We start from the raw sequence: 72089 nt of genomic DNA, 5'->3' as shown, positions 1-72089 counted from the left end.
TCCCCCAGGTAGGCCCATTATTGCAGGTATAAATTCACTGACTTCCAATCTTGCACAATGTATTGATCGAATTATGCTTACACATGTTTTTAATCTTAATAGCCATCTTCGTGATTCCTCCCATTTATTAGTGCTTTTACAGAAAGTTTTATGGAAACCTGAGTACATCTTTCTTACTATGGATGTTTCAGCACTGTACTCAAACATCCCACACGATGTTGGACTACTATGTTTTGATTACTTCCTTAAATTTGATAATAGGCTCTCCTCAATTCAAAAAAACTTTCTAATTAAAGGATTGGATTTTATACTAAAAAATAACTATTTTACCTTCGAAAATGAATTTTATCACCAGATCAAAGGGACCGCAATGGGCTCGAAAGTAGCACCTACTTTCGCAAATCTTTTTATGGGGGTTTTTGAGGAACTATTTATTTTAAATGAAACATGGCAGAAACAAATTATTTTTTATAAAAGGTTTATAGATGACTTGATATTTATTTGGGATAACACAGAAAATAATGTTGATAATTTCATCCAGCAAATTAATAATAATAACTGGGGTCTTTCATTTACTGCCCTTTATGATAATAATAACATCAATTTCTTGGATGTTACATTCTTTATAAAAGATGGCAACATCTGTAGCAAAACATTTTTTTAAAAAGTTGATGCAAATAGCTACATTCATTTCAGCAGTGGTCATTACTCCAAATGGTTAAACAATATTCCAAATAACCAATTCCGTCGAATTAGAAAGAACTGCACTGCTGATATCGATTATAAGGAACAATCCACCATATTGAGTAAAAAATTTCGTGCTCAAAACTATCCCACAAATCTAGTAAAACGAGCCTTTGATAATTCTATGAAATTAAATCAAGGAGCACTACTAGATAATAGAGTAAAAATTCCCGATGATAAAAAATTTAAGATGAATTTTATAACACAGTATAACAATGAACATAAAGAAATACGTGATGTTCTGCAAAAAAACTGGTACATTCTATTAAATGACCCCGTTCTGAGTAAAGTTCTCTCTAGAAATCCTAAGATTACCTTCCGCAGAGCACCTACCATCAGGAATATTATAGCACCGAGTCGCCTGAAACCCTTAAACAATCCAAGGGATAATCATATTACCAACACAATCAGAGGGATTTATAAATGTGGATCAAAAAACTGTCTATGCTGCCAAAGCATCAAACATAAAGCAGACAGCATTATCTCTTTTGCCACCAAAGAAAAATTTATGATCTCTCATTTTCTGAATTGCAATTCAGAATATGTAATTTATGTAATTGAGTGCCCTTGTGGCAAACAGTATGTTGGTAGAACCACTCAACCACTCCATCTACGGTTAAATTCACACAGGCACAACATAAAAAAGGGCCTCCTTACCCATGGACTATCTAGACATTACACTTTTATACATAATAAGGATTTCAATAATTTAAAAATCAGTCCCATTGATCACATCCCTGAAAAAGTTCCCAACAGAACCATGAAATTAAATAGAAAGGAGGTGTATTGGATGTACAAACTAGGGAGCTTGATACCACAGGGTCTGAATGAGATCACTGAGGCTTTCATTTAATTTGGTATTATATATACAGAATTGTTTTTGTAATCTCTATATTTTATAAATGCTAACCTATATATATATATTTTTAATTCATGAAAATGATCAAATAATTAGTTTGATGTATTTACTGTCCCTTGATATGAACAATGTTTTTAATTATTTAATTATTTATTTTTTATAATGTAATCTATATATCCTAATTCATGAGAAATATATTTAGTAAATAATTAGCCTAGTGTGTATATAGCCCCCTGATGTGGTTGATGGTGTCGATCTCCTGGATTGGAGTGTGGACATATGTTTTTGTTTGGAGCTCAGCGCCATGTTGCTCCCAATTGAGTTAAATTACTTCCAATGTTGCTGTGGTGTTTTTTTTTTTTTTTTTTCCTCTTGTCTACAGCAGCAAACAGACTTTTTGCTGTATCTCAATCCCGATATTATAGAATGGAACACCCCCAAAAAGGAAATAGAGACAACCTGTCCAGGAATTTATACATATATATATTTATCCATTTTTTTAGTAGTTGTTTCAATAATAAAAGATTTCTTTTTTTAATAATACATTTTTGTTTAAGGTGGAATTCAAATTTAATAATCAATAGCTTTTATACTCAAAGAAATGAATGGTGTGGCTCAGTAGCCTGTGCATTATGCAGCAGAACTTGGTAACTGGGGAATCTCACCTCACAGGTTCTTATCAGCTATTTTTTTTTTTTTTCTGTATTTTTCTTTTTTCATTGAAGAGACATTTAATCGATTAACTTAACCAACTGATTACCATCTCTTTTAACTTAATATTATCCTGTAAATATAAATTAATGCAAGACTACCCTTCAATGAATTCTTTGTAGACAAAGTTGTATTAACCTTTTGTAAAAAAAGGAAAAAAAAAAAAAAAAAAAAAGAGGGTGTTGTGCTGTCAACTTTTACTTGGTATTTAACCCCTTAGCGACCGCCGATACGCCTTTTAACGGCGGCCGCTAAGGGTACTTAAACCACAGCGCCGTTAATTAACGGCGCTGTGGAAAAAGTGTATAGCGCCCCCCACAGGCCGATTTTCTCCGGGGTCTCGGCTGCCGAGGGTAGCCGAGACCCCAGAGAACATGATTCGGGGGGTTTTTAACCCTCCCCGCATTTGCGATCGCCAGTAATTAACCGTTTACCGGCGATCGCAAAAAAAAAAAAAAAAAAAAGCGATCTCTTTTTAATTTCTCTGTCCTCCGATGTGATCGCACATCGGAGGACAGAGAAAAGGGGTCCCAGGTGGCCCCCCAATACTCACCTAGCTCCCCCGATGCTCCTCGTGTCTCCCGGTGGGCGCCGCCATCTTCAAAATGGCGGGCGCATGCGCAGTGCGCCCGCCGGCCGGCACCGGGAGAATCTTTGGGGTCTCGGCTGCCTGGGGTAGCCGAGACCCCAAAGAGCATGATCGGGGGTCGGTTTTAGCGACCCCTGTTTTGCGATCGCCGGTAATTAACTGTTTACCGGCGACCGCAAAAAAAAAAAAAAAAAAAAAAAGTAAAGTGTAATTCTCTGTCCTCTGATGTGATCGCACATCAGAGGACAGAGAAATAGGGGGATTCGGGGACCCTAGCATACTCACCTAGGTCCCTGGATCCTCTTGCTGCTCCTCCTGGCCGCCGGCAGAAGAACATGGCGGACGCATGCCCAGTGCGCCCGCCATCTGTCTCCATCTGCCGGCCGGCAGGAGAACAGCGGTTAGGGCTAAAATTAGGGTTAGGGTTAGGGGTAGGGTTAGGGGTAGGGTTAGGGTTAGGGGTAGGGGTAGGGTTAGGGGTAGGGGTAGGGTTAGGGGTAGGGTTAGGGGTAGAGTTAGGGTAGGGTTAGGGTTAGGGCTAGGGTTAGGTTAGGGGTAGGGTTAGGGGTAGGGTTAGGGGTAGGGGTAGGGGTAGGGTTAGGGTAGGGGTAGGGTTAGGGCTAGGGTTAGGTTAGGGGTAGGGTTACGGCTAGGGTTAGGTTAGGGGTAGGGTTAGGTTAGGGTTAGGGGTAGGGTTACGGCTAGGGTTAGGTTAGGGGTAGGGTTAGGTTAGGGGTAGGGTTAGGGTTAGGGGTAGGGTTAGGTTAGGGGTAGGGTTAGGTTAGGGGTAGGGGTAGGGCTAGGGTTAGGGGTAGGGTTAGGGCTAGGGTTGGGGCTAAATTTAGGGTTAGGGTTGGGGCTAAATTTAGGGTTAGGGTTGGGGCTAAATTTAGGGTTAGGCTTCTTTCACACTTACATCGGTACGGGGCCGTCGCAATGCGTCGGCCCGACATACCGACGCACGTTGTGAAAATTGTGCACAACGTGGGCAGCAGCTGTAGTTTTTCAACGCATCCGCTGCCCAATCTATGTCCTGGGGAGGAGGGGGCGGAGTTACGGCCACGCATGCGCGGTCAGAAATGGCGGATGCGACGTACAAAAAAACGTTTCATTGAACGTTTTTTTGTGCCGACGCTCCGCCAAAACACAACTGATCCAGTGCACGACGGACGCGACGTGTGGCCATCCGTCACGATCCGTCGGCAATACTATGGGCAAAAAACGCATCTTGCGGGCACATTTGCAGGATCCGTTTCTTGTCCAAAACGACAGATTGCGACGGAATGCCAAACAACGCAAGTGTGAAAGTAGCCTTAGGGCTAGGGTTAGGGTTGGGGCTAAAGTTAGGGCTAGGGTTGGGGCTAAAGTTAGGGTTAGAGCTGGGATTAGGTTTAGGGTTTGGATTAGGGTTGGTATTAGGGTTAGGGTTGGCATTAGGGTTACGCTTGGGATTAGGGTTAGGTTTGGGATTAGGGTTAAGGTTAGGGTTGTGATTAGGGGTGTATTGGGATTAGGGTTAGGTTTGAGGTTAGGGTTGAGATTAGGATTAGGGGTGTGTTGGATTTAGGGTTTTGATTAGGGTTATGGTTAGGGTTGACATTAGGGTTGTTTTGGGGTAAGGGTTGTGATTATGGTTAGGGTTAGTGATTAGGATTATGGATCAGGTTGGGATTAGGGTTAGGGGTTGGAGCTAGAATTGGGGGGTTTCCACTGTTTAGGTACATCAGGGGGTCTCCAAACACGACAGCCAATTTTGCGCTCAAAAAGTCAAATGGTGCTCCCTCCCTTCTGAGCTCTGCCGTGCGCCCAAACAGTGGGTTACCCCCACATATGGGGCATCAGCGTACTCGGGATAAATTGGACAACAACTTCTGGGGTCCAATTTCTCTTGTTACCCTTGTGAAAATAAAAACTTGGGGGCTACAAAATCTTTTTTGTGAAAAAAAAAATATTTTTTATTTTCACGACTCTGCATTCTAAACTTCTGTGAAGCACTTGGGCATTCAAAGTTCTCACCACACATCTAGATAAGTTCCTTGGGGGGTCTAGTTTCCAAAATGGGGTCACTTGTGGGGGGTTACTACAGTTTAGGTATATCAGGGGCTCTGCAATCGCAACATAATGCCCACAGACCATTCTATCAAAGTCTGCATTCCAAAAAGGCGCTCCTTCCCTTCCGAGCTCTGCCGTGCGCCCAAACAGTGGTTTACCCCCACATATGGCACATCAGCGTACTCGGGATAAATTGGACAACAACTATTGCAGTCCAATTTCTCCTGTTACCCTTGTGAAAATAAAAACTTGGGGGCTACAAAATCTTTTTTGTGAAAAAAAAAATATTTTTTATTTTCACGACTCTGCATTCTAAACTTCTGTGAAGCACTTGGGCATTCAAAGTTCTCACCACACATCTAGATAAGTTCCTTGGGGGTCTAGTTTCCAAAATGGGGTCACTTGTGGAGGGTTTCTACTGGTTAGGTACATCAGGGGCTCTGCAAATGCAACATAATACCAGCAGACCATTCTATCAAAGTCTGCATTCCAAAACGGCGCTCCTTCCTTCCGAGCTCTGCCGTGCGCCCAAACAGTGGTTTACCCCCACATATGGGGTACCAGCATACTCAAGACAAATTGGACAACAACTTTTGGGGTCCAATTTCTCTTGTTACCCTTGTAAAAATAAAAACTTGGGGGCTACAATATCTTTTTTGTGGAAAAAAAAAATATTTTTTATTTTCACGGCTCTGCATTATAAACTTCTGTGAAGCACTTGGGCATTCAAGGTTCTCACCACACATCTAGATAAGTTCCATGGGGGGTCTAGTTTCCAAAATGGGGTCACTTGTGGGGTCACTTGCACATCAGGGGCTCTCCAAACGCGACATGGCGTCCGATCTCAATTCCAGCCAATTCTACATTGAAAAAGTAAAACGGCACTCCTTCTCTTCCAAGCTCTGCGGTGCGCCCTAACAGTGGTTTACCCCCACATATTGGGTATCAGCGTACTCAGGAGAAATTGCACAACAACTTTTGTGGTCTAATTTCTCCTGTTACCCTTGTGAAAATAAAAATTTGTGGGCAAAAAGATCATTTTTGTAGAAAAAATGCGATTTTTTTTTTTCACGGCTCTACGTTATAAACTTCTGTGAAGCACATGGGGATTCAAAGTGCTCGCCACACATCTAGATAAGTTCCTTAAGGGGTCTAGTTTCCAAAATGGTGTCACTTGTGGGGGGTTTCCACTGTTTAGGCACATCAGGGGCTCTCCAAACGCGACATAGCGTCCAATCTCAATTCCAGCCAATTCTACATTGAAAAAGTAAAACGGCGCTCCTTCACTTCCAAGCTCTGCGGTGCGCCCAAACAGTGGTTTACCCTCACATATGGGGTATCGACGTATTCAGGAGAAATCGCACAACAACTTTTGTGGTCTAATTTCTCCTGTTACCCTTGTGAAAATAAGAATTTGTGGGCAAAAAGATCATTTTTGTGTAAACAAAAGCGATTTTTTTATTTTCACGGCTCTACGTTATAAACTTCTGTGAAGCACTTGGGGGTTCAAAGTGCTCACCACACATCTAGATAAGTTCCTTAAGGGGTCTAGTTTCCAAAATGGTGTCACTTGTGGGGGGTTTCCACTGTTTAGGCACATCAGGGGCTCTCCAAACGCGACATGGCATCCAATCTCAATTCCAGCCAATTCAACATTGAAAAAGTAAAACGGCGCTCCTTCACTTCTAAGTTCTGCGGTGCGCCCTAACAGTGGTTTACCCCCACATATGGGGTATTGGAGTATTCAGGAGAAATTGCATAACAAAATTTATGGTTACATTTCTGTTTTTACACTTGTGAAAATAAAAATAATGGTTCTGAATTAAGATGTTTGCAAAAAAAAGTTAAATGTTCATTTTTTCCTTCCACATTGTTTCAGTTCCTGTGAAGCACGTAAAGGGTTAATAAACTTCTTGAATGTGGTTTTGAGAACCTTGAGGGGTGTAGTTTTTAGAATGGTGTCACACTTCATTATTTTCTATCATATAGACCCCTCAAAATGACTTCAAATGTGATGTGGTCCCTAAAAAAAAATGGTGTTGTAAAAATGAGAAATTGCTGGTCAACTTTTAACCCTTATAACTCCCTAACAAAAAAAAATTTTGTTTCCAAAATTGTGCTGATGTAAAGTAGACATGTGGGAAATGTTATTTATTAACTATTTTTTGTGACATATCTCTCTGATTTAAGGACATAAAAATACAAAGTTTGAAAATTGCAAAATTTTAAAAATTTTCGCCATATTTCCGTTTTTTTCATAAATAATCGCAAGTAATATCGAAGAAATGTTACCACTAACATGAAGTACAATATGTCACGAAAAAACAATCTCAGAATCAGCGGGATCTGTTGAAGCGTTCCAGAGTTATAACCTCATAAAGTGACAGTGGTCAGAATTGCAAAAATTGGCTCGGTCATTAAGTACCAAATTGGCTCTGTCACTAAGGGGTTAAACAATGTAAGCACGTTGTATCTGTATGTTGTATGTGGAATTTCCTGAAGAAGAGGTCGCACTGACCTTGAAACGCGTTGAATAAACCACCTTTTAAATTTATTATCCTTGGAACTTCTTCATTAAGGCAGCGCGGATTTAACCCACAACTCCTGCACAGTTTATATTGTCATACGGCCGTTGATCGGCTTGTGGATCTGCAGCAGCCAAAATCGCTATATGCTTTTCATTCAACAAAACCAGGTGAGCAATTCTAAGAAAGCTCTCGTGGTTATCTAGAGGATAAGACCCTATTTTGCGCTTTGTGTCTCCATTTTTTTCCTATAGCAGCTAGTAAAAAAACGGCATTCCGCAAATACGGTCTTCACGGTGTACTGCAAAATCAATACACTGGGCAAGCTTCCGTTGTTTTTGTGGCCCCATTGATTTTCAAGGGGGGCCTTGTCCGTAAGCCATAAAAAATATTGAGCAAGCTCGATAATTTTTCACACCTGTAAATACGGCCCTCATGTCCATATGGCGTACGGCGATCCTGCACATTTTTTCAGCTTGTTTTTGTGGACCAGGTTGTGTTTATACTATAATTAACTTCCATCAATCTTTTGAAACCCAATTATTCCCCCCTTGCCAAAAAGAATTTAACAAAAAATGCTATGCAGGTACACAGTTGTGCAAAAAACAGATATGCACAATTAAATGTGTAGATTTTAGTGGGTTTGTTTTTTTTCATCTAAAACAATTTGTTTGCGACATGCAGTAGAGATGAGGGAGAACTAAAATGCTCGGGTGAACAAAGCAATTCCTAATACGCAAATGCTCGTTTCACATAACGAGCATAACAGGAGTCAATGGAAAAGCCAAGCTTTTTACCGGCAGACACTATAAAGATGTTTGGGGGGCAGTGAAAATGTTCAAGTGGATGGGAAAAGTGCTGAATGGAAGAACAACCCCCTGTGGAAAACCCCTGGAAGTATCTATGATTATCAGATTGCTGCTGAGAACAAAGGTATCACACATTTACTCCACTTTAAGGAGTGACAAAAAAAATTCCAAACCGAAGGTAAATTCCATTTTACAGGAAAAAAAGTAAAGGAACCTTTTTTCCTGTAAAATGACTTGAATATAAAGCAAAATTGATAATAGAGTTAAAAAATTACAATTTAAATAAACTAAATTTATTTTTTTTTAGAAAAAAATAGGAAATTTCAGTTTAATTTATGAAGGAAGCAAAAACTGCCCAAATTGAGGGACTCAGGGGGACTCAGATACACCCTGTAATAGACATAAAGGAGGGCTTGATGCACATTCTGTTCAAATTGTCATGTATTGGTACTTTTAGGCCGGGGTCACACTACCATAGAATATGGGCAAGTGCTGTGTGAGAAAACGTTGCATAGCAGTTGGCCAAGTGTTAATCTATGGGGCAGTTTACATCATTGTATCTTTACTCAGGCGTATTCGACGTGCATGTAAAATCGCAGCATGCTGCAATTGTATGTGTATATTGTCTGAGACTCGCCAATGCAAGCCTGTGGGTGCGTGAAAAACTCGGACGCCACATGGACTATTTGTCTAGCTTGCGACAAAGACACACACATTTTCCTCACTTCAGCCCATTGAGAAACTTAATTAAATGGGGAAAATCAGTGAGAAATGTAAATCCATGCGCATGTCATACGGATGTCATACATGAATGCGAGAAATCGCAGTATCACATTGCAAACACATTACAGATGGATGAGCATACGGAGAACACTTGTGCGACTCTCTGCAGGGAGACTCGGAACGATTTTCCAAACGTTAATTGTGACCCCGGCCTTAGACTCATAAAGTCTATGCACTTTTGGGGGTTATGTACCAATGAAATGTACTCCAGACTATGGAATAGTCTGTGGGTGAGCTATACAATACCGATACCTTTTTGAACAATTTTTTTGAGGCTTACAGTATATAGCAATGAAATCTACCCAAGAATATGTAAACATCTATGGATGAACAATATATCATACTGATCAATTTTTTTTAACAAGTTTTTTGAGGCTTATATACCACTGAAAACTACCCAAGAAAATGTAAAAATCTATAAATGAGCAATAAAATACTGAGAATTTTTTTTTAACAGGTTTTTTTAGGCTTATATAGCAATGAACTGTACCCAAGAAGATGTAAAATCCTATGGATGAGCAATGTAATATCAAGAAATTTTGAAGTTTTTTCAGGGTGATATACCAATGAAATGTACTCCAGTCCACGGAATAGTCTATGAATGAGCAATATAATAATGATAACATTTTAAACACAGTTTTTGAGGGTTATATACAAACAAAATATATTAAAGACCCCGGAATAGTCTATGCACGAGCAATATAATATGAATAAAATTTTGAACAAGTTTTTTTAGGCTTATATAGCAATGAAATTTACTCAAGAATATGTAATACCCTACAGATGAGCATTATAATATCGATAAATTTTGAACAAGTTTTTTAAGGATTACTGTATATACCACTGAAATTTACCCAAGAATATGTAAAAGTCTATGGATGAGCAATAAATTACCGATACAGTTTTATTCAAGTTTTTGGAGGGTTATGTACCAAGAAGTGTATACAAAAACACGTAATACTGTATGAAAGGGCAACATAATACCGATCAATTTTGTAAGATGTTTTTAGAGTCTTAGATAGCAGCGAAATGCACCCAAGAAGACATAATACCTTATGGATGAGCAATAGCATACTGCTAAATTTTTTAAATAGTTTTAAAGGTTATATACCAAGGAAATGTAGACAATAACAGGTAATACTGTATGAATAAGAAATGTAACCCAGCAAAAAAAAATGTTTTGAGTGTTATATATCACAAACATATATTCCAGAACATGAAATAGTGTATAGGTAAGAAATGTAAACAAACCAGAAACATTTAAAATGCTTTTTGTATTGTTATGTGCCACCAAAAATGTGACAGAAAGCATATAATACTCTATGAATGAGTAAACTAATCCAGAAATATATTTTATTCTATTTGTGAGTTTTACATACCACCGTAATGCAACAATAACTATGTTAAACTGTATGCATGAGTCATTGAATCTATCAAATTTTTTTGTAAGCAAATATTTTGAAAGTGTATGTTATATACTTACTGTATACACTCATAAAGGTTTTGCAGAAAGTGCAAAGCCAGACAAAAATCATGACAAGGGTCATCCATAGCTTCCTGCAAGGCAACAATTGGCAGGCCTCATTAAAATATTGATTATTAAAAACACTTTATGTGCTGCTGTCTTCTAGTCATGTGGAAATTGGAAAAGTGTGGGGCTAATCCAAGCTTTGTTCATTTTTATGAGAGTGAGCCTGTCTGTATTCTCTGTTGACAGATGAAAGCGCCTATCTGTTATGACCCCCCCCCCCCCCCCAGGCACTAATAACCGGCTCAGAGAAAATGATAGTGGCAGGGCAGCACACCACCTCCAAGACATAGAGGTATCCAGTTTTGAGAGTACGCTGGCTTGGTTCTCCAGGTATTGCTTGACAATCTTGACAATTTAAAACTTTTGCCTCCTTGATAGGCTAGCATTCTTTTTGACATGTATGATTCAGTATTCTCACAACCAGATAAAATAGTAGCATACTAGAACTAACAGCTTGTATGAAAATCACTTGCTCAATTTTAAGCACATGTAATATTTCATGTACAGCTGGACTGTGTCAGATCTCTCACTTGTGTTTTATCTTCATCTCTTAAGTAGTAAATACAGCTCATTGGCCTCGTAAAACATTTTGACAGTAACTGCAATGATTTGTCTGTGCCTCAGTGGATAATAGAACAATATTCAAGGCCAATAAATCTTAACAGTGTAGGTCCACAATAAGCTGTGTTATGACTCCAATATACGATATGAGATGTCGGCTGCTATCTAGATATACGCACTGTGTATTATGTAATGAACCCTACACAGTAGTGCCTGGCACCTGCCACAAAAAAAAAAGGTTTTACATATGACTTTGAATAGCCGAACCTTAATTCAAAATTATAAGACAACAGCAAGGCAAGGAATACAGTATGGGAAAATGAAACTGATCGATGCAGTTTCAGTGCAAAACAGAAGAAATTAGTTTAAATTTCAGATAACAGCAATAACAGATGGCAGCCATATAAATGATTACCTCTCTGTCATAATTTAATGACAAGAAATGCTATAATGTGAATAGTTTTAAGCATAAGAATCACGTTAACATTTAACAACCATTTACAGTATGTCATTTGTTAATGTCTCATAAAACAGGATGACTTCGAAATAATCAATCATCTAGTGCCACTGCTCTGACAAAAAAATGACTACACTATCGATTCATTGAAACCAAATACTAGGCATCAGGTGCAGTACCGTTGATTTACTGAGCTTACTGAATTATCCTCACCCCTAAATGTGGGTTAACATGGATGAAAGGCGCTGTTAAATGTACTTTCCATGGTGCTGAAATGCAGAACCATCAAGGTGGTCTTCTCCAATTATTACTCTTGAGAGACCATCATTACGGTCTGCTATTAGTCATATGGAACAGTATAAACCACCCTCATCCTATTGCTAAAGGGGCTGTCCAGTCCTAAGTTACAAGTCTGCAGTCACTCTATGTGACTGCCAACTTGTGAATCATCACATCACGCACACTGTGCCAACGCTGGGCGCTGCAGGCATGTGACTGCAAGGATATGATTTGCATACATGCGGTCACATGCTGACTAGATGGGCGTGGCCTCACTCAATGCAAGTATATTGAGCGAAGCCGGAAATAGTCTCTTCGTAATGTGGCAGAAAGTATGCAAATCGCATACTTGCAGACACCGACCGGCAGAAGTCTCACAGGTCAGTGCGCTCGATGAGAAGATTCACAAGTCTACAGTTACATAGATTGACTGCAGACTTGTAATTTAAGATATGACAGTTGGAACGGCCGCCAGAGCCATGGGGTACTCGGTACCGGGTCCAGTACTTAAAGGGATGTGTCAGTCCGTGGCCCTGGGCGCCCAAGTAAAAGGGACTGTCTTTAAAGGGGTTTGTGAAATAATAAAAGCTCGTGACGCCACCTGTGGTATTAGGTCAGTAATGACTGACTGTGCTTAAAGGGGTCCTCTGGGGTGATTTTATGGCAATAGGCATGGTATGGCTTCCCACAGGTGAAGTTGGGTCCTCACGGCTCCTGGTGTGTTTGGCAAGGATGGTATGGTGCCGGAAAGAAACAGAGGACACAGGGTTGCAATCTCTTTACCTCTTTACTGATGAATTCAGGTAGCCACAGTCCAGGGTAACAGATCACAGGTACAGGTATGGTCCAGCCGGCTTGGAAGCAAAACTGAAATCCTTTTTACCAGGTGGGGTTGGAAGACTTCCTTCTAGCGCTGAGTTGTAGTCCCTTGCTGCCTTAGGCCTCACACAAGGTCCTCACATTTTCTCTCTGTTGCCCTAGTTGGCAGGACACTACCCGTACAACAGGCAGCTCGAGCCTCTTTAGGCTGCGTGTCCACGTTCAGGATGGCCGGCGGTATCGCCGGAGCGGCTTTGCCGCTCTGCGCTAAGCCCCGCCCCCTTTCTGGGACGCGATGATGCCGGATGTGTTCATAGCACACATCCGGGATCATCGCTCCCCACCATAGGGTCCTGTGCTATATCTTGCGGCGACGCAGCGTCGCCGCAAGATATACGGACATGCTGCGATCTGAAAAGACGCACAGCATGTCCGGAGTCGCAGGGCCGCCGCGTGCGTGTTACCACGCATAGTGGAGACGGGATTTCATTCAATCCCCTCCACTATGCTGTAACATCTGGACGCTGCGTGTCTGACGCTGTGGCTCTATGCAGCGTCAGACATGCAGCGTTAACTGCACGTGGAAACATACCCTTACAGGATCTCTATCACGACCTGGGCTTTATCTGCTACTGTGTCCTCGGGTGTCAATGATGGAGAGGTAACTTGCAATCTACTGTCCGCCAGCATAGAGTTACCCCCACAACCTCGGTCTTCTGGCTACCGGTTTCATACGCTTCAGCATGGAAGAAGCTTAGTCACAGCTTCTCACCAGCTCTTCACTTTACCTGTGACTCTTTTCTCCTTTAATGTCTCTACAAACTGTTCTGTTCTTTTTCCCTCTAGGAGCTGCAGCACCTCTCATGGCTGCACGGCCCCCTCTTTCTCTCTCAGACTCTCACCGTCTGCTTCCTCTCCTTTCTGTCCCTCTGACAGACTGTCCTCCCACACACCAGAATATATATTTATATAAAGGGAAGCCTGGAGTCAGTGTTGCATGTATGTGAATACCTGATAAAAGGAATCCTTCCTCGCTTCCAAGCATGACATCACTCTCCCTGTGAGGAAAGCAATGCCACTGTAACAACCAGGATCCTGGGGTGTTACACAATGCCTTTAACTTAGATTTTGTTAGCAATTACTACATGTTTGTATAACCTTTTCTATCTTTCCTAAATTTGAGGAACTCTGTCATCACACAATTAATGTCCAAAATAAGCATAGCATATTGTAAGGAACATGACACTGAACCAAATTTCTATCCTTATTGTTTTATACAAGATGTTTGAAATCCTTCTGTATTCAAAACTGCTAATGAGGAGCTTAGTGCACCTTTAGCTAAGGCAAGTGATTCAATTAATCTTTCCACCTACTTTTTATAAAGGTACACTTAACAGGAGCCAGCATTGTCAATCAAGGAAGGTGTAGACACAAGGATAATTTGTCGGTGGAGACCTGCAGTTGTTTGAGCCAGATACAGTGGATATGGAATGTATTCAGACCCCTCTAATTTTTCCACTCTTTGTTTCATTGCAGCCATTTGGCAAATTGAAAAAAAGTAGAATTTTTTTCTCATTAATGTGCACTCTGCACCCCATCTTGACTAAAAATAACAGGAATGTCGAAAGTTTTGCAAAAAAACTGAACTATCACATGGTCGTAAGTATTCAGACCCTTTGCTCAGTAATAAGAAGAAGCACCCTTTTGAGCTAGGACAGCCATGTGTCTTTTTGGGAATGATGCAACTAGTTTTTAACACCTGGATTTGGGGATCCTCTGCCATTCTTCCTTGCAGATCCTCTCCTGTTCCGTCAAGTTCGATGATGAACATTGGTGTACAACCATTTTCAGGTCTCTCCAGAGATGCTCAATTGGGTTTACGTCAGGGATCTGGCTGGGCCAGTCAAGAATGGTCACAGAGCTGTTCTGAAGCTTATCAGAGAAATCTGCATCTTTCTCATCCAAGACTCATCATTCTTTCTCAATTCAATCAATTCACATGTAAATTTGTAGTGGGTGGAAACAGACTTTTGACTACTGAGTTAAGAGATGGCAGTTGCTCCTCATAAAGTTCCAGCTTTCAGAGAACAGTGGTTGGGAAACTCATATCAGCAAGCAAATCTAAAACTGATCTCAAAACTAAATTGTATAACATTTATAAGCTAAATGAGTTATATGACTTAGGTTAACATTTGGGATGAGTACATGCAATGTCTTCATTAACTTTGTTGTAGAAATGATATTTTTTCATTTTATAAAATCTTGTAAGATTTCTAAAAAAAAGTGATAATTTTTGGCATTTTTATCCATGTTTTTACTACCAACAACCACAATAATGATATAAACCCAGGCCCATTAAATACAATGATGTCCTATACCATAATTTACAATCAGCTCATAATTAAACTGTATCTTATATTACACTAGTATGAAAAAGATCAAATGGACCATTAAACAACTGGTGAAGCTTGCTAACGGAGAATGACTGCCTAATAATGTCTACTAATTTACTGTATAAAGATCTTTCACAATGCATTTTGCCGTGTGATATTAAAAAATGTCCTGAACAATGAAAATTGAATAATTTAGTGTAGATGACTGCACATGTTGGATGTGATTGATAATGATGTTCATGAACATGTAAAAGGCAGAATGAACTGCAGTGCCGTCACACTGAGTCAGAGGAGTGTATTTATTACATCTTTGTGCTTTATTAAAAGGCGTCTTCTATTTTGTATCTTCCCCATATCTTGTGGTGGCCTATGACCAACAGAGAGTGCCTATGACCGACGGAGAGCACCTGTCATTTGCCTGTTACACTGAAGCAATGTTATGGCTCCAGGTTTCAAGTATTTAATTCTGTAAGGAGTTTCTACTGACATAAATAAAGCACTTGGCCTTTAGATCTTTAGTTTGTAAAATCACAAGCCCTACTTAGCAAAATTGCTCTGCACAAAAATAATGCAGAGTTAGATGGCCGTAATTCAGTCCTGTTTACGTCAGGGTATTATGCATATTAGCATATTAGTGTTTGCCTATGTGCGTAGTTCCAGCTATCGCCCTAATATTGCGTTGCTGCACGGGATTGCCAGCTTCAGTGACATTTAATGTTAATACAGGAATCTCTCAGAGGAAATATACGTAAAGGCCATTTTATTCTTTCATCTGTATGTCAATTATGTTTGAATTCAAGAGCCTTGCATTTCCGCACTTATTTCTGCTCCTGTCTATAGGAAACCCTATTTTTTCCAAATACTTTTTTTACGCTCATATAAATTAGTAAAATCCCCAGTATAAGACACCTCCAATAGACAGCCAGGTTTTTTTTTTACTGAAAATGAAAACAAATCTTTTGTATCTCTTCTTGTTATTTAGGCCATATGGAAGTAAAGGAGGAGAATCCCCTACTCAGAACACCGTATAACCTATAAAGTCCTTCCTAGTTAAAACGGTTGTCCGGCCTTAGGCTATATGTCTGCAGTTGCTGTTTGTGACGGCAAACCTGTGAATCCTCACATTGCATGCTGTAAAGATTCTCCTGTGCTGGTGTAACTGCAGCTCTGTGATTTGCATGCATGTGGTCACATGCCGACTAGATGGTCTGAGTCTCACTCAGTGCAAGTGTATTGAGCGAGGCCAAATACAGTCTAGTCAGAATGTAGCCAGAAGTTTGCAAATCATATACTTGCGGCCTCATGACTGCTGCTTCCTGGTGCCAGCACTGGAGAATCCTAACAGCACGCAGTGCATGCGATGGGAGAATTTACAAATCTGCAGTCATAAAGAGGCTTGTAGCCTAATGCCATACAATCCCTTTAAGGGCCCAGCTTATTACATAAATAGTTCACTGTGACCACATTTTTCCCTTGCCACAAGGATTTGTCTCAAACATTCCCAGGGTTAAAGTAGTTAATTGAGGTAGATCCCCCACTATTAGATCATTATAATGTAACTTATATACTTAGTATTGTGCTAAGGGGTTGTCCAAAGAGAACAACTACTTTAATTCTACCATCTCAAAATAACACTTTAATGGGATTTTCCCCTGTTCTAACAGTGATCTCTAAACAATAGCAAATATGTAAAATAATAAAATCAGATAATATTCACTTGGATCCAGCAATGGCTCGCTCTGCAGCTATTCCTGTCTCTGTATTTTGACTGCTATGGAGACATCACATTGAAGCATCAATGCTCATCATGAATGCAGCCAATCATGGAGCTCAACAGTTGGGCTGATCAGCAGAGTCACTGATCTCAGTGATTAGCTGCAATGATAATGTGCGATGTTGACATGATGCTACTGTTGCAGCTAAAACAATGAAATAGGAGCACGGAATCTGGGTCCAATGAGAGCGAGTACTATCTCAATTTTTACCAGAATAGAGAGAACCATGTTAGGCAGGCTGCGCTGTGGGAAATGAGGAGCCTTGGAGCTTCAGATAAGGTTTTTATTAGTAGTAACTAGTGATGAGCGAGTATGCTCATTACTCGAGTTTCTCCGAGCATGCTCAGGTGGTGACCGAGTATTTTGGCGTGCTCGTAGATTTTGTTTATGCCAACTGAGCTGCATGATTTGCGGCTACGAGACAGATTGAATACATGTGGGGATTGCCTGTTTGTTAGTGCGGCGCCCCAGGGTCCTGGTTGTCGCAGTGGTATTGCTTTCCTCTCGGGGAGAGTGATGCTACATTTGGAGGCAATAAAGGATAGCTGCATCCAGGTACCACAAACATGCAACACATTTCACACTCCAGGCCACCAGGGGGAGCCTTGCTCCTATTTATTAGGTCACTCCCCACACTTAGGTAAAACTGGTTGCCTGTAGGGAAAGTTATTGAGTTGCTGGCTGAGCTCCTCTCAGTTGGTTGGTCCCTGGCAGGGGTGGGATCCTGTCAGAGAGCAAAGAAGAAGGATACAGAGCTGTGCATTCCCTCAGAGCTGCAGTTCTTAGAAGGAGACATTGAAGGCAGAAGTGTATTGCAGCGAGCATGCAAAGAAGTCGTAGCAAAGGAGTGTATATCAGAAAGGGACCAGCCCTACACAGGCTGCCTCCTTCTGAGACGCAGAAGCCCGGTAGCCAGAACACCGAGGGAGTAACGACCTTTATGCCTTGCTCCAGAGACCGGCAGGACAACTATTTCCATGTTACCTGTTCGCATACACCCAGGAGGCACGGTGGCACCCCTTAGAGGCTGGGGCATGATAGAGTCCCTATAAACCGCCTCAAGCCACCAGTCATACGGGTTTGTCCTATCCTATCCGGGGAACAGAGAGACATAACATCTACAACAGTTGTGAGGACCTTATGTGAAGCCTTAGGCAGTAAGGAACTACAACACTGCAATGCAAGGGAAGGCTATTAATTTCCACCTGGATAAGGGGACTCTGGACTTGCCTCCAAACCAGCTCTACTCTGCCTGCCCTGTGGTCTGGTGCTCTGGACTGTGGATGCTGAAGTCTTCAGTAAAGGTAAAGAGACTGCAACCTTGTGTCCTCGTTCTTCTCTGCGCCTCTCACCATCCACCATCTACACACCGGGAAGCCCTGGGGACATACTTCACCTGTGGGAAGGTATACCATCTAGCTGCCATAACATCACCCCAGCGGACCCCTTAAAGCAGCATCGGTCACCCTGACCGAATACCACAGATGGCGTCAAAAACATTCCCTTTAAAGACCTTTCCCTTTTACATGGGCACCCAGGGCCACAGACCGGGTCACAGCCACCATGACATCCCCCTGTGAAGTACCGGACCCGGTACCGAGTACCCCTAGCCCGCTGGGCGAATCATTAGTAAATCCCCACATGTATTCAAGCTGTCTAGCAGCCACAAATCATGTAGCTGCGTCGACATAAACTAAATCTCCCAAATCCTCAGAGACCACCCAAGCAAGCTTGGAGAAACTTGAGTAACGAGCATGCTCGCTCATCACTAGTAGTAACTAGTGTTGAGCATTCCGATACCGCAAGTATCGGGTATCGGCCGATACTTGCGGTATCGGAATTCCGATACCGAGATCCGATATTTTTGTGATATCGGGTATCGGTATCGGAAGTGTAAAATAAAGAATTAAAATAAAAAATATTGTTATATTCACCTCTCCGGCGGCCCCTGGACATCAGCGGGAGGATCCGGCGTCCGGCACGGCTTCTTTCTTCAAAATGCGCGCCTTCAGGACCTGTGGTATGACGTCCCGGCTTCTGATTGGTCGCGTGCCGCCCATGTGACCGCCACGCGACCAATCAGAAGCCGCGACGTCATTCCTCAGCTAAAGTCCTAGAATAAGCGCCTTTTAGGACCTGAGGAATGACGTCGCGGCTTCTGATTGGTCGCGTGGCGGTCACATGGGCGGCACGCGACCAATCAGAAGCCGGGACGTCATTCCACAGGTCCTGAAGGCGCGCATTTTGAAGAAAGAAGCCGTGCCGGACGCCGGATCCTCCCGCTGATGTCCAGGGGCCGCCGGAGAGGTGAATATAACAATATTTTTTATTTTAATTCTCTATTTTACACTTTAATATGGATCCCAGGGCCTGAAGGAGAGTTTCCTCTCCTTCAGACCCTGGGATCCATGAGGATACATTCCGATACTTGATGTCCCATTGACTTGTATTGGTATCGGATATCGGTATCGGCGATATCCGATATTTTTCGGGTATCGGCCGATACTATCCGATACCGATACTTTCAAGTATCGGACGGTATCGCTCAACACTAGTAGTAACGTGTTTCAGACAAGTGTCAGGGTATAAGGGTAAAGGGGTGGCAATAATTGAGAGAAACACCCCTGAAGAGGGGCGGATGAAAGAAAAGAAAAAACTGAAGATGCAGAGGAGGTGGGATAGTCAATAAAGTAAAAAAAGAGAGAGAAAATAGAATGGAGGCACATAAAGAGAATGATAAGCTCATGGTTAAAGAAAAAGCGTGAAATGAGATTTTACTGTCTGATTTTGTTCTTTTACATGTGATTTGTTATTTTCAGTCTATTTTTTAAAAGTGGGAAAACCCCTCTAAATTTTTACACTAACAACATGTATTATTTAACTTTGAGTTATTTTACTATGTGCAGAACAGCTACATTTTTCATTTTAATTACATACACCATAGTACATTCTCCTTAAATGTTTATCTAACTCCGAGAAAATGATGAGATAAAAATAGCCAGATAAAGCTGCCGTCTACATTATTGTAAGAACTACCTCATGTGTAATCGCTTTTCTATTTTATTTTATATTATAATAAAATAAAAGGCCTGTTTCATGTTTTGGAACATTATTACAGCTGTCCGGCAACATCTGTTTCATTAATACAGCTCCAGACGGGAACACGCAGGTTGGTTTCCATAGGGAAGGTTTCTTTTGATGTACAGCACATTTATTTCACGGATTGATATTTTATGTGAATATCAATAATACAGTAATTCATCTCTTTGTATTTATGACCCCATTGACCTTGACATAATGGCAGGTTAAACTATTAGGTAGAGTTTAGATGAAATACCATAATAGCTTTTCACTGCAAGATTTAATGGGAATGTGAACAATACATTTTTATGTAAAAAATTATTATCTTTTTAAGAACTGTTACAACAGTTTTGCAAGTTTCACACCTTAAAATTAAAAATATTTCAAATTGTATGCCTGCTAGAAATTATATATGTGACAGGGGAAAAAAATAAATTTCAAAAAAGCTTTTCAGATATTTTACGGATATACATGAAAAGACCAAATTGGTGGTTTTGTGCCACAGCAGAATAAAAAGGAACCAAAGAAACTTGACTGCTTTTTGGAATAATATGATTGCTATTACTGTAAATCATTGTTACCCACCTTTCGTCGCTCCACTGCCTGTCCGTACATCTTCCAAATGCCATGGCCAACTCTTTGCTCGTCATTGCATTGGGATACTGTGATAAACCTGTGCGCATTACTGACATAATCTTGTTTGGGCTTTTTAGGCTACTTAGGCAGGTATTTTGCCACCTGATTATGATATTAGGGATACATGCTACAAAGTGCATTCCTTGAGCTAATCACCAATTTCAACTCCGCTTTGCTACTGGTTGATACTGCTGCAACTTATCCAAAGTTGACAAATACCTCTCTGCTGTATATGAGTGCTTGAATGCCGGATCATCTTTGCTGGTTTTAGGTTATGTCTGCAACCTTAGCTGTGCTGCCACATGGTGCCTTACTGCTGACTAACATTTTTTGTTTCTGGCTGTGCGCTATCCAAAATAACAGCTCTGCTATAATATTGTTCTTGGCTGCTGACTCACTTCCACTGCCTCAAGGTGCTGTCCACATATCAAACTCTGGTATTCAAAGGTGTCTATCCATATATTCTACTTTTATCCCCATATCATACAGCACTTTGGGTTCTACTGACACATATGCTGTCCTGCATGTCCAGTTCTACAGGTCATCACAGCTCTACTTGAAATCCATCTTGACCAGCTTCTCTGCATCAATCTTGATGTAAAGCTTAGCAAATTCACCTCTCCAAAAGAGCCTATTACCTTAAATAATGAAGTTATATATTAGCTACACTATTGTTGCCTCATTTGGCCAATGAGGGCAAGTGGTGGCCTAAAGTGATAGCAAAATGCATTGTCATTGCAATTATAGGGACTGAAATGTGTTGGGACAAAATAAATCACTCAGATATATTTTTAAAACAGAACCTGTTGTGAATTCTGTGGCAGAGCTCCCTCCTGTGGTCACAAGTGGTACTTCGGCTGATTCTCTCTGTGAGCTTCCGTTGGTGGAGGAAAGTGGTACTGCGGCTTCTGAGTTTCCTTCCTCAGGTGATGTGGTGAAGTCGTTAGGTGCTGCTCTATTTAACTCCACCTAGTGCTTTGATCCTGGCCTCCTGTCAATGTTCTAGTATTGGACCTGTTTCCTCCTGGATCGTTCCCGTGGCCTGCTGCTCTGCATAGCTAAGTTCTGCTTTGCTATTTTGTTTGCTGTTTTTTTCTGTCCAGCTTGTCTATTTGTTTTTTCCTGCTTGCCGGAAGCTCTGGGACGCAGAGGGTGTACCTCTGTGCCGTTAGTTCGGTACGGAGGGTTTTTTTGCCCCCTTTGCGTGGTTTTTGTAGGGTTTTGTGTTGACCGCAAAGTTACCTTTCCTATCCTCGCTCTGTTCAGAAAGTCGGGCCTCACTTTGCTAAATCTATTTCATCTCTACGTTTGTCTTTTCATCTTAACTCACAGTCATTATATGTGGGGGCTGCCTTTTCCTTTGGGGTATTTCTCTGAGGCAAGGCAGGCTTATTTTCTATCTTCAGGCTAGCTAGTTTCTCAGGCTGTGCCGAGTTGCATAAGGAGTGTTAGGCGCAATCCACGGCTGCCTCTAGTGTGGTTGGAGAGGATTAGGGATTGCGGTCAGCAGAGTTCCCACGTCTCAGAGCTCGTTCAATGTTTATGGGTTATTGTCAGGTCACTGTATGTGCTCTGACCTCTATGTCCATTGTGGTACTGAATTACCTTAACATAACAGTACTGGAGTCCCAAAGTACTAATGATTCTCAATAGAGGGAAAAAAGAAGTTCTGAGACCATTTTTTTTTCTCTGCACTGTGTTTTGCCTTTTTTTTCCCCTAGACATTTGGGTGGTTCAGGACACAGGTGTAGCGATGGACATTAAAGGTCTGTCTTCATGTGTGGATCAGCTCACGGCAAGAGTACAAAATATTCAAGACTTTGTGGTTCAGAATTCTATGTTAGAACCGAGAATTCCTATTCCTGATTTGTTTTTTGGAGATAGAACTAAATTTCTGAGTTTCAAAAATAATTGTAAACTATTTCTAGCTTTGAAACCTCGCTCCTCTGGTGACCCAGTTCAACAAGTTAGGATCATTATTTCTTTTTTACGTGGCGACCCTCAGGACTGGGCATTTTCTCTTGCGTCAGGAGATCCTGCATTAAGTCATATCGATGCGTTTTTCCTGGCTCTCGGATTGCTGTACGATGAACCTAATTCAGTGGATCAGGCAGAGAAAAATTTGCTGGCTCTGTGTCAGGGTCAGGATGAGATAGAGGTATATTGTCAGAAATTTAGAAAGTGGTCCGTACTCACTCAATGGAATGAAGGTGCGCTCGCAGCTATTTTCAGAAAGGGTCTCTCTGAAGCCATTAAAGATGTCATGGTGGGATTTCCTATGCCTGCTGGTCTGAATGAGTCTATGTCTTTGGCCATTCAGATCGGTCGATGCTTGCGTGAGCGTAAATCTGTGCACCATTTGGCGGTATTACCTGAGCTTAAACCTGAGCCTATGCAGTGCGATAGGACTTTGAACAGAGTTGAACGGCAAGAACACAGATGTCTGAATGGGCTGTGTTTCTACTGTGGTGATTCCACTCATGCTATCTCTGATTGTCCTAAGCGCACTAAGCAGTTCGCTAGGTCTGCCACCATTGGTACGGTACAGTCAAAATTTCTTCTGTCCATTACCTTGATCTGCTCTTTGTCATCGTATTCTGTCATGGCATTTGTGGATTCAGGCGCTGCCCTGAATTTGATGGACTTGGAGTATGCTAGGCATTGTGGCTTTTTCTTGGAGCCCTTGCAGTGTCCTATTCCATTGAGAGGAATTGATGCTTCGCCTTTGGCCAAGAATAAGCCTCAGTATTGGACCCAGCTGACCATGTGCATGGCTCCTGCACATCAGGAGGTTATTCGCTTTCTGGTGTTGCATAATCTGCATGATGTGGTCGTGTTGGGGTTGCCATGGCTACAAGTTCATAATCCAGTATTAGATTGGAAATCCATGTCTGTGTCCAGCTGGGGTTGTCAGGGGGTACATGGTGATGTCCCATTTCTGACTATTTTGTCATCCACCCCTTCTGAGGTTCCAGAGTTCTTGTCTGATTACCGGGATGTATTTGATGAGCCCAAGTCCGATACCCTACCTCCGCATAGGGATTGTGATTGTGCTATCGATTTGATTCCTGGTAGTAAATTACCAAAAGGTCGACTGTTTAATTTATCTGTGCCTGAGCACGCCGCTATGCGGAGTTATGTGAAGGAGTCCTTGGAGAAGGGGCATATTCACCCGTCATCGTCACCATTAGGAGCAGGGTTCTTTTTTGTAGCCAAGAAGGATGGTTCGCTGAGACCTTGTATAGATTACCGCCTTCTAAATAAGATCACGGTTAAATTTCAGTACCCCTTGCCGTTGTTATCTGATTTGTTTGCTCGGATTAAGGGGGCTAGTTGGTTCACCAAGATAGATCTTCGTGGTGCGTATAATCTTGTGCGTATTAAGCGAGGCGATGAATGGAAAACTGCATTTAATACGCCCGAGGGCCATTTTGAGTATCTAGTAATGCCATTCGGACTTGCCAATGCTCCATCAGTGTTTCAGTCCTTTATGCATGACATCTTCCGAGAGTACCTGGATAAATTCCTGATTGTGTACTTGGATGACATTTTGATCTTCTCGGATGATTGGGAGTCTCATGTGAAGCAGGTCAGAACGGTGTTTCAGGTCCTGCGTGCTAATTCTTTGTTTGTGAAGGGATCAAAGTGTCTCTTTGGTGTTCAGAAGGTTTCGTTTTTGGGGTTCATCTTTTCCCCTTCTACTATCAAGATGGACCCTGTTAAGGTCCAAGCCATCCATGATTGGACTCAGCCGACATCTCTGAAAAGTCTGCAAAAGTTCCTGGGCTTTGCTAATTTTTATCGTCGCTTCATCTGCAATTTTTCTAGTATTGCTAAACCATTGACCGATTTGACCAAGAAGGGTGCTGATGTGGTCAATTGGTCTTCTGCTGCTGTGGAAGCTTTTCAAGAGTTGAAACGTTGTTTTTCTTCTGCCCCTGTGTTGTGTCAACCAGATGTTTCGCTTCCATTCCAGGTCGAGGTTGATGCTTCTGAGATTGGAGCAGGGGCTGTTTTGTCGCAGAGAAGTTCTGATTGCTCGGTGATGAAACCATGCGCCTTCTTTTCCAGGAAGTTTTCGCCTGCTGAGCAAAATTATGATGTGGGCAATCGAGAGTTTCTGGCCATGAAGTGGGCATTCGAGGAGTGGCGTCATTGGCTTGAAGGAGCTAAGCATCTTGACTTGACTTATCTCGAGTCTGCCAAGCGGTTGAATCCTAGACAGGCTCATTGGTCGCTGTTTTTTGCCCGTTTTGACTTTGTGATTTCGTGCCTTCCGGGCTCTAAAAATGTGAAGGCGAATGCTCTGTCTAGGAGTTTTGTGCCCGACTCTCCGGGTTTATCTGAGCCGGCGGGTATCCTCAAAGAGGGAGTAATTGTGTCTGCCATCTCCCCTGATTTGCGGCGGGTGCTGCAAAAATTTCAGGCTAATAAACCTGATCGTTGCCCAGTGGAGAAACTGTTTGTCCCTGATAGGTGGACGAATAAAGTTATCTCTGAGGTTCATTGTTCGGTGTTGGCTGGTCATCCTGGAATCTTTGGTACCAGAGAGTTAGTGGTTAGATCCTTTTGGTGGCCATCTCTGTCGCGGGATGTGCGTTATTTTGTGCAGTCCTGTGGGATTTGTGCTCGGGCTAAGCCCTGCTGTTCTCGTGCCAGTGGGTTGCTTTTGCCCTTGCCAGTCCCGAAGAGGCCTTGGACACATATCTCTATGGATTTTATTTCAGATCTTCCCGTCTCTCAAAAGATGTCAGTCATTTGGGTGGTCTGTGATCGCTTCTCTAAGATGGTTCATTTGGTACCCTTGTCTAAATTACCTTCCTCCTCTGATTTGGTGCCATTGTTCTTCCAGCATGTGGTTCGTTTACATGGAATTCCAGAGAATATCGTTTCTGACAGAGGTTCCCAGTTTGTTTCGAGGTTTTGGCGAGCCTTTTGTGGTAGGATGGGCATTGACTTGTCTTTTTCCTCGGCTTTCCATCCTCAGACTAATGGCCAGACCGAACGAACCAATCAGACCTTGGAAACATATCTGAGATGCTTTGTTTCTGCTGATCAGGATGACTGGGTGTCCTTTTTGCCTTTGGCTGAGTTCACCCTTAATAATCGGGCCAGCTCGGCTACCTTGGTTTCGCCGTTTTTCTGCAACTCTGGGTTCCATCCTCGTTTCTCTTCAGGGCAGGTTGAGTCTTCGGACTGTCCTGGTGTGGATACTGTGGTGGACAGGTTGCAGCAGATTTGGACTCATGTAGTGGACAATTTGACCTTGTCCCAGGAGAAGGCTCAACGTTTCACTAATCGCAGACGCTGTGTGGGTCCCCGACTTCGTGTTGGGGATTTGGTTTGGTTATCTTCTCGTCATATTCCTATGAAGGTTTCCTCTCCTAAGTTTAAACCTCGTTTCATTGGTCCGTATAGGATTTCTGAGGTTCCTAATCCTGTGTCTTTTCGTCTGACCCTTCCTGATTCTTTTTCCATACATAACGTATTCCATAGGTCATTGTTGCGGAGATACGTGGCACCTATGGTTCCTTCTGTTGATCCTCCTGCCCCGGTTTTGGTGGAGGGGGAGTTGGAGTATATTGTGGAAAAGATTTTGGATTCTTGTGTTTCAAGACGGAAACTCCAGTATTTGGTTAAGTGGAAGGGTTATGCTCAGGAAGATAATTCCTGGGTCTTTGCCTCTGATGTCCATGCTCCCGATCTTGTTCGTGCCTTTCATATGGCTCATCCTGGTTGTCCTGGGGGCTCTGGTGAGGGTTCGGTGACCCCTCCTCAAGGGGGGGTACTGTTGTGAATTCTGTGGCAGAGCTCCCTCCTGTGGTCACAAGTGGTACTTCGGCTGATTCTCTGTGAGCTTCCGTTGGTGGAGGAAAGTGGTACTGCGGCTTCTGAGTTTCCTTCCTCAGGTGATGTGGTGAAGTCGTTAGGTGCTGCTCTATTTAACTCCACCTAGTGCTTTGATCCTGGCCTCCAGTCAATGTTCTAGTATTGGACCTGTTTCCTCCTGGATCGTTCCCGTGGCCTGCTGCTCTGCATAGCTAAGTTCTGCTTTGCTATTTTGTTTGCTGTTTTTTTCTGTCCAGCTTGTCTATTTGTTTTTTCCTGCTTGCTGGAAGCTCTGGGACGCAGAGGGTGTACCTCCGTGCCGTTAGTTCGGTACGGAGGGTCTTTTTGCCCCCTGTGCGTGGTTTTTGTAGGGTTTTGTGTTGACCGCAAAGTTACCTTTCCTATCCTCGCTCTGTTCAGTAAGTCGGGCCTCACTTTGCTAAATCTATTTCATCTCTACGTTTGTCTTTTCATCTTACTCACAGTCATTATATGTGGGGGCTGCCTTTTCCTTTGGGGTATTTCTCTGAGGCAAGGTAGGCTTATTTTCTATCTTCAGGCTAGCTAGTTTCTCAGGCTGTGCTGAGTTGCATAGGGAGCGTTAGGCGCAATCCACGGCTGCCTCTAGTGTGGTTGGAGAGGATTAGGGATTGCGGTCAGCAGAGTTCCCACGTCTCAGAGCTCATTCAATGTTTATGGGTTATTGTCAGGTCACTGTATGTGCTCTGACCTCTATGTCCATTGTGGTACTGAATTACCTTAACATAACAAGAACCCCTCCTGCACCTGGAAATTAACTTCAACCATTAGCATAGTTGGGGGTAGAACAAATTTGGCAAGATGTGTGACTTGAGTTCTTGAACATGCAAAGGAGACATTGAAGTTTGAGGAGAGTAATGATGGGTGAACCCGAACATTAAAGTTTGAGGTCTGTACCAAATACTTACAGCTCAGGCAAGGACACATGACACAGACTTCTCTAGGAAGTGCGTGTTACTGTTTAAATTTGGCAACCTGAACACTGGTTGTTTCCCATGCTGTCATATGAACGACAGCATGAGAAACACTGGCGGCTCTGATCAGTTGTAAGATCCTTACTGCTGGTCAGAGAACCAACTGTTAGGGTTAGCGGAACGCACCGAGTATAGATAGGTAGCTATAAGGTGCGTTCGCAGCCAGGGGTCCACTGTGCAGAGATATCTGCTGCAAAGTAATGGTGGATAACCTCTGAGCGAACACGTGGGTTACGCTTCACCCCGTGTGAACTGGAAGCGATCTCTGTTAACTTACAGACATATAAGAGCTGCTACAGGGTCTGGACGTGTGACCCCCGACCTCCAATGAGAGATCCTCCCATGGGCATGCTCAGTGCGTGAAAAGCAGGACTTCGTCCCAGAAAAGCCTGCTCGCCGCTGACCAGTGCTGGCTACAAAGGCAGAGCCTGGAAAGGCAGCTGTAACCATTCGCACAATATCAGGCTGAGCCTGATGCTGGGACCGACGTCTCCGCTTAGCAGGTTGCACTGTGGCTTGAGGAGAACGGGAGACCGCAGCAGACATGGTTTGAGATTCCCCCTGGGCAGTGGTGGGAACTCAACACCCAACAGCTGTGAGCAGAGGTAAAAGGTTTGCCTCTGGTCACTAAGGTGTTGACTGATGAGATAATACTACTTCCATCAACCTACACCTGCTGCCGTCAATAACAACAAGATTAGGCTCTGCTGATGGGAGTACTCATCAGCTGGCACCTGCGCCATAACTAAAAAAAAAAAAAAATCCTGGGTTCCTCTCTATTTTTGATAACTAGCATGGCAAAACTGATACCTGCTGGCTGCAACCCTCAACTATTTACTTTATTATGGCTGGTTATCACGCATAGAGGGGTTCCTATGACTTTTTTTAAATTATTTAAATAAATTATTTATAATAATGACTTGGGGTCCCCTATTTTCTACAACCAGCCAAGCTAAACCAGACAGCTGGGGGGTAGTACTCTCTTCTGGTAAGGGGACATGGATATTGCCCCCCTTAAGCCTAAAAATAGCAGCCCACAACCACACCTGAAAAGGTGCATCTATTAGATGCGCCAATTCTGGCTTTCTGCCCAGCTTTTCCCACTTGCCCTGTGGTGATGGCAAGTGGGGTTCATATTTGTGGGACTGGTGTCATCATTGTATTATCAGGTGACATGAATCCCATCAGTTAGTAATGGAAAGGTGTCTATAAGACCCCATAGTCATATTGTCAGTAAGAAACACCCAAAATAAAGTCCCCTTTATTTGAAATGAAAATATGCACTGTTTTACATATTTATTTAAAAGTAGCAATCGCAGTTATACTCACCTTACACCCATTCCATTGAGCCCTGATCTACTGTAAAAAACAGAAAATTATAAACAATGAAACTACTCACCTAACACTCATTCCACCTCATTGTGAACTGGGCTGATGAACTGTTTTTTATTTTATTTTATTTTTTACAGGAGACCAGAAAAGCAAAAATGAAAAACAACTATATCCCTCACCTGGAAGAAAGGAGTATAAACGGAGCAAAAGAATGATGCAAAAGGTAATTTATTAAACATATAGTGCATAAATATATACAAAAAGTACAAACAGGATGGTTAAAATTAGAGTGAGTCTCCACCAGCAAAAACACTGCAAAAGAGTCATTATCCCACATATAAGGTAGTAGTAGGGAAGTAGCCTAATGTGAACACCAAGTTACCGCTGTGGGTAACTAGTATACCCCCCACAGTGTAAAATACCCGTAACCAGGCGGCGCTTACCACAAGAATATGCAGAGGCAGTGTGTACCGGGCAGGATTCAGTCCAGGGAAACCCCGACGAGCGTTTCGCTGACGCGGATGTTCGGCTTTCTCAAGGGGAAGTGCCCCAGAACAGGAAAGGACCCTTCAAATAGCGCGGACTCGGCAGCATGTGACAGATCACATGTAACGCCCCAGCCAACGGCAGCCAGAATAGCGGCGCATGCGTGCCTGGGGCACCCCGTCCCACGTCAGAGACGGCGTCAGGTATCACTCCGCCGCTGTGGGGAGGGGAAACCCCACAGCACCTACGCGAGACCACAGAGACGCCGCTCGGACGGGAACCAAGGGAACCAAAAGCCGCGCATGCGCACCCAAGCATGCCTGATCAATAAATTACCTTTTGCATCATTCTTTTGCTCCCTTTATACTCCTTTCTTCCAATGATCTATATGGAGTTAGTTTGCCTTTTTGGCTTTGGGTTTTTTCAGCGCTATTTAGTGCTTTAAATTCCCTGCTAATATGTTGCCTAGTTTTTTTGTTGTTACTTATGCTTCTGTGTTTATCACAGTCTCTTTTAGGCCCATTATGGACTTTCGGGCACGAGATTCCACTTGGCGTGCCCAAATTAATGATACACTCAAGGATGGTTTTAATGGGGGCCCGGACGGGCTGGGCAGGGATCTACAGGAGACTATTGTGCAATTTAAGGAACTTTTAAGAAAGAGAACAAGGGTCTGATGGAATCATGCCTTCCTTGAGAAGTATCTAGAAGGGGGTCTCATCCCACGTGGTTTGAGAATCCAAGTATTTCCATCATTCCCTATTACGGATGACAAGTTCAAAAATAAGTGGGAGGAATTGTCTACAAACTGTGCTCTGGGTTTTATTACCTTAGGGCCTGGATTTACACAAATTAAGTGAAATAGAGAAAGAAATCGAAACTGTACAGCAAACTCTGAAAAGAGATATGTCGGGAGAGGCAATCAAAAAACTCAATGATGAAGTGGATGTGGATCTACAAAAATGGGTCAATGAAATACAAAATTCAAAGGCAAGAAAATTTAAACGTGATGTTCATGACAAACAGACTGGCAATGTATATAGGTGGCGTAGCTCTAATTATCGCTCACGCCCCCACTTCAGAAATTATTCAACCTCTCGATCCAGATCCAGGTCCACTGCTTCTAATGTTCCATCAGAAGATAATGTGTCATATTCCGAACCCTCTAGAAGTCAATCTGGGCCAAAGCCTCAGTCCAACAAGATCGTGACACACCAGACCTCTAAAACCAAGAATTCATCTGGGAAACAACAAGGGGCTGGCAATAGTGGTGGCCTTCAGGTACTGAATCTATCTTCAAGAACTTTCACTAAGGATCAGATTGAGGTACTTGGTAGGGGTTTGAGCTTCTCACCAACTAATCCTTTTGATTTCTTTGTAGCTATGAAGGACCTTCACCTCTTTTCCCGGAAGCTAGTCTTAAAAAGTTACATTCTAAGAACTATCCACCTCATGGGTCCGTGGCTGGGATGGAGACGGAGGCCTTGCGGGCCTTGGAGGACCTCCTGGAGGAACAAACCATCGTACCCCAAGGTAGGTTTCCATCAGATATTATGCCCAGATCGACGAGGTTCCCCCCCTTGTCCTTATGTCCAGCGATGGACATATTTACACGTCTGGTCACCGAGGATTTAAAGCAACTATCCTCTAAACGCAGGTTTGATAACCTGACGCATAGGCAGAGAGTGGCCATTAATGAGTTAAAATCTTATAAAGATGTTGTATTTAAGCCTGCTGACAAGGGGGGGAACATCGTCGTCTGGCCATGTGACAAATACGAGAAAGAAGCTTTTCGACAGTTGAGGGATACCTCAACTTATACAAAATTAGCATATAACCCGATGGCCTCCTTCTCCTCCCAGCTACAGACCATTCTTGGTAGGGCGCTAGATGATGGGATTATTGATAAAAAAGTGTTGGAGGGACTCACGGTGAGATCACCAAGGACACCAACTTTTTATCTGTTACCAAAGGTCCACAAGGACGCCGTCAACCCACCGGGGCGTCCGATTGTGTCAGGCATTGACGGCTTGTGTTATCCAGTGTGCAAATTCATTGAATTTTATCTTAAGCCACTTGTGGAGGTGTTACCGTCATATGTAAGAGACACAACGGACGTCCTCTCACGTGTTGACGGCGTCCTTGTCGATCCTGGTGTCCTTTTGGTCACCGCTGACGTCCAGACTCTTTATACGTGTATTGACCACGAAAGCGGTTTGGCTGCAGTCCGTCTCTTCCTTAGGGCCTTCCGACCTGGACGGCCGTATGTGCGAACTTGTCCTCGAGCTGCTGCGCTTTGTTCTCTCCCACAACTTTTTTGCCTTCAAAGACAATTATTATCTGCAGAAGCGCCGCACAGCCATGGGCTCGGCCTGTGCGCCTTCGTACGCTAATCTCTTCCTGGGATCATGGGAGAGACTCATTTTTGGCGACGGGGGCGCGCAGTCCGCGGACCACGTGCTGTGCTGGATGCGCTATATTGATGACATCCTGTTTTTGTGGGGGGGAACAGCCCAGCAGCTCGGGGAATTCACGCTTAAACGGATCTTGGCGATTCTGACATTGTTTTCTCGTGACATATTGTACTTCATTTTAATGGTAACATTTATTCGATATAACTTGCGTTTATTTGTGAAAAAAACGGAAATTTGGCGAAAATTTAGAACATTTCGCAATTTTACAACTTTAAATTTTTATGCCCTTAAATCACAGAGATATGTCACGCAAAATACTTAATAAGTAACATTTCCCACATGTCTACTTTACATCAGCACAATTTTGGAACCAAAATTTTTTTTTGTTAGGGAGTTATAAGGGTTAAAAGTTGACCAGCAATTTCTCATTTTTACAACACCATTTTTTTTTAGGGACCACATCTCATTTGATGTCATTTTGAGGGGTCTATATGATAGAAAATACCCAAGTGTGACACCATTCTAAAAACTGCACCCCTCAAGGTGCTCAAAACCACATTCAAGAAGTTTATTAACCCTTCAGGGGTTTCACAGGAATTTTTGGAATGTTTAAATAAAAATGAATATTTAACTTTTTTTCACACAAAATTTATTTCACCTCCAATTTGTATTATTTTACCAAGGGTAACAGGATAAAATGGATGCCAAACATTGTTGTACAATCTGTACTGAGTACGTTGATACCCCATATGTGGGGGTAAACCACTGTTTGGGCGCATGGCAGAGCTCGGAAGGAAAGGAGCGCCATTTGACAGGAATTGAGATGGGACGCCATGTTGCGTTTGGAGAGCCCCTCATGTGCCTAAACATTGAAACCCCCCACAAGTGACACCATTTTGGAAAGTAGACCCCTTAAGGAACTTATCTAGATGTGTGGTGACCACTTTGACCCACCAATTGCTTCACAGAAGTTTATAATGCAGAGCCGTAAAAATAAAAAATCATATTTTTTCACAAAAATGATCTTTTCGCCCCCAATTTTTATTTTCCCAAGAGTAAGAGAAGAAATTGAACCTCAAAAATTGTTGGCCAATTTGTCCTGAGTACGCTGATACCCCATATATGGGTGTAAACCATTGTTTGGGCGTATGGCAGAGCTCGGAAGGGAAGGAGCGCCATTTTACTTTTCAATGCAAAATTGACTGGAATTGAGATGGGATGCCATGTTGTGTTTGGAGAGCCCCTGATGTGCCTAAACATTGAAATCCCCACAAGTGACACCATTTTGGAAAGTAGACCCCTTAAGGAACTTATCTAGAGGTGTGATGAGCACTTTGACCCAACAAGTGCTTCACAGAAGTTTATAATGCAGAGCCGTAAAAATAAAAAATCATATTTTTTCACAAAAATGATCTTTTCGCCACCAATTTTTTATTTTCCCAAGGGTAAGAGAAGAAATTAGACCACAAAAGTTGTTGTGCAATTTGTCCTGAGTGCGACGATACCCCATATGTGGGGGTAAACCACTTTTTGGGTGCATAGCAGAGCTCGGAAGGGAAGTAGCGCCATTTGACTTTTCAATGCAAAATTGACTGGAATTAAGATGGGATGCCATGTTGGTTTGGAGAGCCCCTGATGTGCCTAAACATTAAAACCCCCCACAAGTGACACCATTTTGGAAACTAGACCCCCTAAGGAACTTATCTAGATGTGTTTTGAGAGCTTTGAACCCCCAAGTGCTTCACTACAGTTTATAACGCAGAGCCGTTAAAATTATTTTTTTTTTTTTTCGCAAAAATTATTTTTTAGCCCCCAGTTTTGTATTTTCACCAGGGTAACAGAATAAATTGGACCCCAAAAGTTGTTGTCCAATTTGTCCTGAGTACGCTGATACCCAATATGTGGGGGGGAACCACTGTTTGGGCGCATGGCAGAGCTCGGAAGGGAAGGAGCGCCATTTGGAATGCAGACTTAGATGGATTGGTCTGCAGGAGTCACGTTGCATTTGCAGAGCCCCTGATGTACCCAAATAGTACAAACCCCCCACAAGTGACCCCATATTAGAAACTAGACCTCCCAAGGAACTTATCTAGATGTGTTGTGAGAACTTTGAACCCCTAAGTGTTTCACTACAGTTTATAACGCAGAGCCGTGAAAATAAAAATTCTTTTTTTTTCACAAAAATGATTTTTTAGCCCCCAGCTTTGTATTTTTACAAGGGTAACAGAATAAATTGGACCCCAAAAGTTGTTGTACAATTTGTCCTGAGTACGCTGATACCCCATATGTGGGGGGGAACCACTGTTTGGGCGCATGGCAGAGCTCGGAAGGGAAGGAGCGCCATTTGGAATGCAGACTTAGATGGATTGGTCTGCAGGCGTCACGTTGCATTTGCAGAGCCCCTGATGTACCCAAACAGTACAAACCCCCCACAAGTGACCTCATATTGGAAACTAGACCTCCCACGGAACTTATCTAGATTACAACGCAGTTTACAACGCAGAGCCGTGAAAATAAAAAATCCTTTTTTTTTCCCACAAAAATGAGTTTTAGCCCCCCAAATTTTTATTTTCCCAAGGATAACAAGAGAACTTGGACCCAAAAAGTTGTTGTCCAATTTGTCTCGAGTACGATGATACCCCATATGTTGGGGTAAACCCCTGTTTGGGCGCACGGGAGAGCTCGGAAGTGAAGGAGCACTGTTTTACTTTTTCAATGCAGAATTGGCTGGAATTGAGATCGGACGCCATGTCGCGTTTGGAGAGCCCCTGATGTGCCTAAACAGTGGAAACCCCCCAATTATAAATGAAACCCTAATCCAAACGCACCCCTAACCCTAATCCCAACTGTAACCCTAACCACACACCTAACCATGACACACCCCTAATTCTAATCCCAACCCTAATCCCAACCGTAAATGTAATCCAAACCCTAACCCTAACCCTAGCCCTAACCCTAGCCCTAACCCTAACCCTAGCCCTAACCCTAATGGGAAAATGGAAATAAATACATTTTTTTTAATTTTATTATTTTTCCCTAAGGCTAGGTTCACATTGCGTTAGGGAAATCCGTTTAGCGCTAGCGGATTGCGCTAACGCAATGTCTTTTTAGGTGTCGTGTTTAGTGGTCGCGTTAACGTCCCCGCTCTGGAAGATCGGGGATCGGACCTCGGGCGCGCCGCGGACGCTGCAAGCAGCGTCTGAGGCGCGCCACAAAGGAACGGCACCTTGCTAGCGCGAGCCGAAAATGGCACGCTCTAGCGATGCGCTACACCCGAAAATCACATTGCTGTCAATGGTTGTGCTAACGGACCCGTTGCACGGCGTTAATTGTGACATTTTCGCCGTGCCACGCTGTCCGTTAGCGTTAACCCATTAACGCAATGTGAACCTAGCCTAACTAAGGGGGTGATGAGGGGGGGTTTGATTTACTTTTATAGCGTTTTTTATATCGGATTTTTATGATTGGCAGCCGTCACACACTAAAAGACGCTTTTTATAGCAAAAAAATTTTTGCGTCTCCACATTTTGAGACCTATAATTTTTCGATATTTTGGTCCACAGAGTCACGTGAGGTCTTGTTTTTTGCGGGACGAGTTGACGTTTTTATCGGTTACATTTTTGGACACATGACAGTTTTTGATCGCTTTTTATTCCGATTTTTTGTGAGGCAGAATGACCAAAAACCAGCTAATCATGAAATTCTTTTGGGGGAGGCGTTTATACCGTTCCGCGTTTGGTAAAATTGATGAAGCAGTTTTATTCTTCGGGTCAGTACGATTACAGCGATACCTCATTTATATCATTTTTTTTATGTTTTGGCACTTTTATACGATAAAAGCTATTTTATAGAAAAAATAATTATTTTGGCATCGCTTTATTCTGAGGACTATAACTTTTTTATTTTTTTGGTTATGATGCTATATGGCGGCTCGTTTTTTGCAGGACAAGATGACGTTTTCAGAGGTACCATGGTTATTTATATCCGTCTTTTTGTTCGCGTGTTATTCCACTTTTTGTTCAGCGTTATGATAATAAAGCGTTGTTTTTTTGGCTCGTTTTTTTTTTTTTTCTTACGGTGTTCACTGAAGGGGTTAACTAGTGGGCCAGTTTTATAGGTCGGGTCGTTACGGACGCGGCGATACTAAATATGTGTACTTTTATTGTTTTTTTGTTTTTTTTTTAGATAAAGAAATGTATTTATGGGAATAATATTTTTTTTTCTGCTTTACTTAGGAATTTGTTTTTTTTTTCTTTTTCACTTTGTCCCAGGGGGGGACATCACAGATCACCAATCTGACAGTGTGCACAGCACTCTGTTAGATCGGTGATCTGACATACAGCCGGGCAGGATTAGAGCTGCAGCTGCAGCCTGATCCTGACCCGGAAGTGCTCCCTGCAGGACCCGGATGCAGCCCGGCGGCCATTTTGGATCCGGGGACTGCAGGGAGAAGACGCTCGGTACACGGTGAGTATATCACCGTGTACCGATCGTCTCAGGGAAGCCCGCAGGGAGCCCCCTCCCTGCGCGATGCTTCCCTGCACCGCCGGCACACAGCGATCATCTTTGATCGCGGTGTGCCGGGGGTTAATGTGCCGCGAGCGGTCCGTGACCGCTCCTGGCACATAGTGCCGGATGTCAGCTGCGATAGGCAGCTGACACCCGGCCACGATCGGCCGCGCTCCCCCCGTGAGCGCGGCCGATCGCATATGACGTACTATCCCGTCACTGGGAATTAAGTCCCAGGTCACCTGGACGGGATAGTACGTCATATGGGATTAAGGGGTTAATGATAATGAGCTTAACATTAAACTGACATATCAATTTCACGACCAACGTATCGACTTCCTGGATGTTACATTTGAGATTGATGATGCTCGTCATATTCAGATGGACGTCTACAGGAAGTCGACGTCAGTCAACGCTCTCTTGCATGCAGGTTCAGCACACAATTATAGTACTGTCAGGGCTGTCCCGGTCGGACAGTTCCTGAGGATGAGACGGATTTGCTCTACTGACAACAGATTCCTCGCACAGGCGGAGGACCTGAGGGGACGTTTTGAGGCACGTGGGTACAGCCACAGGACCATCAAACGGGGGTTTGAAAGAGCCAGAAGGACACCACGGAGGGACCTATTGTACCCAAAAACTAGTAAACGGGAGACACAAACAGAGGGAGATAGAGTCCGGTTTATTACCACGTATAATCACGAGTGGACAAATATGCGGGAAATTTTAAGAAAACACTGGTCGGTCCTGTTGACGGAACCCTCATTAGCTTCTGCTGTGGGGGAATTTCCGTCAATGACTGCTAGAAGATCCCCCAACTTGGGTAACTTGTTGGTCCGGAGTCACTATGTCCCTCCTACTGTGAACCCATTTAGTACTAGGGGCCCACTGTTGGGCTCTTTCAAGTGTGGTCATTGTGTGGCTTGTACCAATATGGTACGGACTTTGTCTTTTAAATCTTCGGTTCCAGGGTATATGACATCAGACACCACATTACATGTGGTACATCTAATGTCATATATTATGCCACCTGCGGATGTTCTCTTATATATGTGGGACTTACGTCCAGAGAACTTCGGCTACGCGTCCGGGAACATGTTAGAGACATCCGTGCCGCACGGACGGCCACTGATGACTCTGACCTGAAGGCACTCCCCCGTCACTTTAAACTCTTTCATGATTGTGACGCGGGGACTCTTCAGGTCAGAGGCATCGATTATGTCCATCTTGGGGTCAGAGGCGGGAATTACAAAAAAGTGCTAGCGCAACGAGAAGCTGCTTGGATTGTGCGCCTCAACACCATGACCCCAACTGGACTTAACGAGTCCCTCAGCTTCTCTTCCTTTTTAGGCTAAACCCTAATATGTATAGAGAATTTCTCTTTGTTCTCCTTTAAGCATTTGTGTATGTGATATTATCTCCTGACCCGTGCCCACTTTCGAGTTCCCAATGCGTGGGTTCTCTGTGTGGATTTTTTCTGTTTTTATTGTTGTTTTTATCCATTTACTTATTTCTTGTCTTATTATTTCTAGTTTTACTCTCTCCATCCACCCTGCTCCGACTCTTAGGACACCTCTTATGGACGGATTCTGTCACATGTTGGAAGCATTATATGTGCTGTTTCCCCAGCTTATGTGATACTACATGGACTATATTCTTATGGCATCTCCTTTAGCTAATTATTGTCTGTTATAATACTCATGGCTGTATCTAATATACATTTTACGCTGGGTACTGCACGTTCGTATGGGTTATATTCACACATTTGGGCTTACTTAGGCATACACCCGCTCCGCTGACTTATTTTGATCAGGCATGCTTGGGTGCGCATGCGCGGCTTTTGGTTCCCTTGGTTCCCGTCCGAGCGGCGTCTCTGTGGTCTCGTGCAGGCGCTGTGGGGTTTCCCCTCCCCACAGCGGCGGAGCGATACCTGACGCCGTCTTTGACGTGGGACGGGGTTCCCCAGGCACGCATGCTCCGCTATTCTGGCTGCAGTTGGCTGGGGCGTTACATGTGATCTGTCACATGCTGCCGAGTCCGCGCTATTTGAAGGGTCCTTTCCTGTTCTGGGGCACTTCCCCTTGAGAAAGCCGAACATCTGCGTCAGCGAAACGCGCGTCGGGGTTTCCCTGGACTGAATCCTGCCCGGTACACACTGCCTCTGCATATTCTTGTGGTAAGCGCCGCCTGGTTATGGGTATTTTACACTGTGGGGGGTATACTAGTTACCCACAGCGGTAACTTGGTGTTCACATTAGGCTACTTCCCTACTACTACCTTATATGTGGGATAATGACTCTTGGCAGTGTGTTTGCTGGTGGAGACTCACTCTAATTTTAACCATCCTGTTTGTACTTTTTGTATATATTTATGCACTATATGTTTAATAAATTACCTTTTGCATCATTCTTTTGCTCCGTTTATACTCCTTTCTTCCAATGATCTATATGGAGTTAGTTTGCCTTTTTGGCTTTGGGTTTTTTCAGCGCTATTTAGTGCTTTAAATTCCCTGCTAATATGTTGCCTAGTTTTTTTGTTGTTTATATCCCTCACCTGTCTGACATACTGTCCCATGCCATAATCCATGTCTCTATCATGTGTAAACTGTAGATGTGAAGCTGATAACATGATACTGGATGGGGACAGATTGATCTAATTGTGATTGTTCTGTTCCCTTCATTCTTTCTCAGTTGGTGTAAAGAGGCCGGGAAACAAGCGAACGACTTCAGTATTGTCGATCACACTCGTTTAGCGGCCTGAGATCAGCGCATGTAAATACAGCAGAAATGCTTCACAGGGAGATGAGGCAAGGATGATGACAGTTGTAGTTAGCACCCTGGGAATAGCGCTAACTCTACTGCTTTTCCCAGCCACCAAAGCATTTAATTCTGGTATGTGTAATGATTTTTAGGGTTGATGTCAGCTGCGCAATGTCAGCTGCTATCAATCCCTGGTGTAAGTAATGAAGAAGTGTCTATCAGACACCCCCACTACTAGTCCTGTCATGGTGAGACCCAGCGACTCTGAAGAGCGGAAACGGAAGTAACAGTACCGCTCTTCACAGTCGCCGAGCTCAGCGCAAGACCCGAAATATCGGAAGAGCGGTGACGTTACTGATGTCACCGCTCATCAGAGTCACCGGGTCTCGTGCTGCGCAGCGGAACCAAAAGTGGCTGTAGGCAACGTTTATGGAGCATCAGAATGAGGTTCCATAGCCTTTGGTTGTCTCATCCCTTCATTATCTACGAGATCCAGTTATGTAGATAAAGTAGCGGCTTTTCTTGGTACTGCAACTAAAAGCAATAAATAGGACTGAGCTGTAATGCTGGATACAGCTGTAATTATATGTTATGAAATCATGTTACACTTCCTTCACTTCTTGTAACCTACAAGTGTACAAAGATATTATACAGTCACCATGTGACAAGTGGGCCTATGTACCTTCAAATGCCAGGGCTGAATTTTAGTCCCAGTCTGGCCCTGACTGCAATCATGGTCTCTGCCTCTACAGTACATCAGTTCTCAGATAAGGTAGGAAAAACGTGGTGACTAGAGATGTGTTGATAAGGGAAATATCAAATTTGCTTGTTCGTGTGTTTTTTCACAGGATGTTCGATTCGTAATGAATTTAACCTCGTAGTGACTGAGCAAATTTTGTACTTAATGACCAAGCCAATTTTTACAATTCTGACCACTGTCAATTTATGAGGTTATAGCTCAATGGATTCCACTGATTCTGAGACTGTTTTTTCGTGACATATTGTGATTTATGTTAGTGGTAAAACTTATTTAACCCCTTAGCGACCGCCGATACGCCTTTTAACGGCGGCCGCTAAGGGTACTTAAACCACAGCGCCGTTAATTAACGGCGCTGTGGAAAAAGTCCATAGCGCCCCCCAGAGGCCGATTTTCTCCGGGGTCTCGGCTGCCGAGGGTAGCCGAGACCCCAGAGAACATGATTCGGGGGTTTTTTAACCCACCCCGCATTTGCGATCGCCGGTAATTAACCGTTTACCGGCGATCGCAAAAAAAAAAAAAAAAAAAAAGCGATCTCTTTTTAATTTCTCTGTCCTCCGATGTGATCGCACATCGGAGGACAGAGAAAAGGGGTCCCAGGTGGCCCCCCAATACTCACCTAGCTCCCCCGATGCTCCTCGTGTCTCCCGGTGGGCGCCGCCATCTTCAAAATGGCGGGCGCATGCGCAGTGCGCCCGCCGGCTGGCACCGGGAGAATCTTTGGGGTCTCGGCTGCCGGGGGTAGCCGAGACCCCAAAGAGCACGATCGGGGTCGGTATTACCGACTCCTGTTTTGCGATCGCCGGTAATTAACTGTTTACCGGCGACCGCAAAAAAAAAAAAAAAAAAAAAAAAAGTAAAGTGTAATTCTCTGTCCTCTGATGTGATCGCACATCAGAGGACAGAGAAATAGGGGGATTCGGGGACCCTAGCATACTCACCTAGGTCCCTGGATCCTCTTGCTGCTCCTCCTGGCCGCCGGCAGCAGAACATGGCGGACGCATGCCCAGTGCGCCCGCCATCTGTCTCCATCTGCCGGCCGGCAGGAGAACAGCAGTTGGGGCTAAAATTAGGGGTAGGGTTAGGGTTAGGGTTAGGGTCAGGGGTAGGGTTAGGGTTAGGGTTAGGTTAGGGGTAGGGTTAGGGGTAGGGGTAGGGTTAGGTTAGGGGTAGGGTTAGGTTAGGGTTAAGGGTAGGGTTAGGGTTAGGGGTAGGGTTAGGGTTAGGGTTAGGTTAGGGTTAGGTTAGGGGTAGGGTTAGGGGTAGGGTTAGGTTAGGGTTAGGGGTAGGGTTAGGGGTAGGGTTAGGTTATGGTTAGGGGTAGGGTTAGGGTTAGGGGTAGGTTTAGGGGTAGGGTTAGGGTTAGGGGTAGGGTTAGGTTAGGGTTAGGTTAGGGGTAGGGTTAGGGGTAGGGTTAGGGGTAGGGTTAGGTTAGGGGTAGGGGTAGGGTTAGGTTAGGGGTAGGGCTAGGGTTGGGGCTAAATTTAGGGTTAGGGTTGGGGCTAAACTTAGGGTTAGGCTTCTTTCACACTTACGTCGGTACGGGGCCGTCGCAATGCGTCGGCCCGACATACCGACGCACGTTGTGAAAATTGTGCACAACGTGGGCAGCAGCTGTAGTTTTTCAACACATCCGCTGCCCAATCTATGTCCTGGGGAGGAGGGGGCGGAGTTACGGCCACGCATACGCGGTCAGAAATGGAGGATGCGACGTACAAAGAAACGTTTCATTGAACGTTTTTTTTTTGCCGACGCTCCGTCAAAACACAACTGATCCAGTGCACGACGGACGCGACGTGTGGCCAACCGTCACGATACGTCGGCAATACAAGTCTATGGGCAAAAAACGCATCCTGCGGGCACATTTGCAGGATCCGTTTCTTGTCCAAAACGACGGATTGCGACGGAATGCCAAACGACGCAAGTGTGAAAGTAGCCCTAGGGCTAGGGTTAGGGTTGGGGCTAAAGTTAGGGCTAGGGTTGGGGCTAAAGTTAGGGTTAGAGCTGGGATTAGGGTTAGGGTTTGGATTAGGGTTCGTATTAGGGTTAGGGATGGCATTAGGGTTACGCTTGGGATTAGGGTTAGGTTTGGGATTAGGGTTAAGGTTAGGGTTGTGATTAGGGGTGTATTGGGATTAGGGTTAGGTTTGAGGTTAGGGTTGAGATTAGGATTAGGGGTGTGTTGGATTTAGGGTTTTGATTAGGGTTATGGTTAGGGTTGACATTAGGGTTGTTTTGGGGTAAGGGTTGTGATTATGGTTAGGGTTAGTGATTAGGATTATGGATGAGGTTGGGATTCGGGTTAGGGGTGTGTTGGGGTTAGGGTTGGAGCTAGAATTGGGGGGTTTCCACTGTTTAGGTACATCAGGGGGTCTCCAAACACGACAGCCAATTTTGCGCTCAAAAAGTCAAATGGTGCTCCCTCCCTTCTGAGCTCTGCCGTGCGCCCAAACAGTGGGTTACCCCCACATATGGGGCATCAGCGTACTCGGGATAAATTGGACAACAACTTCTGGGGTCCAATTTCTCTTGTTACCCTTGTGAAAATAAAAACTTGGGGGCTACAAAATCTTTTTTGTGAAAAAAAAAATATTTTTTATTTTCACGACTCTGCATTCTAAACTTCTGTGAAGCACTTGGGCATTAAAAGTTCTCACCACACATCTAGATAAGTTCCTTGGGGGGTCTAGTTTCCAAAATGGGGTCACTTGTGGGGGGTTACTACAGTTTAGGTACATCAGGGGCTCTGCAATCGCAACATAATGCCCACAGACCATTCTATCAAAGTCTGCATTCCAAAAAGGCGCTCCTTCCCTTCCGAGCTCTGCCGTGCGCCCAAACAGTGGTTTACCGCCACATATGGTGCATCAGCGTACTCGGGATAAATTGGACAACAACTATTGCAGTCCAATTTCTCCTGTTACCCTTGTGAAAATAAAAACTTGGGGGCTACAATATCTTTTTTGTGGAAAAAAAAATATTTTTTATTTTCACGACTCTGCATTCTAAACTTCTGTGAAGCACTTGGGCATTCAAGGTTCTCACCACACATCTAGATAAGTTCCATGGGGGGTCTAGTTTCCAAAATGGGGTCGCTTGTGGGGGATTTCTACTGTTTAGGCACATCAGGGGCTCTCCAAACGCAACATGGCGTCCGATCTCAATTCCAGCCAATTCTACATTGAAAAAGTAAAACGGCACTCTTTCTCTTCCAAGCTCTGCGGTGCGCCCAAACAGTGGTTTACCCCCACATATTGGGTATCGACGTACTCAGGAGAAATTGCACAACAACTTTTGTGGTCTAATTTCTCCTGTTACCCTTGTGAAAATAAAAATTTGTGGGCAAAAAGATCATTTTTGTAGAAAAAATGCAATTTTTTTTTTCACGGCTCTACGTTATAAACTTCTGTGAAGCACATGGGGGTTCAAAGTGCTCGCCACACATCTAGATAAATTCCTTAAGGGGTCTAGTTTCCAAAATGGTGTCACTTGTGGGGGGTTTCCACTGTTTAGGCACATCAGGGGCTCTCCAAACGCGACATGGCGTCCAATCTCAATTCCAGCCAATTCTACATTGAAAAAGTAAAACGGCACTCCTTCTCTTCCAAGCTCTGCGGTGCGCCCTAACAGTTGTTTACCCCCACATATTGGGTATCAGCGTACTCAGGAGAAATTGCACAACAACTTTTGTGGTCTAATTTCTCCTGTTACCCTTGTGAAAATAAGAATTTGTGGGCAAAAAGATCATTTTTGTGTAAACAAAAGCGATTTTTTATTTTCACGGCTCTACGTTATAAACTTCTGTGAAGCACTTGGGGGTTCAAAGTGCTCACCACACATCTAGATAAGTTCCTTAAGGGGTCTAGTTTCCAAAATGGTGTCACTTGTGGGGAGTTTCCACTGTTTAGGTACATCAGGGGCTCTCTAAATGTGACATGGTGTCCGATCTCAATTCCAGCCAATTCTGCATTGAAAAAGTCAAACGGCGCTCCTTCACTTCTAAGTTCTGCGGTGCGCCCTAACAGTGGTTTACCCCCACATATGGGGTATTGGCGTATTCAGGAGAAATTGCATAACAAAATTTATGGTTACATTTCTGTTTTTACACTTGTGAAAATAAAAAAAATGGTTCTGAATTAAGATGTTTGCAAAAAAAAGTTAAATGTTCATTTTTTCCTTCCACATTGTTTCAGTTCCTGTGAAGCACGTAAAGGGTTAATAAACTTCTTGAATGTGGTTTTGAGAACCTTGAGGGGTGTAGTTTTTAGAATGGTGTCACACTTCATTATTTTCTATCATATAGACCCCTCAAAATGACTTCAAATGTGATGTGGTCCCTAAAAAAAAATGGTGTTGTAAAAATGAGAAATTGCTGGTCAATTTTAACCCTTATAACTCCCTAACAAAAAAAAATTTTGTTTCCAAAATTGTGCTGATGTAAAGTAGACATGTGGGAAATGTTATTTATTAACTATTTTTTATGACATATCTCTCTGATTTAAGGGCATAAAAATACAAAGTTTGAAAATTGCAAAATTTTAAAAATTTTCGCCATATTTCCGTTTTTTTCATAAATAATCGCAAGTAATATCGAAGAAATGTTACCAATAACATGAAGTACAATATGTCACGAAAAAACAATCTCAGAATCAGCGCGATCCGTTGAAGCGTTCCAGAGTTATAACCTCATAAAGTGACAGTGGTCAGAATTGCAAAAATTTGCCTGGTCATTAAGTACCAAATTGGCTCTGTCACTAAGGGGTTAATATGATTTGTGTTTATTTATGAAAAAAATGGAAGCTTGCAAAAAGTTAGAAAATTTAGCAATTTTCAAAATTTAATTTTTGTGCCTTTAGATCAGAGAGTTGTGTCACACAAAATAGTTAACCCCTTCCTGATCTTTGACGCCACGTAGGCGTCATGAAAGTCGGTGCCAATCCGACCCATGACGCCTATGTGGCGTCATGGAAAGATCGCGTCCCTGCAGATCGGGTGAAAGGGTTAACTCCCATTTCACCCGATCTGCAGGGACAGGGGGAGTGGTAGTTTAGCCCAGGGGGGGTGGCATCACCCCCCCCCCCCCCCCGTGGCTACGATCGCTCTGATTGGCTGTTGAAAGTGAAACTGCCAATCAGAGCGATTTGTAATATTTCACCTATTATAACTGGTGAAATATTACAATCCAGCCATGGCCGATGCTGCAATATCATCGGCCATGGCTGGAAACACTAATGTGCCCTCACCCCACCGATCGCCCCCCCGGACCTCCGATCTGTCCGGTACACTGCTCCGGCTCCCCTCCGTCCTGTGCTCCGCTCCCCCCGTGCTCTAGTCCGCTCCCCCCGTGCTCCAATCACCCTCCCTGTGCTCCAATCACCCCCCTGCACTCCGATCCACCCCCCTCCGTGCTCCGTTCCACCCCCCGTGCTCCGTTCCACCCACCCGTGCTCCGTTCCACCCCCCCGTGCTCCGTTCCACCCCTCCCACGCTCCGATTCACCCCCCCATGCTCCGATCCCCCCCCCCATGCTCCCCCCACACCCTCATAGGTAGGGACAATAAAAAAAATAAAGAATTTTTTTTTTTCCACTAATGTTAGAATAGGGTTAGGGGTAGGGTTAGGGGTAGGGTTAGGGTTAGGGTTAGGGTTAGGGGTAGGGTTAGGGGTAGGGTTAGGGGTAGGGTTAGGGCTAGGGCTAGGGTTAGGGTTAGGGGTAGGGTTAGGGGTAGGGTTAGGGTTAGGGCTAGGGTTAGGGCTAGGGTTTCGGTATGTGCACACGTATTCTGGTCCTCTGCAGATTTTTCCGCTGCGGATTTGATAAATCCGCAGTGCTAAACCGCTGCAGATTTATGGCAGATTTACCGCGTTTTTTCTGAGCATTTCACTGCGGTTTTACAACTGCGATTTTCTATTTGAGCAGTTGTAAAACCGCTGCGGAATCCGCACAAAGAAGTGACATGCTGCGGAATTTAAACCGCTGCGTTTCCGTGCAGTTTTTCCGCAGCATGTGTACAGCGATTTTTGTTTCCCATATGTTTACATTGAACTGTAAACTCATGGGAAACTGCTGCGGATCCGCAGCGTTTTCCGCAGCGTGTGCACATACCTTTAGAATTAGGCTATGTGCACATGGTGCGGATTTGGCTGCAGATTCGCAGCAGTGTTCCATCAGGTTTACAGTACCATGTAAACATATGGAAACCAAATCCGCTGTGCCCATGGTGCGGAAAATCCCACGCGGAAACGCTGCATTGTATTTTCCGCAGCATGTCAATTCTTTGTGCGGATTCCGCAGCGTTTTACACCTATTTCTCAATAGGAATCCGCAGGTGAAATCCGCACAAAAAACACTGGAAATCTGCGGAAAATCCACAGGTAAAACGCAGCGCCTTTTACCCGCGGATTTTTCAAAAATGATGCTGAAAAATCTCACACGAATCCGCAACGTGGGCACATAGCCTTAGGGTTAGGGTTGGAATTAGGGTTGTGGTTAGGGTTGTGATTAGGGTTATCGCTACAGTTGGGATTAGAGTTAGGGGTGTGTTGGGGTTAGTGTTGGAGGTAGAATTGAGGGGTTACCACTGTTTAGGCACATCAGGGGTCTCCAAACGCAACATGGCGCCACCATTGATTCCAGCCAATCTTGTATTCAAAAAGTCAAATGGTGCTCCCTCACTTCCGAGCCCCGACGTGTGCCCAAACAGTGGTTTACCCCCACATATGGGGTACCCGCATACTCAGGACAAACTGCGCAACAATTACTGGGGTCCAATTTCTCCTGTTACCCTTGTGAAAATAAAAAAATGCTTGCTAAAACATAATTTTTGAGGAAAGAAAAATGATTTTTATTTTCACAGCTCTGCGTTGTAAACGTCTGTGAAGCACTTGGGGGTTTAAAGTGCTCACCACATATCTAGATAAGTTCCTTGGAGGGTCTAGTTTCTAAAATGGGGTCACTTGTGGGGGTTTCTACTGTTTAGGCACACCAGGGGCTCTGCAAACGCAACGTGATGCCCGCAGACCATTCCATCAAAGTCTGCATTTCAAAAGTCACTACTTCCCTTCTGAGCCCCGACGTGTGCCCAAACAGTGGTTTACCCCAACACATGGGGTATCAGCGTACTCAGGACAAACTGGACAACAACTTTTGTTGTCCAATTTCTCCTGTAACCCTTGGGAAAATAAAAAATTCTGGGCTAAATAATTATTTTTGAGGAAAGAAAACGTATTTATTATTTTCACGGCTCTGCATTATAAACTTCTATGAAGCACTTGGGTGTTCAAAGTGCTCACCACACATCTAGATAAGTTCCTTTCGGGGTCTAGTTTCCAAAATGGGGTCACTTGTGGGGGGTTTCTACTGTTTAGCCACATCAGGGGCTCTGCAAACGCAACGTGATGCCCGCAGAGCTTTCCATCAAAGTCTGCATTTCAAAACGTCACTACTTCAATTCCGAGCCCCGGCATGTGCCCAAACAGTAGTTTACCCCCACATATGGGATATCACCGTACTCAGGAGAAACTGGACAACAAATATTGGGGTCAAATTTCTCCTGTTACCCTTGGGAAAATTAAAAAATTCTGGGCTAAATAATTATTTTTGAGGAAAGAAAACGTATTTATTATTTTCACGGCTCTGCATTATAAACTTCTATGAAGCACTTGGGGGATCAAAGTGCTCACCACACATCTCGATAAGTTCCATTCGGGGTCTAGTTTCCAAAATGGGGTCACTTGTGGGGGGTTTCTACTGTTAAGCCACATCAGAGGCTCTGCAAACGCAACGTGATGCCCACAGACCATTCTATCAAAGTCTGCATTCCAAAAAGGCGCTCCTTCCCTTCCGAGCTCTGCCGTGCGCCCAAACAGTGGTTTACCGCCACATATGGCGCATCAGCGTACTCGGGATAAATTGGACAACAACTATTGCAGTCCAATTTCTCCTGTTACCCTTGTGAAAATAAAAACTTGGGGGCTACAATATCTTTTTTGTGGAAAAAAAAATATTTTTTATTTTCACGGCTCTACGTTATAAACTTCTGTGAAGCACTTGGGGGTTCAAAGTGCTCGCCACACATCTAGATAAGTTCCTTAAGGGGTCTAGTTTCCAAAATGGTGTCACTTGTGGGGGGTTTCCACTGTTTAGGCACATCAGGGGCTCTCCAAACGCGACATGGCGTCCAATCTCAATTCCAGCCAATTCTACATTGAAAAAGTAAAACGGCACTCCTTCTCTTCCAAGCTCTGCGGTGCGCCCTAACAGTTGTTTACCCCCACATATTGGGTATCAGCGTACTCAGGAGAAATTGCACAACAACTTTTGTGGTCTAATTTCTCCTGTTACCCTTGTGAAAATAAGAATTTGTGGGCAAAAAGATCATTTTTGTGTAAACAAAAGCGATTTTTTATTTTCACGGCTCTACGTTATAAACTTCTGTGAAGCACTTGGGGGTTCAAAGTGCTCACCACACATCTAGATAAGTTCCTTAAGGGGTCTAGTTTCCAAAATGGTGTCACTTGTGGGGAGTTTCCACTGTTTAGGTACATCAGGGGCTCTCTAAATGTGACATGGTGTCCGATCTCAATTCCAGCCAATTCTGCATTGAAAAAGTCAAACGGCGCTCCTTCACTTCTAAGTTCTGCGGTGCGCCCTAACAGTGGTTTACCCCCACATATGGGGTATTGGCGTATTCAGGAGAAATTGCATAACAAAATTTATGGTTACATTTCTGTTTTTACACTTGTGAAAATAAAAAAAATGGTTCTGAATTAAGATGTTTGCAAAAAAAAGTTAAATGTTCATTTTTTCCTTCCACATTGTTTCAGTTCCTGTGAAGCACGTAAAGGGTTAATAAACTTCTTGAATGTGGTTTTGAGAACCTTGAGGGGTGTAGTTTTTAGAATGGTGTCACACTTCATTATTTTCTATCATATAGACCCCTCAAAATGACTTCAAATGTGATGTGGTCCCTAAAAAAAAATGGTGTTGTAAAAATGAGAAATTGCTGGTCAATTTTAACCCTTATAACTCCCTAACAAAAAAAAATTTTGTTTCCAAAATTGTGCTGATGTAAAGTAGACATGTGGGAAATGTTATTTATTAACTATTTTTTATGACATATCTCTCTGATTTAAGGGCATAAAAATACAAAGTTTGAAAATTGCAAAATTTTAAAAATTTTCGCCATATTTCCGTTTTTTTCATAAATAATCGCAAGTAATATCGAAGAAATGTTACCACTAACATGAAGTACAATATGTCACGAAAAAACATTCTCAGAATCAGCGCGATCCGTTGAAGCGTTCCAGAGTTATAACCTCATAAAGTGACAGTGGTCAGAATTGCAAAAATTGGCCTGGTCATTAAGTACCAAATTGGCTCTGTCACTAAGGGGTTAATATGATTTGTGTTTATTTATGAAAAAAATGGAAGCTTGCAAAAAGTTAGAAAATTTAGCAATTTTCAAAATTTAATTTTTGTGCCTTTAGATCAGAGAGTTGTGTCACACAAAATAGTTAACCCCTTCCTGATCTTTAACGCCACGTAGGCGTCATGAAAGTCGGTGCCAATCCGACCCATGACGCCTATGTGGCGTCATGGAAAGATCGCGTCCCTGCAGATCGGGTAAAAGGGTTAACTCCCATTTCACCCGATCTGCAGGGACAGGGGGAGTGGTAGTTTAGCCCAGGGGGGGTGGCTTCACCCCCCCCCCCCGTGGCTACGATCGCTCTGATTGGCTGTTGAAAGTGAAACTGCCAATCAGAGCGATTTGTAATATTTCACCTATTATAACTGGTGAAATATTACAATCCAGCCATGGCCGATGCTGCAATATCATCGGCCATGGCTGGAAACACTAATGTGCCCTCACCCCACCGATCGCCCCCCCGGACCTCTGATCTGTCCGGTACACTGCTCCGGCTCCCCTCCGTCCTGTGCTCCGCTCCCCCCGTGCTCTAGTCCGCTCCCCCCGTGCTCCAATCACCCTCCCTGTGCTCCAATCACCCCCCCTGCACTCCGATCCACCCCCCTCCGTGCTCCGTTCCACCCCCCGTGCTCCGTTCCACCCACCCGTGCTCCGTTCCACCCCCCCGTGCTCCGTTCCACCCCTCCCACGCTCCGATTCACCCCCCCATGCTCCGATCCCCCCCCCCCGTGCTCCCCCCACACCCTCATAGGTAGGGACAATAAAAAAATAAAGAATTTTTTTTTTCCACTAATGTTAGAATAGGGTTAGGGGTAGGGTTAGGGGTAGGGTTAGGGTTAGGGGTAGGGTTAGGGGTAGGGTTAGGGGTAGGGTTAGGGCTAGGGCTAGGGTTAGGGTTAGGGGTAGGGTTAGGGGTAGGGTTAGGGTTAGGGCTAGGGTTAGGGCTAGGGTTTCGGTATGTGCACACGTATTCTGGTCCTCTGCAGATTTTTCCGCTGCGGATTTGATAAATCCGCAGTGCTAAACCGCTGCAGATTTATGGCAGATTTACCGCGTTTTTTCTGAGCATTTCACTGCGGTTTTACAACTGCGATTTTCTATTTGAGCAGTTGTAAAACCGCTGCGGAATCCGCACAAAGAAGTGACATGCTGCGGAATTTAAACCGCTGCGTTTCCGTGCAGTTTTTCCGCAGCATGTGTACAGCGATTTTTGTTTCCCATATGTTTACATTGAACTGTAAACTCATGGGAAACTGCTGCGGATCCGCAGCGTTTTCCGCAGCGTGTGCACATACCTTTAGAATTAGGCTATGTGCACATGGTGCGGATTTGGCTGCAGATTCGCAGCAGTGTTCCATCAGGTTTACAGTACCATGTAAACATATGGAAACCAAATCCGCTGTGCCCATGGTGCGGAAAATCCCACGCGGAAACGCTGCATTGTATTTTCCGCAGCATGTCAATTCTTTGTGCGGATTCCGCAGCGTTTTACACCTATTTCTCAATAGGAATCCGCAGGTGAAATCCGCACAAAAAACACTGGAAATCTGCGGAAAATCCACAGGTAAAACGCAGCGCCTTTTACCCGCGGATTTTTCAAAAATGATGCTGAAAAATCTCACACGAATCCGCAACGTGGGCACATAGCCTTAGGGTTAGGGTTGGAATTAGGGTTGTGGTTAGGGTTGTGATTAGGGTTATCGCTACAGTTGGGATTAGAGTTAGGGGTGTGTTGGGGTTAGTGTTGGAGGTAGAATTGAGGGGTTACCACTGTTTAGGCACATCAGGGGTCTCCAAACGCAACATGGCGCCACCATTGATTCCAGCCAATCTTGTATTCAAAAAGTCAAATGGTGCTCCCTCACTTCCGAGCCCCGACGTGTGCCCAAACAGTGGTTTACCCCCACATATGGGGTACCCGCATACTCAGGACAAACTGCGCAACAATTACTGGGGTCCAATTTCTCCTGTTACCCTTGTGAAAATAAAAAAATGCTTGCTAAAACATAATTTTTGAGGAAAGAAAAATGATTTTTATTTTCACAGCTCTGCGTTGTAAACGTCTGTGAAGCACTTGGGGGTTTAAAGTGCTCACCACATATCTAGATAAGTTCCTTGGAGGGTCTAGTTTCTAAAATGGGGTCACTTGTGGGGGTTTCTACTGTTTAGGCACACCAGGGGCTCTGCAAACGCAACGTGATGCCCGCAGACCATTCCATCAAAGTCTGCATTTCAAAAGTCACTACTTCCCTTCTGAGCCCCGACGTGTGCCCAAACAGTGGTTTACCCCAACACATGGGGTATCAGCGTACTCAGGACAAACTGGACAACAACTTTTGTTGTCCAATTTCTCCTGTAACCCTTGGGAAAATAAAAAATTCTGGGCTAAATAATTATTTTTGAGGAAAGAAAACGTATTTATTATTTTCACGGCTCTGCATTATAAACTTCTATGAAGCACTTGGGTGTTCAAAGTGCTCACCACACATCTAGATAAGTTCCTTTCGGGGTCTAGTTTCCAAAATGGGGTCACTTGTGGGGGGTTTCTACTGTTTAGCCACATCAGGGGCTCTGCAAACGCAACGTGATGCCCGCAGAGCTTTCCATCAAAGTCTGCATTTCAAAACGTCACTACTTCAATTCCGAGCCCCGGCATGTGCCCAAACAGTAGTTTACCCCCACATATGGGATATCACCGTACTCAGGAGAAACTGGACAACAAATATTGGGGTCAAATTTCTCCTGTTACCCTTGGGAAAATTAAAAAATTCTGGGCTAAATAATTATTTTTGAGGAAAGAAAACATATTTATTATTTTCACGGCTCTGCATTATAAACTTCTATGAAGCACTTGGGGGATCAAAGTGCTCACCACACATCTAGATAAGTTCCTTTTGGGGTCTAGTTTCCAAAATGGGGTCACTTGTGGGGGGTTTCTACTGTTTAGCCACATCAGGGGCTCTGCAAACGCAACGTGACGCCCGCAGAGCATTCCATCAAAGTCTGCATTTCAAAACGTCACTACTTCAATTCCGAGCCCCGGCATGTGCCCAAACAGTAGTTTACCCCCACATATGGGATATCACCGTACTCAGGAGAAACTGGACAACAAATGTTGTGGTCAAATTTCTCCTGTTACCCTTGGGAAAATTAAAAAATTCTGGGCTAAATAATTATTTTTGAGGAAAGAAAACGTATTTATTATTTTCACGGCTCTGCATTATAAACTTCTATGAAGCACTTGGGTGTTCAAAGTGCTCACCACACATCTAGATAAGTTCCTTTCGGGGTCTAGTTTCCAAAATGGGGTCACTTGTGGGGGGTTTCTACTGTTTAGCCACATCAGGGGCTCTGCAAACGCAACGTGATGCCCGCAGAGCTTTCCATCAAAGTCTGCATTTCAAAACGTCACTACTTCAATTCCGAGCCCCGGCATGTGCCCAAACAGTAGTTTACCCCCACATATGGGATATCACCGTACTCAGGAGAAACTGGACAACAAATATTGGGGTCAAATTTCTCCTGTTACCCTTGGGAAAATTAAAAAATTCTGGGCTAAATAATTATTTTTGAGGAAAGAAAACATATTTATTATTTTCACGGCTCTGCATTATAAACTTCTATGAAGCACTTGGGGGATCAAAGTGCTCACCACACATCTAGATAAGTTCCTTTTGGGGTCTAGTTTCCAAAATGGGGTCACTTGTGGGGGGTTTCTACTGTTTAGCCACATCAGGGGCTCTGCAAACGCAACGTGACGCCCGCAGAGCATTCCATCAAAGTCTGCATTTCAAAACGTCACTACTTCAATTCCGAGCCCCGGCATGTGCCCAAACAGTAGTTTACCCCCACATATGGGATATCACCGTACTCAGGAGAAACTGGACAACAAATGTTGTGGTCAAATTTCTCCTGTTACCCTTGGGAAAATTAAAAAATTCTGGGCTAAATAATTATTTTTGAGCAAAGAAAACGTATTTATTATTTTCACGGCTCTGCATTATAATCTTCTGTGAAGCACTGGGGGGTTCAAAGTGCTCACCACACATCTCGATAAGTTCCATTCGGGGTCTAGTTTCCAAAATGGGGTCACTTGTGGGGGGTTTCTACTGTTAAGCCACATCAGGGGCTCTGCAAACGCAACGTGATGCCCACAGAGCATTCCATCAAAGTCTGCGTTTCAAAACGTCACTACTTCACTTCCGAGCCCCGGCATGTGCCCAAACAGTGGTTTACCCCCACATATGGGGTATCAGCGTACTCAGGAGAAACTGGTCAACAACTTTTGGGGTCAAATTTCTCCTGATACCCTTGGGAAAATAAAAAATTGCAGGCTAAAAGATCATTTTTGAGAAAATATTTTTTTTTTTTTCATGGCTCTGCATTATAAACTTCTGTGAAGCACTTGGGGGTTCAAAGTCCTCACCACACATCTGGATTAGTTCCTTTTGTGGACTAGTTTCCAAAATGGGGTCATTTCTGGGGGATCTCCAATGTTTAGGCACACAGGGTCTCTCCAAACGTGACATGGTGTCCGCTAATGATTGGAGCTAATTTTCCATTTAAAAAGCCAAATGGCGTGCCTTCCCTTCCGAGCCCTGCCGTGCGCCCAAACAGTGGTTTACCCCCACATATGGGGTATCAGCGTACTCAGGACAAACTGGACAACAACATTTGGGGTCCAATTTCTCCTATTACCCTTGGCAAAATAGGAAATTCCAGGATAAAAAAATCATTTTTGAGGAAAGAAAAATTATTTTTTATTTTCATGGCTCTGCGTTATAAACTTCTGTGAAGCACCTGGGGGTTTAAAGTGCTCAATATGCATCTATATAAGTTCCTTGGGGGGTCTAGTTTCCAAAATGGGGTCACTTGTGGGGGAGCTCCAATGTTTAGGCACACAGAGGCTCTCCAAACGCGACATGGTGTCCGCTAACAATTGGAGCTAATTTTCCATTCAAAAAGTCAAATGGCGCACCTTCCCTTCCGAGCCCTGCCGAGTGCCCAAACAGTGGTTTACCCCCACATATGAGGTATCCGTGTACTCGGGAGAAATTGCCCAACAAATTTTATGATCCATTTTATCCTATTGCCCATGTGAAAATGAAAAAACTGAGGCAAAAAGAATTTTTTTGTGAAAAAAAAGTACTTTTTCATTTTTACAGATCAATTTGTGAAGCACCTGAGGGTTTAAAGTGCTCACTAGGCATCTAAATAAGTTCCTTGGGGGGTCTAGTTTCCAAAATGGGGTCACTTGTGGGGGAGCGCCAATGTTTAGGCACACAGGAGCTCTCCAAACGCGACATGGTGTCTGCTAACGATGGAGATAATTTTTCATTCAAAAAGTCAAATGGCGCTCCTTCCCTTCCGAGCCTTACCATGTGCCCAAACAGTGGTTTACCCCCACATATGAGGTATCAGTGTACTCAGGAGAAATTGCCCAACAAATTTTAGGATCCATTTTATCCTGTTGCCCATGTGAAAATGAAAAAATTGAGGCTAAAAGAATTTTTTTGTGAAAAAAAAGTACTTTTTCATTTTTACGGATCAATTTGTGAAGCACCTGGGGGTTCAAAGTGCTCACTATGCATCTAGATTAGTTCCGTGGGGCGTCTAGTTTCCAAAATGGGGTCACTTGTGGGGGAGCTCTAATTTTTAGGCACATGGGGGCTCTCCAAACGTGACATGGTGTCCGCTAAAGAGTGGAGCCAATTTTTCATTCAAAAAGTCAAATGGCGCTCCTTCCCTTCCAAGCCCTGCCGTGCGCACAAACAGTGGTTTACCCCCACATATGAGGTATCAGCGTACTCAGGACAAATTGGAAAACAACTTTCATGGTTCAGTTTCTCCTTTTACCATTGGGAAAATAAAAAAATTGTTGCTAAAACATAATTTTTGTGACTAAAAAGTTAAATGTTCATTTTTTCCTTCCATGTTGCTTCTGCTGCTGTGAAACACCTGAAGGGTTAATAAACTTCTTGAATGTGGTTTTGAGTACCTTGGGGGGGGGCAGTTTTTAGAATTGTGTCACTTTTGGGTATTTTCAGCCATATAGACCCCTCAAACTGACTTCAAATGTGAGGTGGTCCCTAAAAAAATGGTTTTGTAAATTTCGTTGTAAAAATTAGAAATCGCTGGTCAAATTTTAACCCTTATAACTTCCTAGCAAAAAAAATTTTGTTTCCAAAATTGTGCTGATGTAAAGTAAACATGTGGGAAATGTTATTTATTAACTATTTTGTGTCACATAACTCTCTGGTTTAACAGAATAAAAATTCAAAATGTGAAAATTGCGAAATTTTCAAAATTTTCGCCAAATTTCCGTTTTTATCACAAATAAACGCAGAATTTATTGACCTAAATTTACCACTAACATGAAGCCCAATATGTCACGAAAAAACAATCTCAGAACCGCTAGGATCCGTTGAAGCGTTCCTGAGTTATTACCTCATAAAGGGACACTGGTCAGAATTGCAAAAAACGGCAAGGTCTTTAAGGTCAAAATAGGCTGGGTCATGAAGGGGTTAATAAATAACATTTCCCACATGTCAACTTTACATCAGCATAATTTTGGAAACATCATTTATGAGGGTTAAAAGATGACCAGCGATTTCTCATTTTTCCAACAAAATTTGCAAAACTATTTTTTGAGGTACCACCTCACATTTGAAGTGAGTTTGGAGGGTCAATATGACAGAAAATGCCCGAAAGTGACACCATTCTATAAACTGCACCCCTCAAGGTGCTCAAAACCACATTCAAGAAGTTTTTTAACCCTTCAGGTGCTTCACGAGAACAAAGGAAACATGGAAGGAAAATATGAACATTTTACTTGTTTGCCAAAAATTTTTCTGTAGACCCAAACTTTTTTATTTTCACAATGGTAACAGGAGAAAATGAACCACAAAATTTGTTGTGCAATAGACCACCTATATTCTGTATGTGGAAGAAAGCCACTGTTTGGGTACATGGCAGGGTTCAGAAGGGAGGGAACACAGTTTGACTTTTTGAATGCAATAGCGGGCGGCATGTTGCATTTTGAGACCCCCAATTCTAACAGCCCTAACCTCAATACACCCCTAGCCCTAATCCCAACCCTAACTACAATCATAACCCGAACCACAACCCTAACCCTAACACACCCCTTAACCAAATCCCAGCCCTATCCTTAATTCCAACTCTGTAATCCCAAACACAGCCACAACCATAACCTTAACCACAACCCTAACCACAACACCACCTTAACCCCAACACCACAACCCTAACCCCAACACAACCCTAATCCCAACCCTAACCCTAGCCCCAACCCCAACCCTAGTCCAACCCTAACCCTTGCCCCAACCCTAACTCTAATGGAAAAATGGGAAAAAATACATTTTTTATTTTATTATTTTTATCTAACCAAGGGGGTGATAAAGGGGGGTTTGATTTACTATTCTTTTAATTTTGGTCACTGTGATAGGGTCTATCACAGTGATCAAAATGAACCAATAGGAAAAATCTCCTATTGTTGCCGAGTGCCGGCAGGCAGATTTTGGCGGGCGCACTGTGCATGTGCCCACCATTTTCTTCCAGGAAGATGCCGGAGCTGGGAGACAGAGCCGGAGGGTCAACGGTTCCTATAGGTACCGGGGTGGGAGCTCTGGGGAACCCATTTCTCTCTCCTCTAGTATGCTAGCTCATATCAGAGGAGAGAGAAATAAATGGGAAATTATGGAAATTATTCCATTGATAACGGCAACCACAACACTGGGGTTGGTAAAAACTGACCCAAATCATTTTGTCTAGGGTCTCAGAGACCCCGGAGAATTTCCAGCTCTGGGGTTGCCATACACTTATTTCTCAGCATCGTTAAAAAGCGGCGCAGAGGCATAAGTACCCTTAATTGCCGCTGCTAAAAGGCACATCTGCAGTCATTAAGGGGTTAAATAAAAATTAAAAATGACTGAATTTTCTTCAAAGAATGGTGAGTGCTGACTTTCCCTTTCATTTGTTATTGTGATAACCATTTTTGAAATGGTAGAAAAATGCAATTCTGCCATTATTTTTTTGAATTTTGTTTTATGGAGAGCTCATTATGTAGGAAAAATAATCTGATAATTACTCATATTGAGTAGCAAGTATGATTATGTAATACCATATTTGCATAGTTTCTATTTTAGCATTATTTAAGCTGTTAAAAAACATTTTTAGTTTTTGCTACCATTTTCCGAGACCTCTAATGTTTTTATTTTTTATATTTTTTTTGCTTTGAGAGGTCTTCTTTTTTATGGGGAGCCGACATTTTCATTAGTATTATTTTGTGACATATATAATGTTTTGTATGCTTTTTACAGTATCTTTTCAATGAGGTGTCGTGTATACCATATAGACTTTTACAGATGTGGGAATAATTGTTTTAATTTCAGTGGAGGAAAGGTAAATGATTGTAATTTTTATATTATATATATTTTTGTATTTTCTAAAATTGCTTTTATTTTTTACTTAATTTTTTAGTCCCTTTAGAAGATTTGATCCTCTAAATCATCTGATTGCGTAAACTATATAGTGCTATACTAAAGTACTGCTATGTACAGTTAAGTCCATATATATTTGGACAGAGACAACATTTTTCTGATTTTGGCTATAGACATTACCAAAATGAATTTTAAACAAAACAATTCCAGTGCAGTTGAAGATAAGACTTTCAGCTTTCATTTGAGGGTATCCACATTAAAATTGGATGAAGGGTTTAGGAGTTTCAGTTCCTTCACATGTGCCACCCTGTTTTTAAAGGGACAAAAAGTAATTGGATAGATTAAATAATTTTAAATAAAATATTCATTTTTAGTACTTGGTTGAAAACCCTTTGTTGGCAATGACTGCCTGAAGTCTTGAACTCATGGACATCACCAGACGCTGTGTTTCCTCCTTTTTGATGCTCTGCCAGTCCTTCACTGCGGTGGCCCTGCAGCTGGCTGAGTGCTATTTATTCCTCTTTGCACGTAATGTACAACCTCTTCCCTTTAGGTCAGGACTTCCGGATGCAACAAGTCCTCAGATGGACTGGACGTCAGGTAGCGAGCATCGGTTGATGGCTAGACAGGTGAGCTGTGAGGATAGCATTAGTTGGAGTTATTTTATCCTTCTGCTGTCCCTCTGCAAACAGCAAGTTAGCTGTCGTTTTGTTGATTTCACATAGAGTGAATTTCAAAAGTCCATAATCTTGAAAATTCAGACTAAAATTTGAGAAAAAAAATCAATTTCTATTGAATACAGTATATTTTTTATCTGTAGCCAGGATCAACCATGTGTAGATGAAGCTCAGCTCCTGAGCTCCCTCCACACATGCAGTCAGGATGTCAGTGAATGATATAGAGTTAACCCCATATGTGCGAAAAAGTTAAAAGTGGCTTCTCTTTTGAAACACCCCTTTTACTATTTATCACTTGTCTGTGTTAAATTGATGGAAATCCAATTGCTGAGATCATGGTGAGGAAGAAGCACTGGGAGATGCACTCTCTCTTCTTTACTCGGAAAAATTGCTGTAACTTCTTAAAGAGAAGGTCTATCGTCCTGAAATTTGTACTGTAAATATCCTGGTTCATGAGAAACTGATGTTCTACAGCAGGTGTTGAAAATGTACACTGTTCGCATCCAAGCATGCCTGCACGCACCGTTCCATATTGTTGAATGTAATGCGTTTTTACTGTACACCTGACCTTTCAAATGGCCCCAAGGGAGAAAATCTGGCAGTGCTAAATCAGATGATCTTGGTGGTCACAGTCTCTTGAAGAATACTTATCATTTTTCTGGATGAAGCGGATTCTCAAGAACTGTGTACAGGTTGTCAGCTGTCCAAATACGGGTGTTTTGTGAATTGTTGTAGCCACATAGGTGAAACCAGGCTTCATCAGTGTACCGTGTATAGTCCAATATGTTTCCTATTTCATCAATGAAGGTATGGAACCACTGACAATAACAAATTCTTTTCTCTTGATTGGGTCCTTTTATTTCCTGAACAACAAGGAATCTGTACAGGTGAACAGGACCTTTTCTGACTGCTCGTTGACATGTGAAATATGACATGTCTGTCTCACAATGAAAACACACTCCTACAAACTGTTTCTGCACATTGTTAACAAACAAAGAAGGAATTCGGCAGGAGTGAACTGAGAGCACCATAAATGAACAACTGACACGCAGAAAGACGTGCAGCAAGTCTATCTCATAGTGGAGATGACCGTCAAGACTACTTGGTGCGAGGATGTTTCTTGTGGTTGTCGCTGAGGTTCATTGCACTCTCACTTCTCATTATCCAAAGTATGTACAGTCCAAATTTCAGTACGGTCAATATTCTCTTTTAGGCTATGTGCACACGATGCGGATTTAGTGTAACATAGTAACATAGTTAGTAAGGCCGAAAAAAGACATTTGTCCATCCAGTTCAGCCTATATTCCATCATAATAAATACCCAGATCTACGTCCTTCTACAGAAGCTAATAATTGTATGATACAATATTGTTCTGCTCCAGGAAGACATCCAGGCCTCTCTTGAACCCCTCGACTGAGTTCGCCATCACCACCTCCTCAGGCAAGCAATTCCAGATTCTCACTGCCCTAACAGTAAAGAATCCTCTTCTATGTTGGTGGAAAAACCTTCTCTCCTCCAGACGCAAAGAATGCCCCCTTGTGCCCGTCACCTTCCTTGGTATAAACAGATCCTCAGCGAGATATTTGTATTGTCCCCTTATATACTTATACATGGTTATTAGATCGCCCCTCAGTCGTCTTTTTTCTAGACTAAATAATCCTAATTTCGCTAATCTATCTGGGTATTGTAGTTCTCCCATCCCCTTTATTAATTTTGTTGCCCTCCTTTGTACTCTCTCTAGTTCCATTATATCCTTCCTGAGCACCGGTGCCCAAAACTGGACACAGTACTCCATGTGCGGTCTAACTAGGGATTTGTACAGAGGCAGTATAATGCTCTCATCATGTGTATCCAGACCTCTTTTAATGCACCCCATGATCCTGTTTGCCTTCGCAGCTGCTGCCTGGCACTGGCTGCTCCAGGTAAGTTTATCATTAACTAGGATCCCCAAGTCCTTCTCCCTGTCAGATTTACCCAGTGGTTTCCCGTTCAGTGTGTAATGGTGATATTGATTCCCTCTTCCCATGTGTATAACCTTACATTTATCATTGTTAAACCTCATCTGCCACCTTTCAGCCCAAGTTTCCAACTTATCCAGATCCATCTGTAGCAGAATACTATCTTCTCTTGTATTAACTGCTTTACATAGTTTTGTATCATCTGCAAATATCGATATTTTACTGTGTAAACCTTCTACCAGATCATTAATGAATATGTTGAAGAGAACAGGTCCCAATACTGACCCCTGCGGTACCCCACTGGTCACAGCGACCCAGTTAGAGACTATACCATTTATAACCACCCTCTGCTTTCTATCACTAAGCCAGTTACTAACCCATTTACACACATTTTCCCCCAGACCAAGCATTCTCATTTTGTGTACCAACCTCTTGTGCGGCACGGTATCAAACGCTTTGGAAAGATCGAGATATACCACGTCCAATGACTCACCGTGGTCCAGTCTATAGCTTACCTCTTCATAAAAACTGATTAGATTGGTTTGACAGGAGCGATTTCTCATAAACCCATGCTGATATGGAGTTAAACAGTTATTCTCATTGAGATAATCCAGAATAACATCCCTCAGAAACCCTTCAAATATTTTACCAACAATAGAGGTTAGACTTACTGGCCTATAATTTCCAGGTTCACTTTTAGAGCCCTTTTTGAATATTGGCACCACATTTGCTATGCGCCAGTCCTGCGGAACAGACCCTGTCGCTATAGAGTCACTAAAAAGTAGAAATAATGGTTTATCTATTACATTACTTAGTTCTCTTAGTACTCGTGGGTGTATGCCATCCGGACCCGGAGATTTATCTATTTTAATCTTATTTAGCCGGTTTCGCACCTCTTCTTGGGTTAGATTGGTGACCCTTAATATAGGGTTTTCATTGTTTCTTGGGATTTCACCTAGCATTTCATTTTCCACCGTGAATACCGTGGAGAAGAAGGTGTTTAATATGTTAGCTTTTTCCTCGTCATCTACAACCATTCTTTCCTCACTATTTTTTAAGGGGCCTACATTTTCAGTTTTTATTCTTTTACTATTGATATAGTTGAAGAACAGTTTGGGATTAGTTTTACTCTCCTTAGCAATGTGCTTCTTTGTTTCCTTTTTGGCAGCTTTAATTAGTTTTTTAGATAAAGTATTTTTCTCCCTATAGTTTTTTAGAGCTTCAGTGTAGATCAGTGTAGATCTGCAACGTTTTTTTCCGCGCAGAAATGCTGCAGATCCGCAAAGTGATTTACAGTACAATGTAAATCAATAGGAAAAAAAATGCTGTGCTAATGGTGCGGTTAAAAAAACCGCATGAAATCTGCACAAAATCCGCAACAAAAATGCACAAAATCCGCATAAAAAACACATCAAATCTGCACCTGCATTTTCTGCCAGGAGATGCAGATTTTGAACAGAAAATTCTGCACCCCAATCCACAACATGTGTACATAGCCTTAGACGTTACAGCAATTTTTCTTGGTAAAGTAGCGAGTGAATCACCCTGTAGTATAGAGCAGCAGCAGAGCATGCTGACAGCAAGCTCCATTCTAGTCTGTAGGTCATATAGAAACACTCAAATAGGAATGCTCACTTTATTTTGCTAAAGTGGATTCATTACCATTGCACCTTTTTTTTCTCTAGTTTTGTGTGATTGTGCCTCTTTTTTGTGTGCACTAATGTCACAGGTTTACAATGACAAAGAGGAGTCATAAGACCGCAGAGTTTGATTTCTCCTACTCCTACGAGGATTAGAAGCACTTCACCTTCATATTAAGCAGTGTAAATTTCTTTGGGCAGTGCAGAGGTTAATCTGCTCTGTTGAGAACTCCTGGAGCTAAGGCTTAGCTGTGCACTGTTAGCCACTCCCATCTCCTATATAATCTGGGTTCCGGCTAGCACTCATTGTCAGAGTGGCTTTTTCTGCATGGCTGGAGGTTGTTGCTGATGGTTATTGGAGAAATGCGTTTGGTGGATTTATCTGTGACTGTTGCTAGGTTTTGAATGTGTGATAAGTCCCTTTCTTCTCTTACTTTGGTTTAACCCTATCCGCCACTCCCCGGTGCATAGCTCTGTTGCTTATATGTGTATATTTGTATGTTTGGTATTTTTCATTACTCCTGTTCGTATTACCTTGTTAGTCTGGTTGGTGTATTATTGTGCACTACTACTTCCATCTTCCTGAGGGCGGATTCAGGCACTAAGGCAAGGTATATGGCCCCAGTATCTTTACCATCAGAAGTAACACCAGGAACAGGGGAGCTAGGGTGCATCCTAGTGTTATGGACAGGGAAGGGGCCCCAGTCCTGGGACACAAGACATGACAACCAAATTCATTATTCTGTTTATGCCTTTTTGAAGTCTTTTTTTTGGGGTTTTCTGCTTTGTGGGGTGTTTCTGTCTGATTCATCAATTACAACTTATTAAAAAGTTGCAAAAGTTGGCACAACTTCACCCTAGTGACTCCCTGGTGTATTTTTGAACACACCAAAATTTTACAGCAATTATCAATTTTGGAGTCAGCGGGCAACATGGTGCAAAAAGAGGACTGGGAGAAAACCCAGTTTTTTACTTTATACCAAATTCTTAAATTGCGTGCGCCATTTTTATAAATGTGCCAAAAACTACCAACTAATACTACAAGATATAAAAGGAAAGTGACAAAAGATTCAAATAATGAATTGCCGTCATTCCATTTTGTAAACTTTTAACTAATTGATTATTAATATGATCCATGAATTATTGTAACTTTCTGCTAACCCAGCAATATAAAAATGCAGAAGGAATATTTTAGGGAAGATAAACTCAAATAAATATATCATATATCTGTCATTTTCATTTGACTATAATTGTTAATGAAGCATAAATTACATTGTAATAGTTGGTGAATAGGATTTTATTACAGAAAAATAACTTTAACAGAAGAAAATGAGTGCCAGAATTCTGTTTTCTTGGATATGTCTGTACAGGGGTAGAGTGTGGATTAACAATATAGTCCTTGTCAGTTTCTATAATCAGATGTAAATAAGACCGAGACTAGTGAGAGTTTATTTAGATTTGACGCTCATTAGGTGGCTGACTGCACAGTCTTTGAATAAACAGTCAGTTAGAACGCTGAGAGTCAGATAATACAAGAACAGCCTCCCAGATCATACACCGCACAATATTTCTACAGTATAGCCAAACACTGGGGTCTTTTATACAGATGTTAGAGAAGCAAGTATACAGCAGACCCTCAATTATATTCCTACATTTAGGTTGAAAATAGAGGTGTTTAATCAAAGATGGCAAATGACCAAGTTCTTCAACTTGCTGCCAACTTTTAAAGGGTCCTTTCTTTGGGCACATAAAACTTGTAGATGACAGTTAAATTCTGCAAATTACCTGTAAAGAATTAACAACTATTAGGTAAATAAAGTCAATCAAATGTAAAACTACCACACTCTTTGTACAGGTAAGCTGCAATTATCATACTAATTATCCTATCTGACAAAGAGACTAAAGTGGGTTTCCTATTTGATAAAACAATGTCATATCATTAGTATGATCAACGTGTTTTATCTCTGAGACCTTCCCCGATTTTTGAGAATTTATGGGCAATGCAATTCTATAACTGTTTTCCCTGTAAAAGTTTTCCCCAATCAGTCAATGTGCTGCGATAAGAGTTGCCAACTTTACTTTATATTTTTTCTGGATAGCTTATCAAAAAAACATGGACAGACAATACTTTTTATGGACAGACTGGAAAACCATAATAAATCTCTGATTATAGAGATGGGTGAACCCGTAGATGCTCGGGTCTTGCGAGTTCAGCCGAACATTAAAAAAAAAGTTTGGGTCGGGTACCAGAACAGTACTTTAACCTGAACTCAGACCACATTCAATTAAATGGTGGGCCCGAACATTCAGTATTTCCCATGCTGTCATCTGCATCAGCTTTGATAAGCGGTAAGTTCGTTACCGCCAGTTAGAGCACTGCGGTTCCCACGCAGCAGCTGTGACCGGCAGTAAAAAGCTTACTGACGCTCACTGGCATTGGCAGATGAGAGAGTACTACTCTCAACATCCTACACTTGATCTTGCTGATAACAGCGAGAGCAGGTGAAGCTGATAAGAGTTTTCATCAGCCGGCGCCTGTGATGCAAATAATTTAAAATATAAATCATTTGCAGTCCCCTCTATTTTTGATAACCAACACAAGTAAAGCTGAGAATTGCAGGCTGCAACCCCCAACTATTAGTTTTATATTGGCTGGTTATCAAAAATAGAGGGGTCCTATGCCTTTTTTCAATTATTTAAATAAATTATTTAACAAAACGGATTTGGGTCCCTCCCATTTTTGACAACAAGCCAAGCTAAAGCAGACATAAGGGGGCTGGTATTCTCAGACTTGGAAGGGGCCATGGATATTGGCCCTCCCCAGCCTAAAAGCCTATAGCAGTTCGCAGCCATCCCAGAAAAGGCACATCTGTTAGATACACCAATTCTGGAGCTTTGCCCTGCTCTTCCTACTTGCCCTAGCAAGTTGGATAATACAGGTGCTTCTCACAAAATCATAATATCATCAAAAAATTAATTTGTTTCAGTTCTTCAAAACAAAAAGTGAAACTCACATATTATATATGGTCATTGCAAACAGAGTGATCTATTTCAAGTGTTTATTTCTGTTTATGTTGAGGATTATGGCTTACAGCCAATGGAAACACAGAAGTCATTAACTCAGTAAAATTAGAATAATTAGCAAAAATCACCTGCAAAGGCTTCCTAAGCATTTAAAAAGGCCCCTTAGTCTGTTTCAGTAGGCTCCAGAATCATGGGGAAGACTGCTGACTTGACAGATGTCCAGAAGGCAGTCATTGACACACCCCACATGGAGGGTAAGCCACAAAAGGTCATTGCTAAAGACACCACAGCCATGTACTAGGACATTTTATAGCACTTCATGCTTTCCTCTGCCGACAAGCTTTTTGGAGATGGAAATTTCATTCTCTAGCAGGACTAGGCACCTGTCCATACAGCCAAAAGTACCAATAGCTGGTTTAAAAACAACAGTATCACTGTGTTTGATTGGCCAGCAAACGTGCCTGACCTTAACCCCATAGGGAATATATGAGATATTGTCAAGAGGAAGATGAGAGACACCAGACCCAATAATGCAGATGAGCTGAAGGCTGCTATCAAAGCAACCTGGGCTTCCATAACATCTCAGCAGTGCTACATGCTGATGACCTCCATGCCACACCACATTAATGCAATAATTGATGCAAAAGGAGCCCCAACCAAGTATTTAGTGCATTTACTGAACATACATTTCGGAAGGCCAACATTCCGGATTTTAAAATCATTTTTCAAGCTGGTGTTATAAAGTATTCTAATTTATTGAGATTATGACTTATGGGTTTTCATTGGCTGCTGTAAGCCAAAGTCATCAACCTCAACATAAACAGAAATAAACACTTGAAATAGATCACTTTGTTTGTAATGACTATATAATATATGAGTTTCACTTTTTGTATTGAAGAAAGGAAATAATTTATCTTTGTGATGATATTTTAATTTTGTGAGAAGCACCTGTAGTTGTGGGGTTGATGTTTGCTTTGTAATGTTAGCTGACATCAATGTTGTGAATTCTGTGGCAGAGCTCCCTCCTGTGGTCACAAGTGGTACTTCGGCTGGTTCTCTCTGTGAGCTTCCGTTGGTGGAGGAAAGTAGTACTGCGGCTTCTGAGTTTCCTTCCTCAGGTGATGTGTTGAAGTCGTTAGGTGCTGCTCTATTTAACTCCACCTAGTGCTTTGATCCTGACCTCCAGTCAATGTTCTAGTATTGGACCTGTTTCCTCCTGGATCGTTCCTGTGGCCTGCTGCTCTGCATAGCTAAGTTACTCTTTGCTATTTGTTTGCTGTTTTTTTTCTGTCCAGCTTGTCAATTTGTTTTTTTCTGCTTGCTGGAAGCTCTGGGACGCAGAGGGTGTACCTCCGTGCCGTTAGTTCGGTACAGAGGGTCTTTTTGCCCCTTTGCGTGGTTGTTTGTAGGGTTTTGTGTTGACCGCAAAGTTACCTTTCCTATCCTCGCTCTGTTCAGAAAGTTGGGCCTCACTTTGCTAAATCTTTTTCATCTCTACGTTTGTCTTTTCATCTTAACTCACAGTCATTATATGTGGGGGCTGCCTTTTCCTTTGGGGTATTTCTCTGAGGCAAGGTAGGCTTATTTTCTATCTTCAGGCTAGCTAGTTTCTCAGGCCGTGCCGAGTTGCATAGGGAGCGTTAGGCGCAATCCACGGCTGCCTCTAGTGTGGTTGGAGAGGATTAGGGATTGCGGTCAACAGAGTTCCCACGTCTCAGAGCTCGTTCTTGTTTTTTGGGTTATTGCCAGGTCACTGTATGTGCGCTGACCTCTATGTCCATTGTGGTACTGAATTACCTTTCATAACATATCAAGCCCACAGGTTATTAATGGAGAGGCATCGATAAGACGACTTATTACTAACCCCATAGTCAGATTGTAAAAAAATTCCCTGCCAGAAAAAAATTCCTTTAATTGGAAGACACAGACTCTTTTATTTTAAATAAAAACTCTCCCATCCCTCTTTTTCCCATTTATTACAAAGTAATGAACCACTATATTCCTCACTTGTACGATGAGAAGATAATCTATATCTGTAGCACGAAAAACTCTGACTCTGCTAAATCTTGGTGGTTTATTGAGAGCTGCCATGATGCAAAAACTCAACAAGCCAGCCAGAACACACTGAGACAAGAGCGCGATTACACTCCTGTAGTGTGTCATACCTGATGTTTAGACTGCAAAACCAAAACAGTAGCATGGGTTTCCTGGAGAATTCAGTGTTCGATGTCAGTGCATGGACACTAGGTGCTCATTACGGACCCCAAACTTTACCGTTCAGGCCCGCACATCACTAATTATAAGTGATCCATGTCTACAGCCCAAAATTCTAAGAAGACATTAGATGCATTCACTGAAAATTGAAAAATAAAGATAATTAGAGTCAAAATCATTTGCTTAAGTTTCTTCAGCTTTAAAAAAATCCCAGACACCTTAATTTTTTTTACAGATCAGGAAAAAAAACTGCCCTTTTTTCTTACTGTCCTGAATTTTCTGTACATTTGGCAAACCTGGCTGCTTTCTGTAGCGCAACTGGTTGCAATTACCTGTCAAATGAGGTGGCCAGAATCATTGACCAAGAAAGTCCTCTAAACCAGCTAGTCGGCTTTCTAATGGTGGTGGGGGTCCCAGCAATATGCCTCACATAAACCCTGTTTAACACATGCACCTAAATATATCATGAACTTTCAATCTTCCTTTGATGCTTTAGATGCCTGTACATAAGGAAACCAACAAAAGATCAACATGTATAATTAAATCCAATCAAGCAGTTGATATGTACATTTTGTTAATTCAAGCACGGTTAACGTTAAATCCTTAAACACACTACATTAGCAAATGATGGTTTGGAGCTAGCATCAAGTCTCTTGTGGATTTGAGTTTTTCAACTTCAACAGCTCTATGTTTTGCTTAAGGAATCATTTTACTGTACTTTTATATCTTTTATCACTCAAAAAATAAGATTTCTAGTTTTGTGCTACCGGTTATGAAAAAGATAAAACTCATTGTATGTATTAGATGTTGTTGCTATTTCTAAGCCTAGAATTAGCTAGTAATACAGATTAGATATTTTATCAACAAAATCACATAATTTTAACTTGATGCACCAGCAATTTAATTAAAACATGAAAGCACAAATTGGTTTAATTTAATTTTAACCAATGTGAAAGCTTCTTTCCTCTAAATCTAAAGTTGAGCAGTTTCAAAGTTACTTCCCCTAATGGACCAACTCGCCCATTTTGACAAAATATCAAACCATAGCTATCTTGTGTGAATATCCGATATTGTGAACCAGCACTGCGCTGTCTCCAATCGTCAGGATAATTATGCTTATGGATATTGATGGAAGAGGCTGCGGCTGCTTTTGCTAATAGGCCGCTTATGGTATACATCCAGTGAACATTGCATACGATTCCAATGCATGGAATATTTGTGTATATTTTGGTACAGTCACCACTAAGCTCCACAATAATCCAAGAAAAAGTAGCTGCCACCACCAATCATTCATAAAAGGCTGATTGGGCACCTTGTACTGGTAACATGGGGCTTCACGAGGCTACAGGGATGTGATTTATAGAGGAAGAGTAACAAAGCTGTTAAATTTTATTTATTTGATCCAAAACCTAGGCAGTGCATATAAAAATATACAAAAGATATTACGGCATGTCTTTTGGCAGCTCTGCAGGATTGCCATGTGTGTCATGCTTCCTTGGTAAATATCATAAAGTTAGCATTAAATGAGAAGATTAAAACAAATACATAAATAGAAGGAATACTTTCAGTCGAACAGCATTATTACAAAATGAAAATGAAAACCGGGCAGTTTTGATCTAGTTACAGGTCCTCTTTGGCATAACTAAAGTTTAACCAGTCAAAAGGCAAGATTTCAATAAATAAAGAAAAATTCTTAAACACATTCATATCTTTTTTTTTGTTTAAAACTCCTTGTAGCTTTAATGATACGACTTATTTTCATGTTGATTGTAAACAAAGGCAATTACTATCCGTTAACACTCCACACGAGGTCATACAGGATATCACATTAGCATTAAAGTATAGAACTTTTTTTTTAATAAAATTCTTTGCACAATTGAAAATCTAATTGCGATGCATGGACATCAGGCATGCTCCTCTAAACTTTGCCACTGCTCATTTAATAGCCTGAAGATCGCATGATGTCATTTGTGCTAAATAGTAATTGAACTTTATACCTTAAATTCAGATGATTGAGCAATGTTTTTTCTCCTCCTTTTTCCTTCCACTGTGGGATAGCAAAAGGCAAGGGCATTCTCAGTCAATCACAAGCATTTGCTAACATTATAACGTGCCGTCTTCTTCAATATTCATTATTTCCAGTTAGATGGCTGTAGTGTTACTGAACAAATGGACAAAGCAGGGTGATTACTGCGAGTTCCTCTGCCACTGTCAGATTCATATTATGAGGGTCAATGAATATGGATGGTGTGCTCCAAATAAAGTTCGCTACAAGAGTTCAAATGATATTTTTAGTTCTGGCATGTAACAATTACAAGGCACAGATGAACTGGTTCAGTGGAGATTGAATGAACTGCTCCACATTTGATAATATAGCTGCAAAAGCTTTCATAAAAGTTGTATGTCCAAATTCCAACTGTTATATCATATGAAAAGAACAAGACTGGTCGCAAATTTTCAGGTTATTATGCAACCCTCATTCAAAAAAAGTTGCGTAAAATGTAGAGAAAATAAGAATGCAATGTTATTGGAAATCTCTTATAATGAAAACTCATATACGCACTCATAAGGCGTTGGCCCAACACCGACCCCTGCAGTACCCCACTGCTAACCGCGACCCAGTCCGAGTGTGCTCCATTAATAACCACCCTTTGTTTCCTATCCCTGAGCCAGCTCTCAACCCACTTACACATATTTTCCCCTATCCCCATTATTCTCATTTTATGTATCAACCTTTTGTGTGGCACTGTATCAAAAGCTTTTGAAAAAGTCCATATACACTATGTCTATTGGGTTCCCTTGGTCCAGTCTGGAACTTACCTCTTCATAGAAGCTTATCAGATTAGTCTGACAGGAACGGTCCCAAGTAAACCTATGCTGATATTGGGTTATGAGGTTATTCCTCTTCAAATACTCCAGCATAGCATCTTTTAGAAAACCCACTAGGCTTTTACCCACAGTGGAGGTTAAGCTTACCGGCCTATAATTTCTAAGTTCAGTTTTTGTCCCCTTTTTGAATATTGGCGCCACATTTGCTATACGCCAGTCCTATGGTACAGACCCTGTTATTGTGGAATCTTTAAAGATAAAAAATAATGGTCTATCAATAACTGTACGTAATTCCTGCAGTAGCCAGGGTTGTATCCCGTACGGGCCCGGAGATTTGTCAACTTTAGTGATTTTTAGATGCCGCCGTACTTCCTGCTGGGTTAAGCAGGTGACATGTAATGGAAAATTTTTGCTATCACTGATCATGTTGTCTGTCATTGGATTTTCTTGTGTAAATACTGTTGAAAAAAAGTAATTTAGCATATTGGCTTTTTCCTCATCCACCATTTCACCCAGATCATTTTTTCTCTCTCTGTCAATGAGTCTCTCTGTCTCAATCTTTGCTGCCTTGATTTGCTTTTTACAGAAGTTACTTAATTTTCTGTATTTATTTAATGCCTCATCACTATCTACTTTAATTCTTTAAATGCTTTATTTTTGTCCCTTATTGCGCCTCTTACAGCTTTATTTAGCCATATTGGTTTCCTCCTATTTCTAGCATGTTTATTCCCAGAGGGTACATATTGTGCACAGGTCCTATTCAGGATGCTAATAAACGTCTCCCATTTTATTTGTGTACTTTTATATCTCAGGATATTGTCCCAGTTTATTGCACTAAGATCAACTCTCAACCATTGGCAATTTGCCTTCCTGAAGTTTAGTGTCCTTGTAATTCCTCTACTGCACATCTTATTAAAGGATACATGAAAACGTATTATTTTGTGATCACTATTACTCAAGTGCCCCCCAACCCTTATATTTGATATGCGGTCTGGCCTGTTGGATAATATTAGGTCTAGCAGTGCCCCCCATCTTGTTGGGTCCAGAACCAGTTGTGAAAGGTAATTGTCTATCATAGTTGTCAAAAACCGATTACCTTTGCTGGAACTGCAGGTTTCTCTTCCCCAATGTATTTCAGGGTACTTGATGTCCCCCATAATAATAACTTCTCCTTGAGTCACTGCTTCATGTATTTGCTTTGCAAGGATATTCTCCGTTGCTTCCATTATTTTTGGAGACTTATAACAAACCCCTATCAATAATTTGCTGTTTTTTCCCCCTCCCCTTATCTCCACCCACAGGGACTCTACATTTTCTTTAGATTCACATATATTATCACGCAGGATGGGTTTTAAGGATGATTTTACATATAGACACACACCTCCCCCTCGCTTATTTGTATAGTCATTTCTGAACAGACTATAGCCATGTAAATTAACAGCCCAGTCATGGCGATCATGCAGCCAAGTCTCAGATATCCCCACTATGTCATAATGGTGTTCCGACAAAATTAATTTGAATTCCTCAATTTTGTTGGTGAGGCTTCTGGCATTAGCATACATGCACTTTATGTGTCTCTCTTTAACTCTATTCTTTCTTATAATACTAACTGTACTAAGCCTACCCCCCATGCACCCCCAATTTCTTTATTTGTGCCCAGATCACTATCTGCACTATCTTCCCCTCCTATGAAATTAATACATTCCCCCCAATCCCTAGTTTAAAGATTGTGTCAATATCCACAGTGAAATGAGTACTATATCAACATGGGCTGAAAGACCACTCTGCCAGGAAGAAGTTATTACTCCAAAAGAAATAAAGCCAGATCAATGTTTGCAAAAATACACAGGATCAAATACCTTGATTTTTAGAGAGATATCCTGTGGTTTGATGAAACTAAAATGTTACCGTTCTTTTTGTGCATAATGACCAACGTTACGTTTGGAGGAAAAAAGGAGAAGCTCGGAAGCCAAAGAACACCATCCAAACTGTGAAATACGAGAGTGGCGCACTTCACAAATTAGATAGCATCATGAGAAAAGAAGATTATGTGGCAATACTGAAGCAACATCTCAAGACATCAGGAAGTTAAAGCTCGGGCGGAAATGGGTTTTCCAAATGAACAATGACCCGAAGCATACTGCAAAAATGGTAACAAA

This window comes from Ranitomeya imitator, chromosome 5, assembly GCF_032444005.1.
Source record: "Ranitomeya imitator isolate aRanImi1 chromosome 5, aRanImi1.pri, whole genome shotgun sequence".
NCBI classification, from domain to species: Eukaryota; Metazoa; Chordata; class Amphibia; order Anura; family Dendrobatidae; genus Ranitomeya; species Ranitomeya imitator.
This window is presented reverse-complemented; position numbering follows the sequence as displayed.